This window comes from Triplophysa rosa, linkage group LG1, assembly GCF_024868665.1.
Source record: "Triplophysa rosa linkage group LG1, Trosa_1v2, whole genome shotgun sequence".
Classification (NCBI taxonomy): Eukaryota; Metazoa; Chordata; class Actinopteri; order Cypriniformes; family Nemacheilidae; genus Triplophysa; species Triplophysa rosa.
The window spans coordinates 7,452,364-7,524,452 of record NC_079890.1 but is presented as its reverse complement, the minus strand read 5'-3'; the positions used below and the strand labels follow the sequence as shown (position 1 = coordinate 7,524,452).

Below are 72,089 nucleotides of genomic sequence, written 5' to 3'. Positions count from 1 at the left end.
CTGCTGCCGGTGTGCCACGCTCTCCAAGGAACTTGACTCTGTAGCCAGTGTTGGAGCGGTCGTATGTGCATCGACCTGAGGGGGACCACCCCCGCCGAGGATGCCATGTATCCCAGGAGCCTCTGAAATTGTTTCAGGGGGACCGCTGACTGTCTGAAAGCTTCAGGCAGTTCAACACTGATCGGGTGCGCTCTGTAGGCAGTCGCACTGCCTCTGGGAGGCCGCGTGGGTGTGGGCTTCCTTGTCGTGGGTCTCGCTCCCCCCGCGGGGGGTGAGCAGGGCCGCTCATGAGGACAGAGTCGAGTTCTCTACCGAGAAATAGGACGCTCTGCACCGGGGAGAGCTTGCACTTCTCAGTTGACCTGTAGCCCCACCGATCTAGGTGCCGGAGCACCAGGTCCCTGTGTGTACACAACAGATCTCGAGAGTGCGCCAAACTGAGCCAGTCATCGAGATAGTTTAGTACCCGCACACCTCCTTCCCTAAGGGGAAGGAGGGCGGCTTCCACGACCTTCGTAAAGACTCGTGGAGACAGGGACAGACCGAAGGGGAGGACCCTGTACTTATATGCCCGTCCCTCGAACACGAACCGTCGGAACGGCCGATGTCGAGGGAGGAACGAGACATGAAGTACGCGTCCTTCAGGTCGATTGCCATGAACCAGTCCTGACACCTGACGGTCGTCAGGATGCGCTTCTGCGTGATCAACCTGAAAGGCAGCTACTGTGTAGGTGCCTGTTCAGAACACACAGACCCAAGACAGGGCGTAACCCCCCGCCTTTCTTGGGGACAATGAAGTACAGGCTGTAAAACCCGCTGAACATCTCGGCTGGTGAGACGGGCTCGATCACTCCCTTCACCAGAAGTTGGCGACCTCGGCCCGAAGTACGGGAACATCCTAGACTCTGACTGAGGTATATCGGATGCTGAACTTGGCGGGCGTGAGGCGACTGGATCACGTAGCCGAGACGGATCATCTTCCCTAGCCAGCCTGACAGTCTGGGAAGCCGGACAGGCTCCCAGAATTGAGACGGGGACTAAAGGTACGATCTTTTTCATCGTCCCCCCAGGGGGTGGTTCGATGGCTAGCAGTACGGATTCCTTGCCAGGGGAGGTTCCCCGGGGAGGAGATCGGCTCTGCTGTTTTTCCTGCCTGGCGACTGCGCAGCTCAATGCACTGTCTGACTGAGAGTGCTGAGAGCTGGTGCTTATACTCGACATTGCGCTTCGCCATGACGCGACGTCGAGTTTGCCGTTCACCATCGTGCAGAGGGAGGGAGCGGCTGTGATAACCCAGAGAGAGAGGAAACTCTCCTTAGAGAGTAAGTGGGCGCTAGCCCCCCGGAGGGGGCCAGCAGATGGAGAGACGGGGCAGGATCCATCCCTATCCGACTTCCCAGCGATGTGGCTGGGGTCGGGCCCAATGGTAGCCTCGATCCCCCTGAGGTCTTCCCAAGAGGGCCGCTTCGCCGCGGCTGCTGATGGGGCGATGGTCTCCTCTTTGCTGTCGCCTCCAGGGGGGGCTGCCTGAGTGGGGGGCACCAGAGCTGGAGGGTGTCGAAGAGGACCAGGGCTGCCGGGAAGCAGACAAGGCGGCCGAGTCACGGCACGGAGGACTGCTTCTTTACTGTCGAGAACCCTCCGCCGCATGCGGGTCTCGCGCCTCCCCGACGGGCGGGGGGGTGAGCGGGGCCGCCGTGGCTCGACAGTAACACCAACCAGCCCCCCCATGCGAGACGGGTGCGTCGAGAAAGCGGACCTTCTCAGCGTTACTCATCTGCACAAGGATCGGCCAGAGGAGTTTCTCATGGACCACAAGTGTGGACATCGTCCGACCCAGGGCCCGCGTGGTCACCTTGGTCTCCCGTAGAGCGAGGTCGGTGGCGGCGCGTAGTTCCTGCATACGTGCTGGGTCGGTCTTACCCTCGTGGAGCTCTCTCAACTCCCTGGCAGGAGCCATAGCGTGGAGAAAGGAGGCTGCTTGGTCCGCCGCAATGTAAGCTCTCGACACCAGAGATGCCGAGACACCACATACCTTGGACGGGAGTCTAGGTCGAGCCCCCCCATACTCCTCCTGGGGGACAACAATGTATCCTCCAGCTGTCTCAACCTCGAGGGAAGAGAGGGTGACTGAACTTTGTTTGACGTGAAACGTGCCGGAAAGGGGCGTTCCAGGTCTTACCAAGTTCCTCATGCACTTCCGGTAAACACGGCACTGCGGGGCAAACCCGAGGCGCCATGTAACCAGCCGCGAGCGTCGGGAAAGGCAGTGCGGGCACTGCAACCCAACACTCACGGCGGCCCGGGAAAGCATGGCTGACATTTCAACGTGCGCTTCTTCCTGGGCTCGACCCCCCGAGGGAGGGAGCCCGTGGAATCATCAGAGTCGGATGGCAGTACGTCACCCCCCGATGCTGCAAGAGAGATCTCATCATCACGCATCGTGTCCGAATACGTGATTGAGGAATAAGACGGCGGACCGTCTCCTGGGGAACGGTCAGACGAGCGAGATGAGGTGTGAACGGTCCGTGAGCCCGTGGCTGGCGGATTATCGCTCACAGTAATCCTCATATCACCCTCTCTGCTTGCCGTAGCGGATGGCAGGGCCGTAGACCTGCCGCCACGGAACGGGGAGCAAACGAGGTGGTGGCTGAGTCCCGTGGGAACACAGCCACCTGTGATGCAACGTCTGGAAGGGACGAGGAGATCCTGAGTTGCCGACCCCCTGTCTGGTTGGGACATCACTCAGGCTAGGGCCTCGGCCACTGGGCGGCTATACGCCCATAAGTGGTGCCTCTTCTCGTCCTGATGCTCTTCTCGGCGAGAAGACCCGCGGAGTTGCTCGATCGGGAACGGGCTGTCCCTTCCTCAAGAGAGACTGGGGAGTAACCTCTCCCCCCTCCACACTGGGAGTGTATGTAGCCGCTACGGCTGCTCATCATGACCCAGTTGCTGGGAAGCCTCTGGGACAGCACGACCTGGTCATTAGGTTCTTAAGGGGCGCGAGAAGGCGACCGCCTCATCCGCGCTCTGTACCCTCTTGCAACCTAGGTGGCGGACCTCAAGAGGCCCCGCCCCCTTCGAGCCCCTCGGAGCTGCTGCTCTTTCTCACCTCTCAATAAAGACGGCTCTCCTGATGGCGCTCACCTCCAAGAGGGTAGGAGACCTGCAAGCACCCTCTATGTCCACAGATTGCCGAGAACTCGGGCCCGGGGATTCTCACGTTATCCTGAGACCCCGTCCCGGCTACGTGCAAAAAGTTCCCACCACTCTCCCGAGAGACCAGGTGGTGAACCTGCAGGCGCTCCCCACCGGGGAGGAAGGCCCAACCCCATCCGTGTTGTGTCCAGTACGTGCACTGCGCCACTACTTGGACCGCACGCAGAGCTTCAGAAGCTCTGAGCAACTCTTTGTCTGTTTTGGATGTCAGCAGAGGGGAGGGCTGTCTCCAAACAGAGGCTGGCGCACTGGATCGTGGATGCCATCGTTATGGCATACCGATCTCAAGATCGCCCCTGCCCGTTGGGAGTGAGGCACACTCCTCATGGGCACTGGCTCAGGGCACCTCTCTGGCAGACATCTGCAGAGCTGCGGATTGGGCTATGCCCAACAACTCCGCGAGGTTCTAATACCTATGTGCGGAACCGGTGTCAGCCCGCATCCTGCAGGGCAACGTGTAGGACCAGCAGCCGGTAGGGCATACGCCTGCGAATGCCCTTCCTCTAGGGGGATCAGCGGCTATTACGCCTCCCTTCTTTCCCCACTGGGTAAAGAACAGGCATTCCATCCATCACTAAGCACCTTCCTCGGGGCAGGCTGGGCAGAGCAGCCATACCCCCTTAGGCCGGGGAACAGTTGAGTTATCTGCCACATAGCTCTAACCGGACCTAGTTCTCCAGACGTGGTAACCCCCCTCCGTGGGCTGTTCCGTCTGATGTATCCTCATGAATGGTTCCCACCTCGGCAACCCATGACCTCCCTAGGTGGCCTTCCACCTTGCGGTTAACTCCTTCAGTCCGCACATTTCCCATGAGTTCTCCGCTGATGGTGAGACAATGTGGTGTCTCCACTAATTCCTCCCTACGGTAGGTAGTGGTCTCTGTAGCGTTTTTGTAGCGTCAGTGGCATTTTTCATAGGAACCCCAATCTGTCGGTTCGACACAACGTCGAGAGACCGACAGAAAGGGAACGTCTTGGTTACGTATGTAACCTCAGTTCCCTGATGGAGGGAACGAGACATTGTGTCCTTTATTCCACAACGCTGGCCATCCGCCGTAGCGGTCAGGGGATGCTCTCAGGCTCTTCAGACCAAACGGTGAATGAATGAGCACGCCGGCTTCCCTTTATACCCGGACATCCGGGGAGGAGTCCGGCATGCAAATTTCATTCGCCAATTTTCATTGGCCTTTTCAAAATACTCAGAAGATGATAGGTTCTCAAGACGAACCCCAATCTGTCGGTTCGACACAACGTCTCGTTCCCTCCATCAGGGAACTGAGGTTACATACGTAACCAAGACGTTTAAAACACTACTATTGTTTGTATACATATATACCAATGTGATTATTCTGGTATACACATCTTAATTTTCTGCATTCTTTTGCTAATGTTTAGACATTGAAGACCTATCAGAGAGGGGAGAGAGTCACCGATTACAGAGAATGCCGTGTCTGGCACACACCTTACAGCTTACCCTAAAAGTTGCAATGAAACATACATGTGTGGAACCAGTTATACTAAAGGCAAGAAAACGTGTACACTCTGTCAGGAAATCATCAATAGCAAATGTAAAAATGGTGAAACAATGTGGTAAAACTCTGATTTGTGACTGCAGCACATGCTGGAATATCACACAGGATATGATCAAATGTCTGCTGGAGACCAAAGCTGATATAAATCAAGTGCTTTAGGATTTAAGCATAGACAGCCTTCTCACAAGTGACTGGACCAAGCTTGAAAATCTTATTACACTGTTTGAACCCTTTGCTGTTCACACTGATTAGCTACAGAGTGACAGCCAGTCACTATCCTATGTTGTACCATGCCTTCTTAACCTGGAGGCTCACCTTCTCTCTATGACAGTTTTGAAACCAGTTGCTCAGGTACTGCTGAGGTCATTGCAGAATCGTTTTGCTGTAATACTCAATCCTGAAAACCACAACTTTGATGCCACGGCAGCAGGGGCCTGTCTCATGGACCCAGCTGTTTCACTAATTCTTCAGTCCCCAGACATGACGCCTTTATAGAAAGCTGCTAAGTGTTTTGTGCAGGCCATGGCAGCACAATATAGTCGATCCAATGATCATCAGGAGGATGCATCTCCTTCAAATGGAACGGTCACTGCAAGTACCTCTGTGGTTCTCCAAAAATACCACTATCTTGCATCTCGCATCAAGGAGGTTAGCAAGCCCTCTACCGAAATGTGTAGTGAATCAGCCGAAATGAAGATGTACTTAAAGGAGGTCCAAGATGAGGTTTTCAACGAAACACCTTTAGATTTTTGAAAGGCAAGAGTGGCTGTTTACCCCAAACTTGCCCCAGTTGCTTTAGATTTAGTAAGTGTCCCCACCTCTCAAGCTTTTGCGGAGCGAATTTTCTCATTGTGTGGACTACTCTCATCTGGTTTAAGAAAAAGAACAACATCCTCTCTTGAGCAACGGGTTTTCCTTAAGATAAACAGGTTCCTTGACTTGTAAAGTTGCATTCTCTCTCCATACTCGAACAAATTCATTTATGTTTTAGTGCATTGCATCGTTTAGTGTAATTTCTCAGTGTGGACTACTATCATCTGGTTTAGGAAACAGAACAACAACCTCTCTTGAGGAACGGGTTTTCTTTAAGATAAACAGGAGATAGTTCACCGTTAAGTTTGTTTGAAGAAACCTTTCAGTTTTACTGGAAAATATATATTTCAAATGACATATTGTGCTGAATTAACTGAATTACATTAAGGTGTAAAAACAGCTTAAAGTTTTTTAACGAAACCCTAAAGTTTTACTGGAAAATATCAGAATCAGAATCAGAATCAGAAGAGCTTTATTGCCAAGTGTGCTTGCACACACAAGGAATTTTCTTTGGTGTTGGAAGCTTCTAGTACAGACATTCAACACAATGACAATACAATATAATACGATTTACAGTCTAAAACATTCTAAATTGTGCATATATAAAATAAAGACTATTTTACAGAAAATGGGGGATAATAACATATAAGAGACATTGTACAGGGTAGTATATAGTAGAATAAACATATTAACAGATTGTATGTACACTTGTGCAAATGGATAATTTAGTAAGTGGAGGTAGTGTTATATACATGTATACATAAGATGTAGATATAATAAGGCACTATAGTGCACACTATAGGAGTAGTGGAAGTGGAATATTGCTCTTAAGGAGCAGTTATCTGTTTAGGAGGGAGATTGCCTGGGGGAAGAAGCTGCTTCTGTGTCTGGAAGTCCTGGTGTTCAGTGCTCTAAAGCGCCGGCCAGAGGGCAACAGATCAAAGAGTTTGTGTGCTGGGTGTGTGGAGTCAATGATGATTTTTCTTGCCCTGTTTTTCACTCTGGAATCGTACAGGTCCTGAAGTGTGGGCAGAGGAGCACCAATAATTTTCTCAGCACTACGAACTGTCCGTTAATATGTCTTGTAAATGTAAATGGCATGTTGTGCTGTTTTTACTGTTCTGTCATTTATTAGTGGTGGTATCTGCTGACCAGGTTGAGTGCAGAATTTTGTATTCATTTTTGATATACATATCAATATTTTCTATGTAGGTATTAACTAAAAAACATGATGAATTTGTGTTTTGTTTAAAACGGTAATAAAAATATCACTAATTTCAACACTAAGTTTGTTGCATTTTAGATGTACGTGTGTACAGTTAGTTATATACACAATTTGTCCATCTTTCCACAATGAGGACAATCATGAGACCCATACGCAACATTGACAAAACATACAAACGTTCAGTGATGCTCAAGAAGTCAACAAACTTTTTTTAAATTATATTTTTAACATTTACAGATTTGACAAGGTGTATGTAAATTTTTACAATAATATTACGCAATAGACTCAAACAATACTAAAACTAGATAAAAACTAAAAGTAATGATTTTTTAAAAATCTAAACGAAATCAAAACTATTTATGCACCACTAAAAAGAACTAAAACTAAACTAAATAAAAAGACAAATTACAAAAATAAATAAAAATAAAAACTAGTAATTTTTAAAAACTATAAAAATTGGGGCCTGGGTTCTCCTGAGTTTTTTTTTCTCGATTGGAGTTTTGGGTTCCTCACCACCGTTTGCATACTGTTTTGCATTATTTGCCTGGCCAATGGGCTGCTTTAGAATTGGAATTTTAAAGTTTTACTTAATTAATCTTGCATATAGGAATTTATATATCTCTTTCCTTTATCTTAAATGTATGTGTGGCAAGGGGGGCGTGGTTTAGCGAGGTCTGCGCCGAAGGGAGGAGGCGCGAGAAAGACTGTGCATAAGTAGGTCAAGTTCACATTAAGATCAGCTGTGTCTCGTTACAGTTATAGGTGAGGAGACGCATAAGAAGCTGCCGGAGTGAACGACAAGTCAGCGAGAGAGCAGCTGGGAACCGACACATACCGTCTGTATGACGAGGACCTCTACGAGCCCGAGAGTTCATACGCAACAGATATTTAAAGTTGTAAGATTGTAAGCAGAGCAGTGGCGCGACCTTTGTTTGATTGTGATTGAGAAAATAAAAAAATCTTTGTTTCCCAGCCACGCCGACCCCGCCTCCTTTCTTCCTACCCCTACGAACTGAGTTACAGTATGCTTTCACTGTGCGTGTCTGTCTGTGTGTGTGTGTGTGTGTGTGTGTGTGTGTGTGTGTGTGTGTGTGTGTGTGTGTGTGTGTGTGTGTGTGTGTGTGTGTGTGTGTGTGTGTGTGTGTGTGTGTGTGTGTGTGTGTGTGCGTGCGTGCGTGTGCGTGCGTGTGTGTGTGCGTGCGTGCGTGTCTGTGTGTGTGTTCGTGCGTGCGTGTCTGTGTGTGTGTGTGCGTGCGTGTCTGTGTGTGTGTGTGTGTGTGTGTGCGTGCGTGTCTGTGTGTGTGTGTGTGTGTGTGCGCGTGCTTGTCTCTGTGCGCGTCTGTGTATGTGTCTATGTGTGTTAGTACGTGTGCATATTGTGTATGGAGTGTTTTGTATGTGGGTATGTCTGTCTTCTGTGTTTTCACCTTTTTCTTGTTTTTACAGGTATAACTTTAATTGTTTTGCTTATAGTCAATATGTCTCATGTACAGTTGCTTTATAACAATGAAAATTGTAAAAAAGCGCTAAAGTTAAGTTGAGTTTCATCCACTCTGGTATTTGTGTACCAGGCAGCACCATGAAGTTTATTCCTGTTACTTGTTCTCAGCAACATGCTGGATTGACCGTTGTGATTGAGCTCTCTAGTGGTGGGTTGGCAGTTGGTCTTCTGGCTTTCCCTGCCATTGTTAAGGTAGTTTGTGGACAGGTGTATGTTCCAGTTATCAATGTAGGGTTAGTTGATGTTAATCTTTATGCACAAACTGTTCTGGGTAACATTAGTCCATTTACTGTGGTGAGTTTACCCCCAGGTATTGAGGATGTTCCATTGAGTGTGCAGGCCACTGTTTCTTCCCAGGTATAATTACTGGTTCCCTGCAGCATAAGATAGACGCTGTTGATCTGTCTCTGTTAACTTCTGAAGAAGAGTGTCAGGTTAGGGCGCTGCTATCTAAATATTCTTCAGTGTTTTCAGCACACGATGGCGATTCGATTATGCACTTTGATTATGCATGACATCCCCTTGAATGATGAGGTTCCCGTTAGGCAACTTTATAGACACATTCCACCTTCAGAATATGAGGCAGTCAAGGCTCATATTAATCAGTTACTTGAAACCCAAATTATAAGAGAAAGTAGCAGCCCCTATGCTTCTCCCATTGTTCTGGTAAAGAAAAAGGATGGTAGCCTGCGAATGTGTGTTGATTATCGTCAACTGAACAGTAAGACAATTAAAGATTCATTCCCATTACCAAGAAATGAGGAATCCTTGTATTCTCTTTCAGGCGCCAGGTGGTTCTCTACAATGGACCTCGCTAGTGGCTACAATCAGGTCCAGGTGGCTGAGAAGGACAAGATGAAAACTGCCTTTTGTACACCTTTTGGGATATATGACTGGAATAGGATGGCCTTCAGCCTGTGCAATGCACCTAGCACATTTCAGAGATTGATGGAGCATATGTTTGGCTGGCAACATTTCCAATCATTGTTGCTTTATCTGGATGATGTTTAAGTGTTCTCTTCCACAGTGTCACAGCATTTGCAACAACTGGAGGTGGTCTTGAAACGTTTACAACAAGAAGGTTTAAAGGCCAAACTGGAAAAGTGCTCATTCTTCTGGCCTGAGGTGAGCTTCCTGGGACACTTGATTTCTGACCAGGGGGTGGCGACTGACCCTAAAAAATTGAGGCAGTTGCTAATTGACAGCCTCCTCAGCAGGTCTCAGAACTTCGGTCCTTTCTGGGTTTTGCAAGTTATTACAGGAGGTTTGTGGAGGGTTTTGCCATGCTGGCTGCCCCACTTCATCGCCTAGTAGCTGATCTGACCGGGGCCAAGAGGAAGAGTACAGCCCGGTCTTGCAGGGAGGCTTGGACAGAGGAGTGTCGGCAGAGTTTTGATACCCTGAAGCAGAGGTTGGTGAGTGCTCCCCTTTTGGCTCATGCTGACTTCTCATTGCTGTTCATCCATGAAGTGGATGCAAGTTACAGCGGATTGGGAGCAGTCCTGTCACAGGAGCATGAGGGTAGAGTTCGACCAGTAGCTCATGCTAGTCGGAGAGTAAGACCTTCAGAGAGGAATATGCCCAATTATAGTTCCCTTAAATGGGCCATGATGGAGAAATTACATGAATATTTACTTGGACATAATTGTGTGGTGTACACTGAAAATAATCTTCTGAGTTACCTTAATATTGCTAAACTGGTTGCTTTAGAACAGAGGTGGGCTGCTCAACTTGCTGCCTTTGATTTCAGCATCAAGTATCGTTCTGGATGCAGTAATCAGAATACTGATGCACTCTCACGACAGCATCCTACTGGACGGTATGATCCCAGGAAGTTCTCTGCCCGAGCCTCTCCGACAAGTCTTTTCCATCAGACTTTCGAATGAATGTGTACAAGCATCTATCACCGCTTTCCCTGGCTATACTTCTGCAGATTTGCGTGGGCTGCAGGGAGCAGATGCAGTGTTGGGAGAGTTTATGAAGTTGTGGAGGAGGGGAAAATATCTGTCAAGTGAAGAGATGCAGGGGTTGTGCACACATGCAGGTAGACTCCTGAAACAGTGGAAATGACTAAGGATGAAAGATGGCGTATTGTATCGTCAGTGCCTCCATTCTCAGGGTAGTGAGGCCTTTCTTCAGCTTTTGCTCCCAGCATCCTTAAAGACTGTAGTGATGCAGTAGCTTCATGATGAGCATGGTCATCAGGGAGTGGAACGTACAACAGAGCTGGTCCAACAACAATGCTTTTGGCCAGGTATGTCTGATGATGTTAAGTGATGGTGCCAACAATGTGAACGCTGTACTGTTGCTAAGGATGTCTTTCCTCGAGTCCAGACATATATGGGCCATTTGTTAGTTTCAAGGCATAACCAAATCCTGGCAATTGATTTTACATTGATTGAGCCATCACAAAATGGAATGGAGAATGTTCTTGTCCTGACTGATGTGTTTTCCAAATACACTCAGGCGGTGCCTACTTGTGACCAGAGAGCATCTACGGTGGCAAGGGTGTTGGTTATTAAGTGATTATACAAGATCGGCGTTCCCACTCGTATCCACTCAGACCAGGGAAGGAACTTCGAAAGTATCCTTATTCATCAATTATTTGAGTTGTATGGCATTGAATGAAGCCAGACTACTCCAGCCCATCCTACTGGAAATGGTCAATGCGAGCGATTTAATCGCACACTGCACAATTTACTGCGCACTCTGCCCCCTTGTAAGAAGAAAAACTGGGCTGCATATCTACCTTAAGTAGTTTTCTCCTACAATACTACCCCACACCAGTCCACAGGCCAATCTCCATATTTTTTAATGTTTGGGCAAGATCCACAATTGGCAGTTGACATTCTCTTGGGTAAGATTGAGGCTCCCAAGCAAGGTAATGTTCACGACTGGATTCATGACCACCAGGCTAGACTTCAAGTGGCCTTTGATGGGGCCAGAAGTCACATGAAGGATGCAGCAGACCGTAGAAAAGACCGACATTATCGGAGAGTACAGGATGACCCATTAAGTCAAGGTCAGTTGGTGTACTTGCGGGACCTTTGTGTGCGAGGCCGGGCAAAGATTCAAGATTGCTGGAGTTCTGTGGTCTACAAAGTGCTGTGAGCCCCTACACTTGGTGGGTCCATGTACACCATTGCCCCTGTTGATGATGTGGAGAAAGTCAGACATGTGCATCGCACTCTGTTAAGAGCTCAACCAATTGGGCGGAATTTAGCAGAGCCTTCTAACTCCCGTTCAGAATCTTATCAAGCCTCCATGGAATTAGGAGAAGATCTATGGGATGACGATATGTGTTTACTGGTGTCGTCAGAGCGAGAAATTCCTCCTTCAGATATAGTACCAATTGCTGTTCGTTCACACCCGCCTCTGTCTACTCGTGCTTCATCCCTGCCTCGAGGCACTGAGGGTATCTCCGTGTCATCTAGTAGTGTCCCTGATTTTGAGCCTCCTCTAGTCCATGATTCTTTGCCTAATGATCCTTCAGTGGCATCAGAGGGTATAGTTCCTACTGTAAGAGCATCATTACGTCGGACTGCCTGAACAACTGCAGGCTACCATTCCAATGTCCATCACTTGCCAGAGACAATGGAGGGTAGAGGGGGTATTGTGAATTCTCAGGTAAACTATAACTAACAGTGTTTCTACTCTCTTTAGGCCTTGGAGTTGATATCGTTGGGTCGACAAATTCAACAGGTTAAGTGTTTTTAATGTTTTTTTTTTTTTCGTCGACGACCTCCCGGTACCAGTTCTCCTGGTACGGGACTGGCCGGGGTTTGACCAGCTGTTGTCCACGACGGTACAGCCAGCCGGGAGTGGGAGCCGCCAGTGGAGACCACGACCACCAGCGCCTCGAAAGGCTCGACGCGTACTGATGACCACCGAGAGCGAGCGGGAGGGTGAGTGCAGTTCTCCATCCCTTAACCTGTTCTCAGAGCTTTTTCGACATATAACCATGGGGGGTTCCTTCGAAAGAGAGCAGCGGGAAGATGAATGGCTGCGGAACTGCTGGGCCCAGGTACAAATAGTGGAAGACGAAGTCCACCAGCCCGCACCGCACCCCCTCCCTTACTTCAAAATAAAAAATGGTCTGCTCTACTGTGCTGCCCAGAGGCGGAGGGGGGGGATGGGTAAAGCTGCTGTTTGTAGTTCCAAAGACCAAGACCGCCACCATACTGTAGCTGGCGCATACTCACCTGATGCCGGACACCTGGGGGCCGCCAACACCGCGCGATGCATCTGCAACCGTTTCCACTGGCCGGGCCTCGAAGCTGAGGTCAAGAGGTTCTGCCAGAGCTGCCCCACGTGTTAGCTCACGTTGTCCAATAATCCTCCCCCCAGTCCTCTCATCCCTCTTCCCATCATCGAGGTGCCCTTCGAGCGCATCAGGATGGACCTGGTAGGCCACAAAAGGGCCACGAACACAGCCTCGTTGTTTTGGACTATGCCACCCGGTACCCGGAGGCCATACCCCTGCAAAAGACTATGGTGAAGGCCATCGCTATGGAGCTGTTCCTGCTCTTCAGCCGGGTGGACATTTCTACGGAGGTGCTGACTGACCAAGGGACGCTGTTCATGTCCCGGCTGATGGCAGACCTTTGCCACCTCCTTAAGGTGAAACAACTCCGGACATCCGTCTATCACCCCCAAACCGATGACCTGGTGGAAATATTCAACCAGTCCCTGAAGCGGATGTTACGGCGGGTGGTGGCAGAGGATGGGCGTGACTGGGTCCTGATGTTGCCCTACGTACTCTTCGGCGTCTGAGAGGTACCCCAGGCCTCCCCCGGCTTCAACCCCTTTGAACTCCTCTTCGGCCGACAGCCCCACGACCTGCTGGTCGTGGCCCGGGAGGCCTGGGAAGAACAACCAGCTTCCCCATCACAGCATCATCGAACACGTGCTGCAGATGAGGGACCGCATCGACAAGGTGATGCCTCTTGTGAGAGAACATCAAGTTATGTCGAAAAAGGTCTGAGAACACCAGTTACGTAAAGCTGAGCCTTTAGCCTTAAATGTGGATGGCTTTGTTTTACAGTTTCAAACTAAATTAAAAAATTTGGGAGTGACATTTGATGCTAACTTAACATTTGGTCTACATATTCAGAATACAGTTAAAGTGCCTTTTTTCATCTCAGAAATGTTGCCAGATTAAGTCCCATGCTGTCATTTTCTGTAGCTGAAAAGCTAATTAACACTTTGTTTTCTCTCAGATTGATTATTGCAATGCATTGATGGCTGGAACAACAAAAGATACTCTTAGCAAATTACAGTTGGTACAAAACGCTGCTGCTCGCATCCTGACTAGGACCAGCGAAAATTTTCACATTACACCTATTTTGGAAACCTTACATTGGCTTCCTGTCAAGTTGCGAATTGATTTTAAAATCCTTCTGCTGACTTACAAGGCCTTACATGCCTTGGCTCCACAATATTTGTCAGATCTTTTAGTACCCTACACCCCAGCACGTAACCTCTGTTCTATTGGAGCTGGTCTTTTAATGGTCCCGGCAACTCGCTTAAAATCTATGGGTGATAGGGCTTTTTCCTTTCTGGCCCCAAAGCTATGGAATTCTCTTCCCTCTGAGATAAGAAATGCAGAATCTCTTAATATTTTTAAATCCCCTCTTAAAACTTACTCTTAGGGTAGCTTTTATGTGAGATATGCGAGTGCCTTGATTTTATTTATATTTTTATTGTATAATTTGTTTAGTGAAATTGGTTGTTTCTCTTTTTGTTTTTATCTGATTGTTTTATCTTGTTGTTATTGATTTCTAGTATATGTTGAATTTTTATCCCTCTATCTTTACTTATGTGAAGCGCATTGAGATGCTACTTTTAAAGGCGCTATATAAAATAAAGTTATTATTATTATCTTGCTGAAGTCCAGCGCGCCCAAAGAAGGTTGTATGACCGGCCCACTCAACCCCGGGAGTTCCAGCCAGGAGACCGAGTACTGGTCCTTACCCCCATGGCCACGTCCAAATTCCTAGCCTCGTGGAAGAGGCCGTATACTGTCTTGGAAAAAGTGGGGCCGGTCAAATACTGCCTCCATCAGCTGGGACGGTGCCGGGAGGAACAGCTCTACCATATCAACTTGATGAAGAAGTGGATTGCTCCTCCGACACAGATGGCAGCCTTTGCAGCGACTGCGAGAGGCCCAGGCAAACTAGGATTATCCAGCACGAAGTCCGGACACCCCCTGGCATCATACTCCGGCAGCGGCCCTACCGGGTCCCCATCGTGATGGTCCCGAAGCTCGGCGGCACTCTCCGCTTCTGCAATGACTCCAGACGCTTGAACGAGGTTTGATGGTTACCCCATGCCCCGAGTGGATGAACTGCTGGAACGGCTGGGGAAATCCTGGTTTATATCCACGCTAGATCTCACGAAGGGGTACTGGCAGGTCCCCCTATCCCCTGAGTCTGGAGAAAAGACAGACTTCAACACGCCATCAGGACACTGGCACTATCGGGTGCAACCCTTCGGACTACATGGGGCCCCAGCTACGTTCCAGCAAATGATGGCCATCCTCCTGTGGCCCCACCAGGAATATGCGACCGCCTACATAGATGACCTCATCATCCACTCGGGGAGCTGGGAGGACCACCTCGATAGAATGCGGAAAATGCTGTTGGAGTTGAGGAAGGCCAGGCTGACGGCAAACCAGAAAAAGTGCCATCTTGGGCTCGCCGAAGCGCAATACCTGGGGTTCCGGGTCGGACGTGGCCTGATACAGCCCCAAGTCAGGAAGGTGGAAGCCGTCCGGAACTCCCCGCAACCAAGCAACAAATCCCAGGTACGCGCTTTTCTGGGGCTAGCGGGCTACTATGGGTGCTTCATTCCTAATTTCTCTTCCCTAGCCAGTCGGCAAACCAGAAAAAGTGCCATCTTGGGCTCGCCGAAGCGCAGTACCTGGGGTTCCGGGTCGGACATGGCCTGATACAGCCCCAAGTCAGGAAGGTGGAAGCCGTCCGGAACTCCCCGCAACCAAGCAACAAATCCCAGGTACGCGCTTTTCTGGGGCTAGCGGGCTACTATGGGTGCTTCATTCCTAATTTCTCTTCCCTAGCCAGTCCCCTGACCGACCTGACAAGGAAGGGGCAGTCTGAGAAGATCGTCTGGACCCCCGAAGCGGAAAGGGCGTTCAAGGCCCTCAAACACGTGCTGTCTTTGTACCCCGTGCTGCATGCGCCCGACTTTGGCTGCCCCTTTACCCTCCAGACCGACGCTTTCGACACCGGCTTGGGTGCAGTACTGTCCCAGACGAAGGAAGGAGAGGAGCACCCAGTCGTCTACATCAGATGGAAGCTCACACCAGCCGAAACCAGGTACATGACCGCAGAGAAAGAGGCCCTTGCCATAAAGTGGGCAGTCCTGGAACTCCGATACTACCTGCTCGGGCGAAGCTTCGCATTGGTGACGGACCATGCACCCTTGCAGTGGATGGCCAAATCCAAGGACACCAACGCAAGGGTGACCTGATGGTTCCTGGCCCTCCAGGATTTCCACTTCAGGGTTGTACATTAGGCAGGGGCCTTCCACAGTAAGACGGACGGTCTGTCGAGGATATGGTCAGGCTGGACATCTCGGTCAGGTACCCCCCCTTCCCAACAATCTCCCTGCAGATCCTCCTGCAGTACCAGCGTGGCATCGCCGGACGAAGGCCAGAGCTGAGGGATCCGCAGCATCGAGTTCCTGGGAAGGAAACAGAGGGGGTTGGTATCCAAGAGAACATTCAAATGGAGACATACCTGTGGCTGAGGCGGGGAGGGAGTTGTGAGCGTATTCCACCCAAGAGTTGTTGGCTCCAGGAGCAAGGGTTGTTAGATGTCAGGAGTCTCTGTCCGAGTTCCTGCTTGGCTCGCTCGCATTGCCCATTGGTCTGAAGGTGGAAACCTGACGACAGACTCACTGAGGCCCCGATCTGACGACAGAACTCTTTCCAAAACCGGGAGGTGAACTGAGGACCCCTATCAGAGACGATGTCCACCGGAAGGCCGTGAAGGCGGAAGACGTGGTCCACCATCAGTTGAGCCAGCTCCCGGGCGGAGGGGAGTTTGACAAGGGGTATGAAATGGACCGCCTTGGAAAATCGGTCCACCACCATGAGGACTACGGTGTGTCCCTTAGACAAGGGGAGACCTGTGACAAAGTCCAGGGTAATGTGAGACCATGGCCGGGACGGGACGGGGAGAGGACGGAGCAGACCTGCGGGTGGGCGGCGACTGGTCTTGCTTTGCGCGCAGACCGGGCAAGACAACACGAACTGTCTGACATCGTCGGAGGCCGACGGCCACCAAAGCCACTGGCGTATGGAGGCCAGGGTTCCCTTGATACCTGGATGGCCGACCAACCTGGATGAATTACACCATTGGAGGACTTTCGGACGCAACGGAATGGGGACGAACAGCCGGCCCGCCGGACACCTTCCTGGCACTTGCACCCTGCGACCGGCCTCCTCTTCCCGCCGGGAAGGATGGGGTCGCTGGGTCTCTCGTCGTCTGGTTCCTCGAACAGGCGAGAGAGGGCGTCCGGCTTGACGTTCGTAGAACCAGGCCGGTACAACAGGGTGAAGTTGAACCGGCCAAAGAACAGTGCCCAGCTGGCCTGCCGAGAGTTCAACCTTTTGGCCGAACGGACATATTCATATTTACATATTTATGGTCCGTCCAGACCAACAATGGCTGTGTCGCCCCCTCCAACCAATGACGCCATTCTCCCAAGGCCAGGCACACCGCCAGGAGCTCTCTGTTGCCGATATCATAATTCCGTTCTGCAGGGCTGAGGCGATGGGAGTAAAAAGTGCAGGGATGCACCTTTCCATCATGGCCGGCGCGCTGGGACAAGACTGCGCATACCCCGACATCGGACGCATCGACCTCGACAATGAATTGCCGATCAGGATCTGGAAAACAGAGCACAGGTGCAGAGACAAAGCGGGACTTGAGTCTATCAAAGGCTACCTGTGCGAGGGAGTTCCAGGAAAATGGAACCTTGGTGGAGGTCAATGCGTTCAGCGGTGCGGCCACTTGGCCGAAGCCCCAGATGAAACTCCTGTAGAAGTTGGCAAACCCCAGGAACTGCTGCAGTGCCTTGCGGGAGTCGGGGACAGGCCATGTGGCGACAGCCTTGATTTTAGCATTGTCTGGCTCAATGCCTCGGGGAGATATCACGTGGCCAAGGAACGAAATGGTATCGGAGTGGAATTCGCACTTTTCCGCCTTGACAAACAATTGGTTCTCGAGAAGGAGCCGGAGGACCCCTCTGATGTGCTGGGTGTGTTCCTGGGGAGAGTGGGAGAAAATAAGGATATCATCCAGGTACACAAAGACAAAGCGATTGATCATGTCCCCCAACACATCGTTGATGAGGCCCTGGAAGACGGCCGGAGCATTGGTCAGACCAAACGGAACAACCAAATACTCGTAATGTGTCCCGATGGAGTGTTGAATGCCGTCTTCCACTCATCCCCTCGCGAATGCGAACCAGGTGGTAGGCGTTGCGGAGGTCTAGCTTCGTAAAGACCCGAGCTCCCTCTAACAGTTCGAAGGCAGACGACATTAAAGGTAAGGGGTACTTATTCCTTACCGTAATTTCGTTCAAACCTCGATAATCGATACAAGGGCGTAGGGAGCTGTCCTTCTTCTACACGAAGAAGAAACCCGCGCCGGCCGGCGAGGAGGAGGGGCGAATGAGCCCGGCGTGTAAGGATTCACGAATATACTTTTCCATGGCCTCTCTTTCAGGACCCGAAAGGGAAAATAACCGACCCTTGGGTGGAGAAGTGCCTGGGAGGAGGTCAATGGTGCAGTCGTAGGAGCGATGCGGAGGCAGAGACATGGCGCGAGATTTACTGAACACAGTCTGCAGATCATGGTATTCCTCCGGAACCCCGGTCAAGTCGGCAGCATCCATCTTTAACACAGGAGACACAAAGACAGGCGAGGGAGCAGGACCAAGACAAGACACATAACAAGAAGGACTCCAAGACAAAATAGAAGTGTTCACCCAATCAATGTGAGGATTGTGTTCTGACAACCACGGATGCGCTAATACCAGAGGTGTGGTGGGGGAATCAAGGATGTACAACCTAATCTTCTCACAATGATTCCCTGACAGAAAAAGGCTTACGTGAGGAGTGGTGTGGGTGACAGTGGATAGCGGCAGTCCCGTCAGAGTCACGGCGGAGAGGGGAGGATGCAGAGGAATGGTGGGTACTCCCCAGTCCCGGGCTGTGGCTCTGTCCAGGAAGTTTCCTTCAGCTCCGGAGTCGATGAGCGCCCTCCCTGCGTGGGTCTGGGAGCCGTAGGTGAGACGGAATGGCAGCGTGGTACATGGTAGTGAAGAGGTGTCAGTGATGGCGCCCACCCAGACTCTCCGCTCTACGGATGGGCGCCGGCTTTTACCGGACAGAGTGCGGTAAATGATCTGCTATTGGCATCTGACCGAGGTTGTATCTCGTTATTGGTTCTGCTAGACCTTAGTGCTGCATTCGATACCATTGACCACAGCACACTCCTACATAGACTCGAAAATTATGTCGGCATTAAGGGAATATCTTTGAAATGGTTTAAATCTTATTTATCCGACCGTTTTCAATTTGTAGCAATAAACAATGAGGTGTCACGCAAATCGCAAGTCCAGTACGGTGTACCACAGGGCTCAGTCTCAGGGCCTCTGCTCTTCGCATTATACATGCTACCTCTAGGAGATATAATAAAGCGACACGGAGTTAGCTTTCACTGTTATGCTGATGATACTCAACTTTATATTTCCTCGAAGCCTCATGAAACACAGCAGTTCCATCGAATAATGGAATGCATAGTCGATATAAAAAACTGGATGAGTAACAACTTTTTATTACTGAACTCGGACAAAACGGAAGTGTTACTTATTGGACCGAAAACTGCTATAAGTAACAACCAAGAATACTGTTTAACTATTGACGGATGTTCCATAAAACCCTCGTCGTCAGCAAAGAATCTTGGCGTTCTATTCGATAGTAATCTGTCATTTGAGAGCCACGTCGCCAACACCTGTAAAATTGCGTTTTTCCATTTTAAGAATATATCTAAACTACGTCATATGCTGTCAATCTCAGATGCAGAGAAGTTAATTCATGCATTCATGACATCAAGACTAGATTACTGTAATGCACTGTTAGGTGGTTGCCCTGCAGGCTTATTACAAAAACTCCAATTGGTCCAAAACGCGGCAGCTCGAGTTCTTACACGTACAAAAAAGTATGAACATATTAGCCCGGTTCTGTCAACCTTGCACTGGTTACCTATAAAGCATCGCGTTAACTTTAAAATCTTGCTTATTACCTATAAAGCCTTACATGGTTTAGCTCCTCAGTACTTGAATGAACTCCTTTTGTATTACAGTCCTTCACGTGCATTACGCTCTCAGGCGTCCTGTCAGTTGGTAATACCTAGAATTTCAAAATCAAGTGCAGGTGGTAGATCCTTTTCCTATCTAGCGCCTAAACTTTGGAATAGTCTTCCCTGCACTGTCCGGGAGGCAGACACACTCTGTCAGTTTAAATCTAGACTAAAGACGCATCTTTTTAATCTTGCATACACTACTCTTCCATAATATAAATCTTCAGAGGGTTTAGGCTGCATTAGTTAGATCAACCGGAACCAAAAACACAACTGATGTACTTGTTGCATCAAAGAGTACAGAACAGTACTCTACTCTCAGCCAGTCTTGTCTCATTGTTCCAAGGTTACCACAGCGAGCAGGATGCAGTTCATGGCCTGACCTGATGGTAGAGCGGAGAATGGGAAGTGGGGACCTGACAAGAGCTGAGATGATAGAGCTGGATAAAGAAGGACGCGGTCTCTTGACATGTCTTCACCACAAAACTTCAAATGCTATTAGATTATTAATGATAATCTTAAACTATAATTTATTTTATTATTAAGTTTATTTATTTTATTTAGCCTTGTTGTGCAAGTTCTCTGGAGCTTGTGCAGAGGCAGCAGCTTTTGCCAGAGGGGAACTGGAATCCCCTGGTTGGGCCTGGGTTCTCCTGAGGTTTTTTTTCTCGATTAGAGTTTTGGGTTCCTCGCCACCGTTTGCATACTGTTTTTGCACTATCTGCCTGACCGGGGGGGCTGCTTTAGAATCTTAAAGTTTTACTTAATTAATATTGCATATAGGAATTTATTATCTGTTATATTTGACCTGTGCTTCTCTCTCCTTTATCCTAAATGTGTGCTCTCACTGAGCGTGTGTGTGTGTGCGTACTTGTCTGTGTACGTACGTGTGTGTGTGTGTGTGTGTGTGTGTGTGTGTGTGTGTGTGTGTGTGTCTGTGTGTGCGTGTTGTGTGTGTGGAGTGTTTTGTGTGTGGGTGTGTCTGTCTTCTGTGTTTTCAACCTTTTCTTGTTTTTGCAGGTAAAACTTTGATTGTTTTGCTTGTAGTCAATGTGTCTCATGTACAGCTGCTTTGTAACAATGAAAATTGTAAAAGCGCTATATAAATAAAGTTGAGTTGAGTTGAGAGTGCGACGAGGTGCCCCGCCTTCCCGCAGTAGAAGCAGAGACCGTCCACCAGGCGTTGTTGTTTTTGAGCCGGGGTTAAGCGCGAGCGGCCAATCTGCATAGGTTCGGCCTCAGGCAGTTGATGGGCGGCGTTGTTTTCCCGGCTGGGCTCTCGACTGATCTCCCGGCTATTTTCACGGCGGCGCCAGGCGGGCGGAGAAGTGGTGCGTCAACGACGAGCATTGATCCGGCTCTCGACTCTCAGGCAGAGATTGATAAGATCCTCCAGGTCCCGAGGTGGATCTAGTGCGGCAATCTCATCCGTGATACTATCACTGAGTCCATCGAGGAAGTGTGCGCGCAACGCCCCCGCATTCCAATCACACGCGGCCGCCAAGGTCTTAAATCGGATCGCGAAATCTGTGATGCTACCTCGGCCTTGAACCACCCGAGAGAGTTGAGCGGCCGCTTCATCGCCACGGACCGATCGGTCGAACAAGCTGGTCATCTCATCACGGAAATCCCGGAACGAGCGGCAACAGGGATCCTGGGCTTCCCAGACCGCGATTCCCCATTGGCGAGCCCGACCCGTCAGCAGCGTCAGCACATACGCGATGCGAGTCTGTTCTGTGGCATATCTGCGTGGCTGAAGGGCGAAGACCAGGGCACACTGCGACAAGAATGCCCGACAGGAGTTCAGATCCCCGTTGTAGAGAGGCGGGCTATTTGCGTGTGGCTCAGGTTCACTTGAAGCGCCGCGAGGCGGAGAATGTTGCAACTCTCCGGCGTGAGCCGATCCTTGGACGAGCTCCGCCATTTGATGTTGTAGCGCTGCCACCTGCCCCTGCAAGGCATCGACCTCCTGGGCAGCGGCGGACAGACGGGATGCCTGTTGCCCTAGCAGAACGCCCTGTTGCTGGAGAGCCGTCCGTAGCGGATCCGATCCCGCTGGGCCATGAAGTTGGTCTGACCGTTCTGTCATGACAAAAACACACGGGAGCTGCCAGGGACGAGAGGAATCGAGGTAACAGGCGAAGGTAAGAAGTAAGCTAGACAAGACTAGACTGTGATTAGGACAAGACTAGGAGAGACTATAACTTCGTTAGATGTGCCGCAGCAACGTCTGTGTCAGTCTGAACAGGCTAACACGAGCAACGGTCAGACAAAGGACAAGAGACAACGAGGGTATTTAATGGGAACATAACGAGAGAAGGATTATCAGGTGTGAGGCAATTAGGGGAATAGATACGCTAGATGGGCAAAGTGAATACAGGTGTGTGACGTGGAGTGGAAAAACACCAGTGCAGGAGACTTACAGACATAGGAGGTTAGGGATAATGACGCAGACACCGAGCACGCGGTCAGCCGTCAGCTGGCGACTACCACGTGCTCGACAGAAAACAAAACAAACCCCGTGCCAGATAAGAGACACAGTCTCTATTTTATGATGTTTGGGAGAAAGGATTATCCCAAATTGTGCATTTTGTGTATTCTGCGACGTGAGACGGCAAGCAGACAGTTGGTTATGCCATTCTGTCTGTTCCCTGACCTGGGCCCCAGTCAGTCAAGTTTTAAAACAGATTTTAAAACCTTTTGCAACTGTTTGCTAGTTGCCCTGACCTATGCCTGTTTTGTATGACTCTTTGTCTTAGCCTTGGATTTTACTTGTTTTTATTTATGTTTACTGTTTTACTGTTTGCTGGTGTTTTGACCCTGAATGTTTTGACCATGCTTTTTGTAATAAAGCCTGCACATGGATTCTTATCTCCATTGTAGCACCCCTATGTTACATTCAAAGTGACCTAAATAAATCTTTTCTGTGTATTTGTTTTTGTGGAACGAAAAGGAGAGTCACATAGTCCAGTTTGGTTAGTTTATTTTATGGAAAAGAAGCAATAATAGTGAGCTGGATCTGCCATGTCTCTTAATGTTCTGCCTTTCATCTCCTTTTGTGCCTCACTGAAAATATAAGACATGCACAGTTGGTTTCTATAAATTAACTTGACCAGTTTTATTCTTGATAAAGTATTGCACTTAATTTGTTAATATAGACTATTTATAGTATAGCCTATACTTGACTTTTATACCTGTGTGTATTTGAGAGTAAATGGCTTTTATATTAGTCTTGCATAGAGGGTTTGTATGGTCTACTCTAGATATGTATTTGTGAATGTATATTTTGAACAACAAAACAATGTAACTGAATGTGGTGTTTAATAAATGATTACAAATCTATCTAGTAGTTTGAAGCATTTTAAGATTGTTACTTTTAATTTTTAATATTTATTATTTTAAATGTTTGGTAATTTCAGCGCACTGAAATCATTATTGAGTCAATGTTATGTAAACAAACCAATTGGGTCGATTTCGTGTTGAATATATGTTGGTTTTCTAACGTCATTTCACCGAGCTGAAATTAACATTTATTTAATGTTAGGAAAGTGAACAAATTGCGTCGATTTCGCGTTGAATATGTGTTGATTCTCTAACGTATTTTAAAGTTATTTCAGAATGACAAGTGAGTGCAGCATGTAATTGAAACCAAGTGGTAATCTGTTGTGGCAATCTGTCTCTTTCTATCTCCACCCCTAACTTCAAATCGTGCTTTGACATTTGGGGCATGTGTGAATCAGGCGGCGGTGAACATAGTGAAGAGCAGTTCTGTTTGTCGCTCCCCTGCCATACATGAAAAATCGGGGGTTGAAGACGTTACACAGCAATGCAGTTTTAATTCACCGATCTTTTAGGAGGAATTGCCTATTGTCATCATGACCTCGGTTTGGAAGAGACTTCAGCGCGCTGGCAAAAGAGTGTCGAAGTTTCAGTTTGCTGCGTCCTTTCAAGAACTCACTGTAGAGTGCACGAAAAAATGGTAAGACATGCTATTTTGTTTAGAGAATAATAACTAGTTCGGAGAATTAGCATGCTAAATATCTGCACTTAACAGCATGATTATATTTTATAGTAAAACTTAAAGAGAAAGCACATCGGCCAGTATGACATTATGTGAAGTAGCCTACACTTTCTTACAAAGCCTGTTTAAAGTCACCGTGCAATCAAACAGGAAAATGTTTTACACAGTGTTGCAGTGATTATTATAAATTATTTATCCGTGCACTGTGCACACCATTATTTCTTAAAAATTCACTTGCACGTGTAATCTTTAATCAAATTCCCCTCTAAACAACAACTCTTCACCAAATGACGTCAGCAAGAAAAAAGAGGTAGGACTATACTGACTGTCCAATGGCCAGGCATTTTTAGCCCTCCACTGCAGGCCCAACTTATAACAAATCAAATAAAAAAGGGAATGGCAAAATAAAGCCCTGCCCTACATTTTTTCTAATTTCAGAAGCCGTTTCAATGAACCAGTTCAAAAGACCGGTTCACCAAATCTTTTACACCCTGACGTCACTCGCCATGACGTAACGCTTTAAGTAGCCCCACCCAGCAAAAAGTCGTCGAAAAGACACTGCCAGACGTCCAAACAACATCCAAATTTGGTTGAAAAGTGAAAGGTGAAAAGACGTCTATAAAAATTCTAAATTTGGTCTTTTTAAAATTATATAATGTTGTATTCAATATAATATATTATATAATGTCGTATTCAATATTATATATTATTACTCTCAAAATAAGACAACTGACAAAAAATACAAAATAACATTTATTGTCATTAAAAATCGATGAAATGGTTCCCTTACCTAACATTGATTCGATGTTGCTTTCAGCTCAGTGAAATTACTTGACAATTTAACATAATAAACATTAAAAATTAACATTAACAATATCAAAATACTTAAAACTAATACATAAATTAGACTGTAATAATGTATTAAACATCATGTTACATTGATTTATTATTTATACGAAATACATTCACAAATACATTAGGGGTGTAACAGTACTTGTATTCACACCGAACAGTCACGGGGAACATTCCAAATGATGTGATCATTATGCTTTATTACCTCCGAAGGGCAGAACGTGCCATTGTCAGTGGTTCTCAACTCTGTACCGCGAGATCCCTTTTCCTGCAGAATTTAGACCCAACTTTGATAAAACACACCTAAACAAGCTAATCAGCGTCTTTAGGAATAGACGTGTTCAACTTAATGCGCGGCTGCGCAAATCTATTGGCGTATGTCATTAAAGTACCGCGAGAGTAATTCAAGTGCCGACTGCTCCGTATGGATCTGAATCGCTCTCGCAGTACTTTATTGCGATACGCCACGCAATATGCGCAGCCCTGCTGCATTTGAACGCGTCTGTTCCTAAAGACACTGATTAGCTTGTACATGTGTGTTTTATCAGAGTTTCTCGGCAGGAAAATGGATCTCGCGGGCCAGAGTTGAGAACCCTGACAAAATGGCACGCTGCCCTTCGAGGGGAGTAAGGCATGATCACTTCCATTTGGAATTTTCCAAGTGACTTTTCGTGACGGTTCGGTACGAATACACATACCATTATACCCCTAAAATACATATTTAAAGCATGCAAACCTTCTATACAAGACTAATATAAAAGCCATTTACTCTCAAATACGCACAGATGTATAAAAGTCAAGTATAGGCTACTATAAATTTACAAATTAAATGAAATGTTTTATCAAGAATAAAACTGGTCATGTTATTTTGTACCAACTGTGTATGTTTAGTATATTCAGTGGGGCACACAAGGGGAATCACTATTGTTGCTTCTTTTCTATAAAATAAACTAACCAAACTGGAGTGTGACTCCTTTTCGTTCCACAAAAACAAACACACTTTGTGTGACTTTGAGGGACCAGCACCAATTCAAGTCCTGTCAGAGTTGGAGAAGAAATTAAAATCCCAAAACTTTATGTTAGATTCTTAAGATAAATTTTTATAACAGTGTTATAAGTGGAAGTGGTGCTGGTTCCTAGAGTCACTCTCAACTTATCTATCTTCCTGTTAAAGACAACCTGCATAACAATAATGCACACCTGAATAAAAGGCAAGTATGTGGGGAATACGTAGAAAATATTTTGTCTATTTTTAGTATATTTGTGCACCTCCAGTGAAGACTTTAAAAAGGTAAAACTATTGTGTTGTGAGAGAGAAAAATAGAAAATAGCAGCTCATAACAAAACCTTCAATTTACTGATACACATGTGTGACTTTACAACACAAACTCCACAAACTGACAGGTGCTCAGTTCCCTTTCTGTCGGTCTCTCGACGTTGTGTCGAACCGATAGAATGGGGTTTGTCTTGAGAACCTATCATCTTCTGAGTATTTAAAAAAGGCCAATGAAAATTGGCGAATGAAATTTGCATGCCGGACTCCTCCCCGGATGTCCGGGTATAAGAGGGAAGCCAGCGTGCTCATTCATTCACCTTTTGTTCTTCAGAGCCTACGCATCTGATGAGCTTCTCTACGATCTTTGGTGATCATTTTTCTGCTGGAATCTTCGACGTGGTATGGTCCTTCCTGCAGTGACTCTCCCCTGGGCGTCTTGGCAGTTCTGGAGGTGTTCGAGCAAATTTCCTTTCTAAAAGAGCGAATTTCTCCAGCGTGGCTTGTCCCGCTGTTCTCATGGGTGCAACACACTCATCGAGGAGGGGGACGGACACGATGCCTGCTTCCAGTACACTGGGGCAGACGTTGTGGATACGTCCTGCCCGCACTGCGGGCGGTGACGATTCAGACGTTGCGTCACAGGTGGCTGTGTTCCCACGGGACTTCAGCCACCACCTCGTTTGCTCCCCGTTCCGTGGCGGCAGGACTACGGCCCTGCCGTCCGCTATGGCAAGCAGCGAGGGTGATATGAGGATTACTGTGAGCGATAATCCGCCAGCCACTGGCTCACGGACCGTTCGCACCTCGTCTCGCTCGTCTGACCGTTCTCCAGGAGACGGTCCGCCGTCTTATTCCTCAATCACGTATTCGGACACGATGCGTGATGATGGGATGTCTCTTGCAGCATTGGGGCGTGACGTACTGCCATCCGACTCCGACGATTCCTCAGGCTCCCTCTCTCGGGGGGTCGAGCCCAGGAAGAAGCGGACGTCGAAATGTCAGCCATGCTTTCCCGGGCCGCCGTGAGTGTTGGGTTGCAGTGCCCGCACTGCCTCTCCTGGCGCTCGCGGCTGGCTACATGGCGCCTCGGGTTTGAGCGCGGCTCCAAGCCGCGCCCACCCCCAGTGCCGTGTTTACCGGAAGTGCATGAGGAACTTAGTAAGACCTGGAAACGCCCCCTTTCCGGCACGTTTCACGTCAAACAAAGTTCTGTCACCCTCTCTTCAAACGAGGTTGAGACAGTTAGAGGATACATTGATGTCCCCCAGGTGGAGTATGCCGCCGCGGTGCACTCGTGCCCGTAGGTGGCGGCCACCTGGAGGGGATTGACCTAGACTCCCGACCAAAGCATGTGGGGTCTCGGCATCTCTGGTGTCGAGAGCTTACATTGCGGCGGACCAAGCTGCCTCCTCTCTCCACGCTATGGCTCCTGCCAGGCCAGGGCATTGAGAGAGCTCCACGAGGGTAAGACCGACCCAGCGCTTATGCAGGAACTCCGCGCCGCCACCGACCTCGCTCGACGGGCGACCAAGGTGACCACGCGGGCCCTGGGTCGGACGATGTCCACACTTGTGGTCCATGAGAAACTCCTCTGGCCGAACCTTGCGCAGATGAGTAACGCCGAGAAGGTCCGCTTTCTCGATGCACCCGTCTCGCAAGGGGGGGCTGGTTGGTGGTACTGTCGAGCCGCAGTTCTCGACAGTAAAGAAGCAGTCCTCCTGGCCGCGACTCGGCCGCCTCGGCCGTCGAGTCCCGTGCACCGTCTGCTTCCCAGCAGCCCTGGTCCTCTTCGACGCCCTCCAGCTCTGGCGCACCCCACTCAGGCGGCCCCCCCTGGAGGAGACAGCGAAGAGGAGACCATTGCCCCATCAGCAGCCGTGGCGAAGCGGCCCTCATGGGAAGACCTCAGGGGGATCGAGGCTACCATTAGGCCCGACCCCAGCCACATCGCTGGGAAATCGGATAGGGACGGATCCTGCCCCGTCTCTCCATCTGCGCCCACTTACTCTCAAAAAAGAGAGTTTCCTCTCTCTCTGCATGACGGTGAACGGCAAACTCGACGTTGCGTCACGGTGAAGCGCAATGTCGAGTATAAACACCAGCCTTCAGCACTCTCAGCAGACGTTGAGCTGCGCAGTCGCCAGGCAGGAAAAGCAGCAGAGCCGATCTCCTCCCCGGGGGACCTCCCCCAGCAAGGAATCCGTACTGCTAGCCATCGAACCACCCCCCGGGGGGATGATGAAAAAGATCGAACCTTCAGTCCCCCTGTTACATTTATGGGAGCCAGGGCTTCCCAGACTGTCAGGCTGGCTAGGGAAGACGATCCGTCTCGGCTACGCGATCCAGTCGCCTCACGCCCGCCAAGTTTCAGGGCATCCGATATACCTCAGTCAGAGGCTAGGATGTTCTTGTACTTCGGGCCGAGGTCGCCACCCTTCTGGCGAAGGGAGTGATCTAGCCCGTCTCACCAGCCGAGATGTTCAACGGGTTTTACAGCCTGTACTTCATTGTCCCCAAGAAAGGCGGGGGGCTGCGCCCTATCATGGGTCTGTGTGTTCTGAACAGGCACCTACACAATAGCTGCCTTTCAGGATAATCACGCAGAAGTGCATCCTGACGTCCATCAGACTTCAGCCGTTCCTACGGTTCGCGTTCGAGGGACGGGCATATCAGTACAGGGTCCTCCCCTTCGGTCTGTCCTTGTCTCTATGGGTCTTTACTAAGGTCGTGGAAGCCGCCCTCCTTCCCCTCAGGGAAGGAGGTGTGCGGGTACTAAACTATCTCGACGACTGGCTCATCTTGGCACTCTCGAGATCTGTTGTGTACACACAGGGACCTGGTGCTCCGGCACCTAGATCGGTTGGGGCTACAGGTCAACTGAGAAAAGAGCAAGCTCTCCCCGGTGCAGAAGCTTTCACGCAGTCAGCGGTCCCCCTTGGAGAGCGTGGCACACCGGCAGCAGGCGTATGGTCATCACGCTTTTCTGCCGACACACCCTAACCCCCTTGTCTCCCATGACCTGCTTGCAGACAGGGGTCCCCTTAGGGATGCCTCCCTGCAGGGTTGGGGTGCCGTGTGCAAAGGGCACGCAAGGTTGGGGTGCCGTGTGCAATGGGCACACAGTGTCGGGGCGGTGGACGGGCCCCCACCTGCGTTGGCATTTCAACTGCCTAGAGTTGTTGGATGTGCTACCTGCACTGAAGGGGCTGCGACCTCTCGTGCCGGACAAGCACGTGCTGGTCCGGTTAGACAGCACAACTGCCGTAGTGTATATCAACCGCCAGGGTGGCATTCGTTCACAGCAGCTAACACGACTTGCCCGACGCCTCCTCCTGTGGAGTCAGCAGGTGATCAGCTCCCTGCGAGCCACACATATCCCAGGCGACCTGAACCAGACAGCCGATGTGCTCTCTCATCAGTTGACTTCTCGCGGAGAGTGGCGACTCCACCCCCGCGCAGTCCAGCTCATTTGGGTACAGTTCGGGCAGGCTCAGGTAGACCTGTTCGCATCCCTGGACACCACCCATTGCCCGCTAGGGTACTCCCCGTTCGAGGCCCCCCTCGGCACGGATGCTCTAGCGCACAGCTGGCCGTGGGACAAGCGGAAGTATGCCTTTCCCCCAGTGAGCCTCATTGCACAGATCCGGTGCAAGGTCAGGGAAGAGGAGCATCAAGTGCTACTAGTTGCGCCGTACTGGCCGAACCGGACTTGGTTCTTGGTGCTAATGCTCTTGACGACAGCTCCCCCCTGGCCAATTCCCCTGATGAAGGACCTGCTTTCCCAGGGAAAGGGCACGTTATGGCATCCCAGGCCAGACCTCTGGAACCTCCATGTCTGGCCCCTGGACAGGACGAGGAGATCCTGAGTGGCCTACCCCCTGCAGCGGTTAAGACCATCACTCAGGCTAGGGCGCTGGCCCCTAGGCGGCTATACGCCTATAAGTGGTGCCTCTTCTCATCCTGGTGCTCTTCTCGAAGAGAAGACCCGCGGAGTTGCTCGATCGGGAACGTGCTGTCCTTCCAGAGACTCGAGAGTAATCTCTCCCCTTCCACACTGAACGTGTATGTAGCCACCATTACCGCTCATCACGACCCAGTTGTTGGTAAATCTCTAGGACAGCACAACCTGAGGTTTTTCTGTTTCGGTGATCAGCAGAAAGGGAGGGCTGTCTCAAACAGAGATTGGTGCACTGGATCATGGACGCCGTCACTGCGGCGCACCGATCCCAAGATCGCCCATGTCCACTGGCAGTGAGATCTCACTCCACCCGGAGTATAGCCTCCTTGTGGGCACTGGCTCAGCCTCTCTGGCATACATCTACAGAGCTGCGGGTTGGGCTTCGCCCAACACCTTCACGAGGATCTAAAGCCTCCGCATAGAACCGGTATCAGCCTGCGTCCTGCATGGCAACATGTAGGACCGGCAGCCGGTAGGGAATACGCCTGCGAAAGAACCTTCCCCCCTTTTCTATAGGTGGGTCAGCATGCTATTTTAGCCTCCCTTCTTACCCCACTGGGCGAAGAACAGGCACTCCATCCATCACTAAGCAAGCACCTTCTGTGGCGGGCTGGGCAGAGCAGCCTTGCCCCTTAGGCCGGGTATCTCCGGAGTTATTCGCAACATAGCTCTAACCGGACCTAGTGCTACCAGACGTTGCAACCCCCCAGTAGGGCGGTTCCGTCTGATGTATCCTCATGCTGGTTCCCACCTTGGTAACCCATGACCCCCCTAGGTGGACCTCCACCTCGCGGTTTACTTCTTCAGCAGCACTTTCTTCCCATGAGTTCTCCCCCATCGGTGAGACCATGTTGGTATCTCCACTAACTCCTTCCTGTGGTAGGAAGTGGTCTCTGTAACGCATCCCCCACTTGAAAAAGTAGCGCTTACCCAGTGGCCTTACGGTTCCGGGCGGCTTCTCGCTGTTAGAAAAACAAGGCCGCCGCCTGTGAGGCCGAAGGCAGGGCTCTTCCCACCTTTCAAGAAAGCTCTGGGACCCCCTACCTACCCACTGGTAGGTTAAAATTTTGCGGTAGCGCTCACGGCTGACACGCCCAGGCCAATCACCCTCGCTTCGCTAGAGATTGCGACAGGGCACAGTGTTATGGCGTTTTCCATAGGAACCCCATCTGTTGGTTCGACACAATGTCGAGAGACCGACAGAAAGGGAACGTCTCGGTTATGGATGTAACCTCAGTTCCCTGATGGAGGGAACGAGACATTGTGTCTTCCTTGCCACAACACGTACTGTCCACTGAAGCAGTTGTGAGAGGTCTCAGGCTCCTCAGAACAAAGGTGAATGAATGAAGCACGCCGTCGCCCTTTTATACCCGGATTTCCAGGGGCGGAGTCCGGCATGCAAATTTCATTCGCCAATTTTCATTGGCCTTTTCTAAGTAGTCGGAAGCGATTGGTTCTCAGGGACGAACCCCATCTGTCGGTTTGACACAACGCCTCGTTCCCTCCATCAGGGAACTGAGGTTACATCCGTAACCGAGACGTTTGACTGTAAACGCTAGGAAAAAGTGGAGCAAGCTATAATTCCTTATTTCAAACCTGAGACGACACCCCACTCACACTGACTCATGTTTGTTGTTCCCCGTACCAGTTTCCTGTTAATACACACAATCACAACTAATAGCCCATTTACAGAAGGTCGTTTTAAAAAAAAAAGGAAAACTTATTATATTATACATTTTGGATGTTCATTTACAAAACAACACAGTTGTTAAGGGGACTAAAAATGGGTGTTTAAATGCAAGTTTTTGAAAACGATGCTGTTATTGTTTCTGTGTAACCACCGAAAACGTTACAGTGTGAAAACTATGATGTCATGCGCACGTGTAGGGTCTATAGGCATGCGCAGTTTAGCATACCATCTATCCATTTCGCCCTGTTGTTTGTTTGTATACATCTGTGCGCACGCTTCTCCTCACTATGAATGAGGAGAAATGTATGGTCTCTTTAGTGAGGGAAGTCCTGCTCTTCAACCAATTGTCACTACCCTAAAGCAGGACTTGACAATAAAGGCGGGGTGTCTGATTTCTCTTAGCCGTTGTTAATGTTCAAATCACCAAAACAGACACACCCCTACCCCCATCTTTCGCTTTCGTCAGTGCTCGTCTCGACTAATGTCCGTCCTGTGCAATGTACACCTAACTGCTGATTGGCTACAAGGTTGTTTTGGTACTCGGCCCGACTTAGTCTAAACAAGTGTAATTTGGAAATCGGACAACCCGCATTTAAGCATTGTCATGTCATTAATTTTTTTCTAAGTTCTGTGTATTTCATTTTTTACTATACAATAGAGGTATATTTGTCCACATAAATTACTGTAGTATACTGTAGTGATATTTACTATAGTAAACTGCAGTAAAATTCCTAGATACTATAGTGTTTTTGAATATTACTATAGTATACTACAGTGTTTACTACAGTTTATCAATTTACTACAAGGGTACTACAATTTCCATTAGCAAATACTACAGTATTTTTTCATTTTAATAGGACTTTTATTTTGACGGGTCGTCGGGAAGACACTCGAGTTTTAGTGTGTGCTTGACGATAGCTGTACTCAAACAGTAAAAAGCTTGTAAAATAAACTCTCAGAGCAACTCTGGAGATGAAGTTCATGTGTTTATGTGTTTATACAGTGCAGACGCAGACAAATCCTCGACCATCACTCATGTTGTATGTTAATCTGTGCATCTCAGACACACAGAACAGCCAAATTACATATTTAAATAACAGGATTCCGCGTCCCCATCTAGTTAAAGGAGTCATATTGCACGGCTAAAATGAATATTATTGTTTGTTTTAGATGTAACGCAATGTGTATACACCATTTAAAGTTTAAAAAACTTTGTATTTTCCACATACCGTGCATGTTTGTATCTCCTCTTTGCCCCGCCTCTCTGAAACGCGCTGATTTTTTACAAAGCTCATCGTTCTGAAAAGCGAGGTGTGCTATGATTGGCCAGTTCACCAGTGCGTAGTGATTGGTCAAATACGGCAAGCATTTCACGGAAATGTAACGCCTCTTACCATATTCGGAACATCAGGTTCCAAAGCAATTGTACTGACAGGCGATACAATGAGATTTACAAGTATGCCCACCTTAACTACGTGTAGATTTGGGCGGTCTTAGTCAAATCATATTACGAAGTTACGTAGATTCGCCGGGGTGTGGTTACACGAGGCATTTCAGGCAAGTCTGGTTGAGCATTCGCTTTTAGATAGAATGCATCTTTTGTTCCCACACTTTCATTTGTGCAATTTTACGTGTCTAATACATGCATGGACAACTTATAACACACCAAAAACACAGAAAAACATGTACTTGCGCCATATGACCCCTTTAAATGGACTGGATTCTTGTTACACACAAACAAGCACAACCATGACAAACGCAATTCACAAACACGCAGCTCTGTCTAATGCCCCTATTCTTATTATTCTTAGCACAGACCGATTTTTTTGTTGCACTGTTATTATATATTTTTCCGGTCGGGCAAGTAAAATTCTCTCTCACTTGCCCATACAAAACATTAATTTGTCCCGGACAAGCGGTAATGTCGAGTCCTGCCTTAAGGGACCCTGGTAGTGTTTCTCTATCTAAAGTGATCATGATCATTCTCGCAGATAGTTCATAATATTATATTATTTAGTTATAAATTATAATAAATTCTGTTGTAGTTTTCAATCAATAATAATTTTTTATTACTTGACTATTTTAATTTAATTCAGTTATGCTATGCTTCTCCAGTCGTATGTATTTGTATGTATGTATTTTTAAATGGGTCACACATCAGATTACAGATGAACTGATTACATTTTTATCAGTACTGAGTATGGGTCTATTAAAGGGACAACAATACAGTGATTAGTTACACTAACTAAAGTTAGCTGAAGTTTTGTGATGCAGTGTTCAGTAGCGAACCCTCAGGGCCCTCTAGGCCCTCTGTGATGACCTAAACTATCATAAAAAATAATATTTAAACCTTTAAAATATTATTTTCAATAAAGTTGGATGATTTTCCCTATTAGATATGTATATTTGACTTCCTGGATCGATGCAGACTCTATCCACATGATATTACCAAGTCTCAAAAGAGTAATTCAAGATCATGGTGCAGTCGCAGTTCTGTGATGTCATACGTTGCCTGCGCATGCTGCAAGAAGTCTGAAATCTTCGTATCCAAAGTCCGTATCTTCCATTTCAATCGTCCGAAATCAATGGGATAAATTAATTTTGAATGACAGTGAAACTGACCAATCATATCATCCTTATAAACGGGCACGCTTAGTTTTTTGCTAACTTTCCATCATATTGATTTCCTGTAGCTCAGTGGTTAGAGCTTGGTCATGGGTACGATCCCAGGGATTGCACATACAGTGAGGGAAATATTTATTTGATCCCCTGCTGATTTTGTAAGTTTGCCTGCCTACAAAGAAATGAAGGGTCTGTCATTTTTATGGTAGGTTTATTTTAACTGATAGAGACAGAATATAAAAAACATCAGGAAAAAGGTATTATATAAAGGTTATAAATTGATTTGCATTTTAGTCAGTGAAATAAGTATTTGATCCCAAAACATAACTTTGTACTTGGTGGAGAAACCCTTGTTGGCAAGCACAGAGGTAAGACATTTCTGATAGTTGGTCACCAGGTTTGCACATGTGTCAGGATACAGTTTCTTGGCTGTCGCTCAGCAAATTGAAGTTTTAGCCTCCTTCACAGATTTTCTATACGACTAGGGTCTAGAGACTGGCTAGGACATTTAATGTGCTTCTCCTTAAGCCCCTCTTTGGTTGTCTTGGCAATATGTTTTGGGTCTTTGTCATGTTAAAGGCACATCCACGACCCATCATCAGTGATCTAGTTAAGGGGAGAAGGTTCTCATCCAAGATTTTATGGTACATGGGCCCGTCCCTCAGCCCCTCAATGCGGTGAAGTCATCCTGTACCGTAGCGGAGAAAAATCATAATGTTTCCAACACTGTGCCTCTCTGTACAGCTGGTGTTCTTGGGGTCATAGTCAGCATTTCTCCCCCACCAAAAAACAGGAGTCAATTTTGGTCTCACGGCACTTTCTCCAAAGCCCTTTCTCGATCATTTTGATTGTCAAACTGCAGATGAGCCAGACGGGTCTTCTTGGGCAGGAGGACCTTGCGGGTACTTCAGGATTTCAATCTATTGCGGCATAGCGTGTTACCAATGGTTTGCTTGCTAACTGTGGTCCCAACTGTCTTGAAATCATTAACAAGCTTCTTCCGTGAAGTTCTGGGCTGATCTTTAACCTTTCTCATCATCATCTTTACCCCATTGGGGAAATCTTGCAGGGAGCTCCAGACCAAGGGCAATTGATAGTTATTTTGTATTTCTTCTATTTCCAAATAATCGCACCAACAGTTGTCTCCTTCTCACCAAGCTTCTGTCTGTTGCCTATTCAAGGTTTGTGCAGGTCTCCAATCTGGTCCCTGACATCCTTTGAAACCTATTTGGTCTTGACCATTGTGGTGGAGAGGTTGAAATGGAAGATACAGATTCTGTTGGCAGGCATCTTTTATATACATAACAAGCTGATTTAGGAGTACTTTCTTAAAGTTACAGTACTAATCTGTGGTCCATATAGGCACATAACCAATCTGTATAGCCAGAATTATTTCTGGTTGATAGGGGATCAAATACTTATTTCACTGACTGAAATGCAAATCAATTTATAACCTTTATATATGTTTCCCTTTCTGTCGGTCTCTCGACGTTGTGTCGAACCGACAGAATGGGGTTTGTCTTGAGAACCTATCATCTTCTGTTTTTTTTTTAAAAGGCCAATGAAAATTGGCGAATGAAATTTGCATGCCAGGCTCCTCCCCGGATGTCCGGGTATAAGAGGGAAGCCGGCGTGCTCATTCATTCACCTTTTGTTCTTCAGAGCCTACGCATCTGGTGAGCTTCTCTACGATCTTGGTGATCATTCTTTCTGCTGGAATCTACGACGTGGACAGCGGACGGTCCCTTCCTGCAGTGACTCTCCCCTGGGCGTCTCGGCAGTTCCGGAGGTGTTCGAGCAAATTTCCTTTTCTAAAAGAGCAAGTTTCTCCAGCGTGGCTTGTCCCGCAGTTCTCATGGGTGCAACACACTCATCGAGGAGGGGGACGGACACAATACCTGCTTCCAGTATGCTGGGGCAGACGTTGTGAATACGTCCTGCCCGCACTGCGGGCGGTGACGATTCAGACGTTGCGTCACAGGTGGCTGTTCCCACGGGACTCAGCCACCACCTCGTTTGCTCCCCGTTCCGTGGCGGCAGGACTACGGCCCTGCCGTCCGCTATGGCAAGCAGCGAGGGTGATATGAGGATTACTGTGAGCGATAATCCGCCAGCCACGGCTCACGGACCGTTCACACCTTGTCTCGCTCGTCTGACCGTTCCCCAGGAGACGGTCCGCCGTCTTATTCCTCAATCACGTATTCGGACACGATGCGTGATGATGAGATGTCTCTTGCAGCATCGGGGGGTGACGTACTGCCATCCGACTCCGACGATTCCTTGGGCTCCCTCCCTTGGGGGGTCGAGCCCAGCAAAAAGCAGACGTTGAGATGTCGGCCATGCTTTCCCGGGCCGCCGTGAGTGTTGGGTTGCAGTGCCCGCACTGCCTCTCCCGGCACTCGCGGCTGGCTACATGGTGCCTCGGGTTTGAGCGCGGCTCCAAGCCGCGCCCGCCCCCAGTGCCGTGTTTACCGGAAGTGCATGAGGAACTTTGTAAGACCTGGAACGCCCCTTCCCGGCACGTTTCACGTCAAACAAAGTTCTGTCACCCTCTCTTCCCTCGAGGTTGAGACAGCTGGAGGATACGTCGGTGTCCCCCAGGTGGAGTATGCCGCCGCGGTGCATTCGTGCCCGTAGGTGGCGGCCACCTGGGGGGGCTCGACCTAGACTCCCATCCAAAGCATGTGGTGTCTCGGCATCTCTGGTGTCGAGAGCTTACATTGCGGCGGACCAAGCTGCCTCCTCTCTCCACGCTATGGCTCCTGCCAGACAAGAGCGTTGAGAGAGCTCCACGAGGGTAAGACCGACCCAGCGCTTATGCAGGAACTCCGCGCCGCCACCGACCTCGCTCTACGGGCGACCAAGGTGACTACGCGGGCCCTGGGTCGGACGATGTCCACACTTGTGGTCCATGATAAACTCCTCTGGCCAATCCTTGCGCAGATGAGTAACGCTGAGAAGGTCCGCTTTCTCGACGCACCCTTCTCGCAAGGGGGGGCTGGTTGGTGTTACTGTCGAGCCGCAGCGGCCCCGCTCACCCCCCGCCCGTCGGGGGGGGCGCGAGACCCGCACGCGGCCTCCACCGGAGGGTTCTCGACAGTAAGAAGCAGTCCTTCATGCCGCAACTCGGCCGCCTCGGCCGTCGAGTCCCGTGCACTGTCTGCTTCCCAGCAGCCCTGGTCCTCTTCAACGCCCTCCAGCTCTGGTGCCCCCCACTCAGGCGGCCCCCCCTGGAGGAGACAGCGAAGAGGAGACCATCGCCCCATCAGCAGCCGTGGCGAAGCGGCCGTCATGGGAAGACCTCAGGGGGATCGAGGCTACCATTGGGCCCGACCCCAGCCACATTGCTGGGAAGTCGGATAGGGACGGATCCTGCCCCATCTCTCCATCTGCTGGCCCCCTCCGGGGGGCTGGCTCCCACTTACTCTCAAAAAGGAGAGTTTCCTCTCTCTCTGGGTTACCACAGCCGCTCTCACCCTCTGCACGACTGTGAATGGCAAACTCGACGTTGCTTCATGGCGAAGCGCAATGTCGAGTATAAACACCAGCCCTCAGCACTCTCAGTCAGACAGTGCGTTGAGCTGCGCAGTCGCCAGGCAGGAAAAAGAGCAGAGCCGATCTCCTCCCCGGGGGACCTCCCCCGGCAAGGAATCCGTACTGCTAGCCATCGAACCACCCCCCGGGGGGACGATGAAAAAGATCGTACCTTAGTCCCCGTCTCATTCTGGGAGCCTGTCCGGCTTCCCAGGCTGTCAGACTGGCTAGGGAAGATGATCCGTCTTGGCTACGCGATCCAGTCGCGTTACACCCGCCAAGTTCAGCATCCGATATACCTCAGTCAGAGGCTAGGATGTTCCCGTACTTCGGGCCGAGGTCGCCACCCTTCTGGTGAAGGGAGTGATCGAGCCCGTCTCACCAGCCGAGATGTTCAACGGGTTTTACAGCCTGTACTTCATTGTCCCCAAGAAAGGCGGGGGGTTGCGCCATATCTTGGGTCTGTGTGTTCTGAACAGGCACCTACACTATAGCTGCCTTTCAGGTTGATCACGCAGAAGCACATCCTGACGTCCGTCAGGTGTCAGGACCGGTTCATGGCACTCGACCTGAAGGACACGTACTTCATGTCTCGATCCTCCCTCGACATCGGCCGTTCCGATGGTTCGCGTTCGAGGGACGGGCATATCAGTACCGGGTCCTCCCCTTCGGTCTGTCCCTGTCTCCACGAGTCTTTACGAAGGTCGTGGAAGCCGCCCTCCTTCCCCGTGGGAAAGGAGGTGTGCGGGTACTAACTATCTCGACGACTGGCTCAAGTTTGGGCACACTCTCGAGATCTGTGGTGTACACACAGGGACCTGGTGCTCCGGCACCTAGATCGGTGGGGCCACAGGTCAACTGAGATAAGAGCAAGCTCTCCCCGGGCAGAGCATCCTCTTTCTCGGTATGGAACTCGACTCTGTCCTCACGAGCGGCCCCGCTCACCCCCAGGGGGGGGGGCGAGGACTAGCGCGCCCGGTCAGTGTTGAACTGCCTGAGATCAGACAGTCAGCGGTCCCCCTGTAACAAGAGGCTCCTGGGATTCATGGCATCCTCGGCGGGGGTGGCCCCCCCTCGGGTCGATGCATATACGACCGCTCCAACACTGGCGGCAGAGTCAAGTTCCTTGGAGAGCGTGGCACACCGGCAGCAGGCGTTGGTCACACGCTTTTCTGCCGACACACCCTAAGGGGTGCCGTGTGCAACGGGCGAGCAGTGTCGGGGCGGTGGACGGGCCCCCGCCTGCGTTGGCATTCAACTGCCTAGAGTTGTGGGTTGTGCTACTTGCATTGAGGAACTTCCTCTCGTGCAGGGAAGCACGTGCTGGTCCGGTCGGACAGCACAGCTGCTGTGGCGTATTCTTCACTCACAGCAGCTAACATGACTCGCCCGACGCCTCCTCCTCTGGAGTCAGCAGGTGATCAGCTCCCTGCGAGCCACACACATCCCAGGCGTCCTGAACCAGACAGCCGATGCGCTCTCTCGTCAGTTGACGCCTTGCGGAGAGTGGCGACTCCCTCCCCGCGCAGCCGGCTCATTTGGGGGCAGTTTGGCCAGGCACAGGTGGTCCTGTTGCCTCCCCGAACTCCTCCCATTGTCCGCTTGGGTACTCCCTGTCCGAGGTACCCTCGGCACGGATGCCCTTGCGCACAGCTGGCCGCGGGACAAGCGGAAGTACGCTTCCCCCCAGTGAGCCTCATTGCACAGGGCCTGTGCAAGGCCAGGGAAGAGGAGCATCAAGTGGTACTAGTTACGCCCCTTCGGCCTAACCAGGACTTGGTTCTCGGAGCTGAGGCTCTGACAACAACTCCCCCCTGGCCGCTCCCCCTGGCGAACAGCTTCCCCAGGGGAAGGGGCACGTTACGGCATCCCAGGCAAAACCTGGTCTCCATGTCTGGACGGGACGAGGAGATCCTGAGTGACCCACCCCCAGTCCGGTTGGGACGTCACTCAGGCTAGGGCTTCGGCCACTGGGCGGCTATACGCCCATAGGTGGCGCCTCTTCTCGTCCTGGTGCTCTTCTCGGCGAGAAGACCCGCGGAGTTGCTCGGTCGGGTACGAGCTGTCCCGTCCTCAAGAGAGACGGGGGAGTAACCTCTCCCCCTCCACACTGGGAATGTATGTAGCCGCTACGGCCGCTCATCATGACCCAAGTGCTGGGTAGCCTCTGGGACAGCACGACCTGGTCATTAGGTTCCTAAGGGGCGCGAGAGGGTGACCACCTTATCCGCGCTCCGTACCCTCTTGCGACCTAGGTGGCGGGCCTCAAGAGGCCCCGCCCCCTTCGAGCCTCTCGGGGTTGCCGCTCTTTCTCAGTCTTGATAAAGACGGCTTTCCGCATGGCGCTCACCTCCAAGAGGGTAGGGGATCTACAAGCACCCTCCGTGTCCACAGATTGCCTAGAACTCGGGGCCGGGATTCTCACGTTATCTTGAGACCCCGCCCCGGCTACGTGCCCAAGGTTCCCACCACTCTCCCGAGAGACCAGGTGGTGAACCTGCAGGCGCTCCCCACCGGGGAGGAAGACCCAACCTATCCGTGTTGTGTCCAGTACGCGCACGGCGCCTCTACTTGGACCGCACGCAGAGCCCAGAAGCTCTGAGCAGCTCTTTGTCTGTTTCGGAGGTCAGCAGAAGGGAGGGCTGTCTCCAAACAGAGGCTGGCGCACTGGATCGTGGATGCCCTCGTTAGGGCATACCGATCTCATTTCGCCCCTGCCCGTTGGGAGTGAGGCACACCCCTCATGGGCACTGGCTCAGGGCGCCTCTCTGGCAGACATCTGCAGAGCTGCGGGTTGGGCTATGCCTAACAACTCCGTGAGGTTCTAATACCTACGCGCGGAACCGGTGTCAGCCCGCATCCTGGCAAGGTGTGGGACCGGCAGCCGGTAGGGCATACGCCTGCGGAAGCCCTTCCCCCTCCGGGGGGAGCAGTGGCGATCCCGCCTCACTTCTTTCCCCTCGGGTAAAGAACAGGCATTCCATCCATCACTAAGCACCCTTCCAGGGGACAGGCTGGGCAGAGCAGCCCTGCCCCCTTAGGCCGGGGAACAGTTGAGTTATCTCCCACATAGCTCTAACCGGACCTAGTGCTCCAGACGTGGTAACCCCCCCTCCGTGGGCTGTTCCGTCTGATGTATCCTCATGAATGGTTCCCACCTTGGCAACCCATGACCTCCCCAGGTGGACTCCCACCTTGCGGTTAACTCCTGCAGTCCGCACATTCCTCCCATGAGTTCTCCCCTGATGGTGAGACCATGTGGTGTCTCCACTAATTCCTCCCTACGGTAGGTAGTGGCCTCTGCAGCGTTTTTCCCCCAGGGGGAATAATGCTTACCCAGTGGCCCGTACGGTGCCGGGCGGCTTCTCGCCATTTAGAGAATTAGGCCTCCGCCCGTGACGGCCGGCGTTAGGGGGCTTCCCAACTTTTTGTGGAAAGCTCTGGGTCCCCCTTCCTCTCCACTGGAAGGTCATAATTTCGCGTTAGCGTGTTCGTCTGACTCGCCCAGGCCAGTCAACGTCGCTCCGCAGAGATTGTGACGCGGCTCAGTGCTGTGGCGTTTTCCATAGGAACCCCATTCTGTCGGTTCGACACAACGTCGAGAGACCGACAGAAAGGGAACGTCTTGGTTACGGATGTAACCTCGGTTCCCTGATGGAGGGAACGAGACGTTGTGTCCCTCATGCCACAACACTGGCCGCCCACCCCAGCGGTCGGGGGAGGATGCTTTAGGCTCCTCAGACCAACAGGTGAATGAATGAGCATGCATGCAAATTTCATTCGCCAATATTCATTGGCCTTTTCTAAATACTCAGAAGATGATAGGTTCTCAAGACAAACCCCATTCTGTCGGTTCGACACAACGTCTCGTTCCCTCCATCAGGGAACCGAGGTTACATCCGTAACCAAGACGTTGACCAAGACCTGATTTTTTGGTTGATATCAGTTAAAATAAACCTACCATAAAAATTATACACCCTTCATTACTTTGTAAGCAGGCAAACTTACAAATTCAGCAGGGGATCAAATAATTATTTCCCTCACTGTACTTAGAATCATGTGTATAGGAAAATGCAATGCAAGTCGCTTTGGGTGAAAGCGTCTGCCAAATGCATAAATGTAAATGTAAATGTATTGGGGGTTGTTCACCAGCAGTCTCATAAATCGGAAGAAGCAGGAAGAAGCACCTGAAGTTGGTTCGCCAAACGCCATAAAACTTCAAAAGAAGAAGAAGAAATAAGGAAACCATTCAAAACATAATGTGGATGAGCTTTCTTATCAAGTCTCGGAAAAAAATAGAAATGCTGATTAACGTTGTTCAAAACAACAGGAGGAAGATTTTGTTATCAAGTAGGCCTAATTTGATCTTCAAATTGTAAGTTATTTATGATTTATTAGGCCACCGTGCCTCAATTCATTCTTGTTGCTGATGTGAACTTTGTTAATGTTGTTTAGCTTTATTTGAGATGAGTGATTTTGACTGTGGTCAGTCTTAAATTTAACATATTGTTCATATATGCTGTTATTCTGCGTAACAGTGACATTCTGTCAGATAAATGGTAAATTTACTACGGTCATTTCCATATGTTTAGTTCACTGTAATGTTACCAGTTTAATATTAAGATTTATTATAATAATGTCCAGGTCAACATGTGGACGTTGCACATCTATCTAACTGTCGCTGTGATCTCTTTTCTGTCTCTAAATGGCTCCAAAACCGAAGTTATGCTCATTGGCTCTCCCCATCAGCTGTGAAATGCAGGCTCCATAACTTTATCTATCAATGGAGCTGCCTTGGAGTTTCAAAGCAAACAAAAAAATCTTGGAGTCATTTTTGATGCTTCTCTGTCAGTTGAGCCTTTTATTCAGAATACGATTAAGTAGGGATGTAACGGTATAAACATTTCACGGTACGATAGTACCTCGATATGAAGACTACAATACGATATTTATTGAATTTTGTGCAGGAAAAAAACAAAACAAATGAAGACTTGGAAAAATGTGGCATAAGTGTTTATTAAACAATGACTGAACAAAGATCACATTTATTATTTTTAGATTAGGTAATTTTAAAGTGCAAAGAACAGTAAAGTCAGTAAGAAACAGGAACTAACATAATAACATAAAAATTAATAACATACATTTTTTGAGAACATGAAACATGAAAAAATTAACATGAAAAAAGTTTGAGTTGTTTGTCAACTTTTAACAACTCACAACCAGTCAGGTACTCACCTCATTCCCTGCTTCACTCACACACTCACCTCATTCACTGCTTCACTCACCTCATTCACTATGGCGTTCCAAAGGGACCAATAAAAAGACTTTGCAGCACACACTCGTCTCACACTCGTCTCACTGAGTCTGCGTCTGCCACTTTACTCATTCCTCTGAATGAACGTGACGTCTGCGCCTGTTAAACGTGACGTCTGCGTCTGCAGCGCAAAACGGACGGAGCTTGATTTAGTCCAGCTCCACCTCCGTGAGTTTAGTGAAGCGCTATCAAGCATCCCCGACTGGCTGTTAACGGTAATGTAAGTCTGACATGCACCGACATATAAACAATTATTAACAGAAAATAATTGTATACTTTCTGTTTGCCACTGTTAGTTAAAGCAATAAACACACCGCCAAGTAATAAATACATGTTCGCATGAATTTTACTGATCTTAAATTAAGATTTTATTTAAACTAGCAACTAAATGCCTCTTTATATTTAAGGCTTTTAACTTGAGGTTATTTAACATAAAAAATATAACTTAACACAATTAATACTTTTCAGAAGATCACATGACATTACCTTCTTCTGCGTTGCTGCCACCTCTCCCATGCAGACACTGGCACTGTACCTGTTACGACCCCCATAAGTGTGGGTTCAAAAGGAGATCACTCAATTAAAAAAAATCTCAAAAAAACTCAAATGTCAAAGGAAGCAAAATAGTTATTTTATTAACAAAATTGTTGAAGGGTTTCAAGCTTCAAGAGGGGGGTTAAGCCAAAATAATGAACAAAAGACACTCTACCTAGTAGGGAAAGTAACTAACTAGACTAACACAACAAAAAAAGCCAAAATACAGCAAAATACCCTACCTTCCTTACTAACAGGAGAAAACGAGAACAAAAGAAAATAAACTGGCACCCACCTCTCTACTAACCTTTTAACTTATGTGTTAACAAAAATGGATCAGTTTAGCAATGAATACAATAACAAGCACAATTAAATAAACTTTAGGGATATGGGCATTTTTCAATAATTTCATATTCGAATATTTGAGCTGATAAAAAAACGAATATTCGTTTATTTAAATTAAATTAATAAAGACGTAATTTTTTACATTTTTCATAACGCACTAATATTATATCCTGCATATAGGTTTTTTTAATGGTGAAAAGATTAGCAACGTTTGAATTTTTTTTTAAATACATAAAAACTGCATTTAAACATGCACAAAGCGAAATCATACAAAAACCAGACATACAAAACTAAACGAACAAAACACAACGATATATGGTTATCTTGTTTATTTTGTTTTACATGTTCTTGATAAGAAAAACAAACATATAGGTCTATTTTATTCTGTGAAAGTCTGTTCAACAAGTCGACGGAGAAAATGCGCTGCTCTTCTCTAACTCCCGGTAACAAAACCCAGATCTGACAAGAATATCTGGCTTTATTGTTTATAATGTTAATAATAAATAAAGTAAACAGCCTTACCTCCATGCCGACTGTTAATTGATCCTAAAAACAAAGACGGAGCCATTGTAGTGCTTGTTTATTACGTGACCGTCATCTGAGGAAGAATTACTAATCCTGTTGATCACCAAGGCATATAAATATTGTTTTCTTTGTCGTTTCATGGTCTGTGTCTCAACTCAACTCAACTTTATTTATATAGCGCTTTTACAATTTTCATTGTTACAAAGCAGCTGTACATGAGACATATTGACTATAAGCAAAATAATTAAAGTTGTACCTGCAGAAACAAGAAAAGGTTGAAAACACAGAAGACAGACATACCCACATACAAAACACTCCACACACACAATATGCACACGTACTAACACACATAGACATAGAGACAACACACACACACGGATGCGCACGCCACACACACACACACACACACACACACGACGTACACAGACAAGTACCACGCCACACACACACACACACACACACACAGACACACACACAAAAAACATATAAAGGAGATGAGAGCATATGGCTAAAACTCTATAACGAAACCGGTATGCATAAATAAAAATGACGATATATCCTAACGCCATCCACCGTGTTTGGTTCAGTTATACTGCATTAGTCTAGACCTCAGAAACAGTAACTTACATCAAACAGCTCCAAAGCTATACACAGATTGACAAATAAAATATTATCAGTGGTCATTACAAAAAATGTAGTGTAGTATAAGCATAGCAGTGATGAATTTATGAACTACTTCACATATAAAATCCAGATATAGAAAAAAATTATCATGCAATCAGAAGTGAAACCCGCTGAACAAACTAACTACAGCGCCCTTAAGGAGAAAATGCAATTATTTTATACCGTAGATCAAGATGAGCTGTCTAAAATTATTAGATCATCTAAATCAACAACATGCATCTAGACCCTATACCTACAAATCTACTGAAAGAGATGCTCCCAGAAATTATAGATCCTCTTCTTGGTATTATTAACTCATCTCTGACATTAGGACATGTGCCTAAAGCATATAAGGTGGCTGTTATAAGGCCCCTTGTCAAAAACCCCAACTCGACCCTAGAGAACTAGGAACTACAGGCCTATATTGAATCTACCTTTCATATCTAAAGTTCTGGAAAAAGTAGTTTCAACTCAATTATGCTCCTTCCTCCAAAGGAATGACATCAATGAAGAATTCCAGTCTGGATTTAGAGCATGTCACAGTACAGAGACTGCTTTGATCAGAGTTACAAATGATCTGCTATTGCGTCTGACCGAGGTTGTATCTCGTTATTGGTGCTGCTAGACCTTAGTGCTGCATTCGATACCATTGACCACAGCACACTCCTACATAGACTCGAAAATTATGTCGGCATTAAGGGAATAGCTTTGAAATGGTTTAAATCTTATTTATCCGACCGTTTTCAATTTGTAGCAATAAACAATGAGGTGTCACGCAAATCGCAAGTCCAGTTGTGCTGGTTTTCTTCTATTAGTGATGAAAAGTAGGCGGATCTAGAAGTTTTTAGGGCTTTCCTGTATTTTCGAATACTATCCTTCCATGCTGTACGAAATACCTCTAATTTAGTTTTCTTAAAGTTGCGCTCCATTTTTCGGGCCGCTTTCTTTAGAGCCTGAGTGTGTTCATTATACCACGGTGTGGGGCTGCCATTTTTAATCTTCTTTAAACGTAGTGGAGCAACTTTGTCTAGCGTTACCGAGAAGGTGGAATTAAAATTTTCAGTGGTAATGTCAAGATCTTCAACGTTATTTCTCATGATTTGAGACAATTCGGGCAGATTATCGAGAAACGCATCTTTGGTAGTTGAAGTTATTGTTCTACCATATTTGTAACAATGAGTTTTATTTGCAGCCGTAGGCCAGTGAAGCAAACATAATACCAGATAATGATCCGAAATGTCTTCACTCTGCTGAAGGATTTTAACGTCGTCCACATTTATACCGTAAGACAGTATTAAATCTAAAGTATGATTACGAAGGTGAGTGGGTCCTGACACATGTTGACTAATGCCCATGGAGTTAAGAGTGTCTTTGAAAGCCATTCCTAAGGCATCTGTAACGTTATCTACGTGGATGTTAAAGTCACCAACGACAAGGAGTCTATCTGCGGCCAGTACTAGTTCTGATAAGAACCCACCAAATTCTTTAATAAAATCTGTGTGGTGCCCTGGAGGCCTATATACAATAGCTAGAATCAATTTAAAAAGAGTTTTATCTTTAGTATTAGGTGTTGAAACATGAAGAACCATGACTTCAAAAGAATTATATTTAGAGTTCGACTTCTGGGAAATGCTAAGAGAGTTATTGTAAAGTGCTGCGACACCTCCCCCTCTGCCTTTTAGACGAGGCTCGTGTTTATAATAATAATCTTGGGGGACAGATTCATTTAAAGCAATATAATCATCTGGTTTTAGCCATGTTTCTGTCAAACAGAGCATGTCTATTTTATGATCTGTTATCATATCGTTAACAAAAAGTGCTTTATTAGAGAGAGATCTAATATTTAGCAATCCGAGTCGTAACAGTTGATTATCTGTATTTTGTTCATGTTTAGTTTGTTTAACGTTTATTAAATTACTTTCAAGAGGTTTACGCATTATTTTATGTTTGCTAATCCGGGGGACAGACACAGTCTCTATTTTGTGATGTTTGGGAGAACGGATTACTACATGTTGTACATTTTGTGTATTCTGCGACGTGAGACGGCAAGCAGACAGTTGGTTAAGCCATACTGTCTGCTCCCTGACCTGGGCCCCAGAGAGTCAAGTTTTAGCATTAGCATTAAGACTTTTTGCCATATTTCTAGACAGGATGGAAGTCCCAGCCCAGGAGGGATGGAGACCATCTCGTTTCAACAGGTCAGGTCTGCCCTCAAAACTCTTCCAGTTATTTATAAATAATGTGTCTGTCTTGTTTAGCTTTGCATTGCATTTGCATCAATAAATAAAATCAATTAAGGTAGCCTAACTATGGAATTGCAGTGCGTTTTAAAACAAACAAACAAAAAAACATCCGTGCGAATTTATTTACAGGCGAATGGTAAAAGGTACCAGTCTTATGTCAAGGCCAAACTTATTAACATTAGTTGCAGTGAAATGTACATTTTAATGTTTCAAGTTGTTGAAATCAGAATTAGTTAGCCTAATATATTTCTAACAACCGCTCTGAACAAGTTATGGAAATACATAAATGAATCATTTAATATTACGTTGGTATTCTTATTCCAACTCATATTTAAGTAATGTTAACGAATTTTGTGGCTCACGTTTTTAAAACATTTTAATATGGTGATATGAGCCGAGCATAAAATGCAATCCTAGCATCCGGTGTGTAAACTTAAAATATTTAAACTAGCTTGCGATCTGAACAAAGATTTAGGAACATATGATTTTTTCATACTTTGTGTATATTATAAATTCATTACAGATGAAGGGAAGAACTCTAGGGTCTTCTGCAGAGGTAACTTAACCCTGTGTTGACGCAGTTTTTATTCTTATGAAAAATACGAATATTCGAATGGCATTTTTATTCGAAAAGTTATTGCGGATCCAGTATTTGAACATTCGTGCACATCGCTAGTTAAGAGCCTCGCTAAAACCAGACAAAGTGAACATGTTGGTTTTCCTCGCACGAAACACTAAGACCTTGCCGATTCACTAAAGGGGCCCAGTAGTTGTACAACAGCCGAACACTTGTACTACAGGCTAGCCCGATATTCCCTTTTTGTGTTGCGCTTTGAAAAAGGTTGTTTTTTTAAATGTAGCCTAATTAATAGTTATATAATTTCAATGATAATTTGCTGTTAAAAACGATAAATTATTCAAAGTTTCAAGTGCGTTTATATTGTTACCCTGTTGTTCTTTCTGCAGCTTCTGCGGAGAAAAACCCTCTTTTATGTTGCAATCTGAAAAAAAATATTATAAATGGTATATTTGTGGAGGTGTGTTGTTGGGTGCGATTAATTGCCAAACCGCATGATTTGTTGCGTCTTCACCGCGGTAAGAAACAAAAACTTACCGTCAGCCCTACCTCCAGCAGCAAATAAAAAACAGTAAACTTTCAAATTTAAGCACACAACGCCTTTTTAACAAACCTGTGATATATTCTAAGGGAGACTACAATAAGAAGAGGGACCATAAATTGTCAAAATCAGTCTCATTTCCATAAATGATGGCCCCAAGCCGTGTCAAAGGCAGAACTTTAAACATCTCACTGGCCCACTGTTGAAGATTTATTTTATCCACGCAGTAGTGCAGTTTTTGTGCGGTTTATGTTACCTATAACCATAATTACAGCATACTATTTAATTAGATCTTCAGCGTTCTTCAAGTCTTGTGTAGGTTGCGTAAACGGCTCTTACAAGTTAGTCATCAATTTTTTTCTGTTTGACTGGTCCTAACTTATTTACATTTACGCATTTGGAAAACTCTTTCATCCAAAGCGATTTACAGTACATGCAAGCTATACTGTACATCTTATAGTATATCTTTAAATCAGTTACATAAAAAGGCAGACCACAGTCCTTACCCACCGGTCCTGAGAATCGAACCAGCGACCTTCTGGTCACAAGTCCGAATCGCTAAGCATTAGGCCACGACTTACAGTTGCTGCTGCCTTATCTTAAACTACTTTAAATTATTATTTTTTTACATTAATCTACACTCCATGCACAATAATGACAAAACAAAAAACTGATTTTTGACAGCTTTGCATATTTATTAAAAAATAAAAAACAAAAATAAGTACATTGCATAAGTATTCACACCCTTAACTCAGAAAATGGTTAAAGCGCGTTTACAGACTCAAATCTTTTTGGGTATGATGTGAAAAGCTTTACACATCTGCATTTGGCAATTTTCTGTCATTCTTCTCCTCAGATCCTCTCAAACTCTGACAGGTTGGATGGAGATAATCAGTAGACAAACATTTTCAGGTTTCTACAGAGAATGTTCAGTTGGGTTCAAGCACTAGCTGGGCCACTCAAGGACATAGACAGAGTTATCCATAAGCCACTCTTACATTGTTTTAGTTGTGTGCTTAGGATCATTGTCATGTTGGAGAATGAACCTTCTGCCCTGTCCGAGGTTCTGAATGTTCTGGGCTAGGTTTTCATGATCATTATCTCCGTATTTTGTGTACAGTCCCTGAAGCTGAAAAACACCCCCACATCATGATGCTGTTTCCACTACACTTTACTGTTAAGACGGTATTGTACAGGTGTTGAGCAGTGCTTGTTTTTCTCCAGACATGATGCATGAATCTGAGATTCATCAGACCAGAATATCTTGTTTCTGACAGTTTGAAAGATTCGTTGAAGTACGTTTTTGCATATTTCAAGTTTCCATGTGTCTTCACTGAGCAAAGGCTTGAGTCTGGCCACTAAGCCATAAAGCCCAGATTGGTGGAGTGTTGCAGTGATGTTTGTCCTTCTGTAAGTTTCTCCCATCTCCATATATGATCATGGAGCTCAACCAGAGTAATCATCAGCTTCTTGGTCACCGCTCTAACCAAGACCCTTCTCCATCGATGGCTCAGTTTGGACAGGAGGTCAGCTCAAGTAAGAGATCTGGTGGTTCCAAACCTCTTTCATTGAGGATAAATGGAGGCTACATGCTTCTGTGAACCTTCAATACAGCAGATTTTTTTCAGAAGTCTTCCCCAGATCTGTGCCTTGATACAATCCTGTCTCAAAGCTCTACTGGCAGTTCTTTTGACCTCATGTCTTGGTTTTTACTTTGATATGCATTTTCAGCTGTTGCACCCTTTATAGAGAGGTATGTGCCGCTCCAAATCATACTTATTCAATTGAATTTGGCACAGGTTAACTCCACTCGAAGTGTATAAACATCAACAAGCAAAACTAATGCTTCTGAGCTAAATTTCAAGTGTCCCAGAAAAGGGTATGAATACTTATGCAATGTACTTATTTTTGTTTTTTATTTTTAATAAATTTGCAAAGCTGTCAAAAATCAGTTTTTTGTTTTGTCATTATTGTGCATGGAGTGTAGATTAATGTAAAAAAAGAATCATTTAAAGTAGTTTAAGGTAAGGCAGCAGCATAACAAAATGTGAATAAAATTGAGGGGGTTGAATACTTTTGCAAGCCACTGTATATTCAACACTATATATACAATAAACACAAATACAATAATATGACGTGCCAGTAAACTAGTAAAATCTTGCAAATACATACACATTAAACAACAAGTAAAATAATGTTGCTAAAATAAAGATGCTAAAGCTGAGCTTTGCAGAAAAAAAAAAGCTAAAAACAAAACAATTGCATGTAAACAAATAAAACAAATCAAAAGTCACAATGGAGTTAACAATAACATAGTAGTGCGCTGAATAATCTTGCTGTAAGCAATTACATAATTCCCTAGGAATGCAACGCTACAGCATGGACAATGATGTACGTTTTCAATGATTATATCGGAAAACTCAGCAGCAATAATCGATCGCATCAGAACCATATAAACATCAGAAAGCAGCAATAACATGCACAGCATATAATAATGAGATATAAAATGGTTCTGGGCTTAAATGTATTGCACAAACACATTACACAAAGCATACCAAACAGCATAAACTAAGATTGACAGCTGATCCTTACCAGTGCGCAACACAATTAACAGAATGTCAAGGAAACAACACATAAACATTAGTTCCTAGGCGCAGACGTCACGTTCATTGAGAGGAATGAGTGAAGTGAAAGTTAACGAAGTAGACGCTTGACACTCTGCATTAAGCCATGTAGAGTAGCTTGTTACAATACGTGTTAGCAAAAATGAAAACAAATAACTTCACTGCTACACGTGAATGACGCGTGACGTCTGCATAGACGCTTCACGGCCACACGTGATTTACAGCATTACGTCAACGTCTGCGTCTTGAATTCACTGCAATAAATAGCAGAATACAAAAACAGTTAAGACGTGTAGTGAGACGTTCAGTGAGAGGAGTGTGTGCTGCAAAGTCATTTTTTAGGACCCTTTGGAACGCCATAATTCACTGCTTCACTCACACACTCACCTCATTCACTGCTTCACTCACACAATCACCTCATTCACTGCTTCACTCACACACTCACCTCATTCACTGCTTCACTCACCTCACTCACTGCTATTTTTTTGCTCCTCGTATCTTCATGAAACTTTTCGGGTTGATGATGTAACAAATGGCTCTTCATATTAGTCGTATTCCCCGAATTGTACTTCACCGCAGTCTGGGAGTGTCTGCATATTGTTTTTTGTCCGTCATCTTTTCTCCTTTCTCATTTCTTGTCACGGGAAAATCGAAATGCTTCCACACATCCGAATTATAATTCGCTTTGGCTTCAACAATTTGTAAATCCGTTTCTATGTCACTAGCGGCATCCGCCATTTTCGCTCAACTTGATCTGTAGCGGGCGGCACGCATGGGTTGATGGGAATTGTAGTTCCTGCTTCCCTCAACTCGCTCCATTCGGCTGAAAAAACTACACTTTGCCTGGAAGATCTATCGTCATGCGACCACGATAATATCGAAAAAAAATGCTATCTCGATACTTCGATATTTACAATACTGTTACATGCCTACGGTTAAGACATCCTTTTCCCATCTGATAAATATAGCTTGCTTATGTCCTTTGTTGTCCTTTTTCAGTTGTTGAGAGGTTGATACATTCTTTTGTTTTTTTCACGTATTGACTATTGTAATGGTCTTCTTGCTGGAGTATCTAAAACCTCCAGAGGTGGACGAAGTACACAACTTCCTTACTTGAGTGAAAGTACAGATACTACTGGTCAAATATTACTCCACTATAAGTAAAAGTTGTAAAGACAGATTCTTACTTGAGTAAAAGTACAGAAGTACGTGCTTTAAAAGTACTCAAGTATTAAAAGTAAATTTCCTTTATGTCAGTTGTGCATTGTTTTATTGTCGTATAACTTATGCCTCTGAAGCAACCAACTGAATACATTGAGGAGCTCACAGTAACAGTTGTATTAAAGGGGTAGTTTTCATTTCAAAATTTGCCCCCATTGACTTTCCATAGTAATTTTTATTCCTACTATGGAAAGTCAATGGGGACAAATTTTGCAGTGAGCAACTCCTTTAAGAGCTTTATATGTTTAGCACATATATGTTTAGTTTAGATATAATCCTGTATTATCATTTAGCCTAATTATCCTCATTAGCCCCCTAGGCCTATATGTATTTATGAGCAGTGTTCTTTTATTTTGTATATTCCTTTTACCAGTTTTAGCAGCAATTTACCAGTAAGTAGTAAGGTTCTTGTAAATAATAAAGTGTAGAAGCCATGTGTTTGTTGGATGTATTACCATTTGTATTACCATAACTTAACTACAAACATAAACTATAGCTAGTATAATGAAACTATGGTATTTTTAGTTGTTGTGGTTTTACTAAAGATTATTAATTGGAGTATGGTTCCTATATATAGAAAATGGTAAATTTGTGGATACTGTGGTTTTACTGCAAATACCATCCCTGAGGAAAAAAAACAATGCATTTTTGAATTAGAATAAGATTTTTAAATTAAATTCCTCTTTGTAGTGTGTTTGGGGTTTTATTCCAGTAGGATTTACCATCCCATCAAAAGAATCCATCACATACAGGTAGACAACAAGTATCCATAGTACAATTCCCAATATAACCATTAAATCCATTACATTTTATGTTGTATTTTGGGCAGGGTTCTATTGTTTTTATACAGATATACAGGAACACTTCAACTATAGTTACTGCAGTAAAAACATAATTCATTTTCCAAATCGCTTTAAATGATATAGCAGCAGATCAGAAGTTAACACGCTCAAGGTGTATGTGATGCTTATTTACCGTTTAGCCGATCATTTTCATGACAATGTTTCTACGATCTTTGACTGATCGTAACCCACAGATGATTACACCACACTTTAACATGTGCCTTTTTAGTATTTTATTGTTCTATTTGCCTTTTTAGAGCGCTCTCAACGGTGTAGCAGCGCCTATACGTTTACATTAGTTTAGCGGGGAAGATCCCAGAGTTGCCAGATTTGCGTAAAAAATCCGCCAAATGGCCATTCAAAGCTTGCCGGAAAACCGCGAGCTTAGAAAAACTGAAATACTTGGCAACAGTAAAAGGTCCTGGCAGATCGCAAGCCAGATAAATTGCGCACACAGGAAACCCCGCTGCATAGAAACCATTTTCTACTTTTGGACCTTCTTTCAAATGTAGTGAAGTTACAGTACAAGTACTCCGAAAAAATAATACTCAAGTAAACTACAGATACTCAGAAAGTGTACTTAAGTACAGTACTCAGGTAGATTTACTTCGTTACTGTCCACCTCTGAAAACCTCCATTAACAAACTACAATATGAACAAAACTCGGCTGCTAGAATTCTGTCTGGGGCCAGGTCTGGTGATCATATTTCCCCTGTTTTGGAATATTTACACTGGCTCTCTGTCAGGTACCGTATTGGTTTTAAAAATCTTTACGATAACATTTAAGGCTTTGCATGACCTGACTCCTCAGTACCTGTCTGATCTGTTATTGCCTTACACACCATGTCGAAATCTGCGTTCTTCTCAGTGTGGTCTTTTAGTTATTCCCAAGACACGGCTTCGATCCATGGGTGATAGAGCATTTCTCCTCATATGCTCCTAAGGCCTGGAACTCTCTCCCGGCTGACATCAGGGGGCAAATTCACTAGCGACTTTTAAATCTCTTCTAGGATTTCTTTTACTTGATTGGATTATTTGTTTTTGTTGTGTTGTTTTACCTGATGTGATGTCTGCTGTGAAGCACTTCTAGAAAGCAACTTTTAATGGCGCTATATAAAATAAATGTATTATTATTATTATTAATAGTTTATTCACTAGCGAATCTCCATGTACTGCCTGCTAGTGTAGTCACCGGTTTTCTTTGCTGAGAGCGCTCTCATGAGGTGTCGCTTTTTAAACTGGTATTGTGTACGTTAGTTTGTGTTGGTTTTATGATCAGACTGGGAGGCAGTGTCGGATGTGTGTGCAACCCGGTCCATTATTAGAGTAAATAAACTGAAAATGCAATTACTTGCAAATCCTTTGACTTGTGTTCCAACTGAACTTTATTGTTTTTCAACAATACAATACAATACAATACAATGCAATACAATACAATATAATATTAGTATTAGTATTAATTAGTGCTGTCAATCGATTAAAAAAATTAATCGGATTAATCACACATTTTTTCTGTGATTAATCACGATTAATCGCACACAACAATTTTATTTTAAAATATACTTTTACATTTTAATAATTTCACATTTAATCTTCAAATTGATGTAGAAACAACATATTTATTTAACAGCATCATTTTATGAAAGCTAACATTTTGATATTAGTATTGTAACTGATATTTTAACATTAATTATAGCCATTCAACAGTATAATTGAGAGCTCATGTAGGAAATTGAAGGACACTTTACAGTCTTTAATGCTAAATTAAATGCAGAAGAATTCTCATTAAAGCTATAATATCACATTGATTTCTTCTTTTATTTTGTTCTTTGATTAACATTAGTGACAGGAGTCACAGCAGCACGTTTAAGAACGTGGCCCCTTTAAGAGCTGTCTTAGTACGCAGATCTGACCGTCACCGCACTCCCATTTTCACAACTCTTTGCATTCATTTAAGATTTTATTTTACACCTTGAAGTCTGTGCTTAAGAAAATGCTAGACAAAACGGGCTTTCTGACATAATCTTGTGTGGTTTTATCCATTCAAGCACGAAAGAGAACTTAACACGGATGCGCTGTCTGACAGAGATTCACCGATGCAGCCGTTACTGTACACACCAGACTGGACCTCTCGTTGCGTTTTGCCGCGTCCCACAGTTTAGAAGCTGTCTATCTTCATTGAACGCCTCAAAGCAACTGTTTCAAATCGCGCTTAAGTGGTTTAAAAGCCTGTACACGAATAAGAGCGTGATTACATAATGTAACGCTAGACAAAGGATGTCAAAACAAACGGATGCTGCGTTAATTGCGATAAAAATTTTCTCACGCGTTAATTTGAAAAAATTAATCGCATGCGTTAACGCATTAACTTTGACAGCCCTAGTATTAATACAATCCTACTGGTTGTAAAAGGTGAGGAATTCTCCACAAAATGTATACAACATCACCAATGTGGAGCTCTGACAGGTTTTTTGTGATTAAAATATGGCAGTGGGTGCTGTATATGGATTGCAAGTGCCGAAGCTTGTAGTTTACATGCATTCTTCATATGAATCTTAGTTCTTCTTCTGTTGAGAGGAGACTTAAATATTTGTAGATTAAAACAGTGATTGACTGGCTAATGCTGTGTCTCTATGGAGAGCTCAATGTACTGTAAGTCTTCACTTTCTTCCCCGCCAACTAGACTTGTTGCAATAGTCGGTGTCTACCCGCCAACCAATTACATACCGCGGCACCGACCCCCACCATCATTTTGAATTTTTATAGTAATAAATAGGGTTGGGAATCGTTTGAAATGTATCAATTTCGATTCTTATCGATTCCCAGTTTCGATTCCACAGTTGAAGTAAAACATTTAGATATCAACCTGTATGGTCATTTAGCCTGCTTATTGACTTGAGATATATAGATATTTATGAGCATCGTTTTGTCTATCTATACACAAAGAATCATGTTTCCCTTTCTGTCGGTCTCTCGACGTTGTGTCGAGCCGACAGATGGGGTTTGACTTGAGAACCTATCATCTTCTGATTATTTTGAAAAGGCCAATGAAAATTGGCGAATGGAATTTGCATGCCAGACTCCGACCCGGACATCCGGGTATAAAAGGAACACGGCATGCAGCATTCATTCACCTTTTGGTCTTCAGAGCCTACGCATCTGATGATCTTCTGCAGATCTTCGTTTATCTTGCGATCTCACGATCTACCTTCCTGCTGGAATCTACGATGTGGTGCAGCGGACAGTCCCTTCCTGCAGCTACCCCCCCTTGGGCGTCTCGGCAGTTCCGGAGGTGTCAAGAGTAAATTTTCTTCTAAAAGAGCAAATTTCCTCAGCGTGGTATGGCCCGTTGCTCTCGTGGGTGCAACGCACTCATCAAGGAGGGGGACGGACACGATGTCTGCCTCAGGTGTTTGGGTCTCCGGCACGCTGAGGCAGCCTTTGTGGATACGTCCTGCCTGCACTGCGGGCGGTTGGCGATCCAGACGCTGCGGTCACGGGTGGCTGTGTTCTTTATGGACACAGCCACCAACCCGTCTGCTACCCGTTCCGAGACTGCAAGGGCTACGGCCCTGCTGTCCGCTTCGGTTAGCACCGGGGGTGATATGGGGATCACTGTGAGCGTTAAACCGTCAGCCGCAGGCTCACGGACCGTTCACGCCCCGTCTCGCTCGTCTGACCGTCCCCCAGGAGACGGTTCTACCCAGTCTTGTTCCTCAGTCACGTACTCGGGAGTGCGTGACGAGGATGAGATGTCGCTTGCTGCATCGGAGGGCGACCTGTTGGCATCTGACCCCGATGACTCCTCGGAGCTCCCTCCCTCGGGGGGTCGAGCCCAGGAGGAAGCGGACGTCGAGATGTCATCCATGCTATTCCGGGCCACCGCGAGCATTGGGTTGCAGTGTACCACACTGCCTCCACCCCAAGTTTTGGCATTCCTGGTGTCGAAGGCTTACACTGCTGCTGGACAGGCTGCCTCCGCCCTCCACGCCATGGCCATCCTGCAAGTTCACCAGGCCAAGGCGTTGAAGGAGCTCCACGAGGGTAGGAACGACCCAGTGGCAATGCAGGAACTCCGCACCGCCACTGACCTCGCTCTACGGGCGACTAAGGTGACGGCGCGGGCCCTGGGTCGGGCGATGTCCACCATGGTGGTCCAGGAGAGGCACCTCTGGCTAAACCTTGCGCAGATGAGGGACTCTGAGAAAGTTCGCTTTCTAGATGCCCCCATCTCGCAGGGTGGGCTGTTTGGTGACACCGTCGAAGATTTCTCCCAACAGTTTTCGACGGTGAAGAAGCAGACGGAGGCGATCAAACACATCCTGCCCCGCCGCGACTCTGCCGCCTTCAGGCCTTCGAGGTCCCGAGCGGTGTCTGCTTCCCAGCAGCCCCGGTCCTCCTCGACTCCGGGTCCGGTTCCAGGGCCCCCTTCTCAGGCTGCCTCCAGGAGAAGGACGTCGAAGAGGAAACCGTCAGCAGCTGTAGCGGAAGCAGAAGTGGCCCTGATGGGGAGGACCCCAGGGAGATCGAGCTACCATCAGGCCCGACCCCAGCGATATCGCTGGGGGATCAGACAGGGACGGTTCCTGCCCCGTCTCACCATCTGCTGGCCTCCTCCGCCCACTTTCTCACAAAAGATTTTCCTCTCTCTCTGGGTCGTTACAGCCGCTCCCACTCTCGACACAACAGTGGACGGCAACTCGACGTTGCGCCATGGCGAAGCGCAATGTTGAGTATAAACACCAGCCCTCAGCACTCTCAGTCAGACAGTGCGTTGAGCTGCACAAACGCCAGGCAGGAAAAACAGCACAGCCGATCTCCTCCCCGGGGGCTCTCCCCCGGCAAGGGATCCGCATTGCTGGCCATCGAACCACCCCCTGCGGGGGCAATGAGGCAGATCGAGCCCCTAGTCCCCCTGTCTCTGTTCCTGGGAGCCTGGCTTCGGCTTCCCAGGCCATCAGGTTGGCTGAGGAGGACGATCCCTCTCGGCTACGCGATCCAGTTCGCCAGACGGCCGCCCAAGTTTCGGGGCATCCTCTCTACCTCAGTCAGAGGCAAGGATGCTCCCGTGCTTCGGGCCGAGGTCGCCACCCTTCTGGCGAAGGAAGCGATCGAGCCCGTCCTACCAGCCGAGATGTCCAACGGGTTCTACAGCCCGTACTTCATTGTCCCCAAGAAAGGCGGGGGGCTGCGCCCCATCCTAGATCTGCGTGTCCTGAACAAGCACCTACACAAGCTGCCATTCAGGATGATCATGCAGAAGCGCATCCTGTCATCCGTCAGATGTCAGGATTGGTTCATGGCAATCGACCTGAAGGACGCGTACTTTCACGTCTCGATCCTCCCTCGTCATCGGCCGTTCCTACAGTTTGCTTTCGAGGGGTGGGCATATCAGTACAGGGTCCTCCCCTTCGGTCTGTCCCTGTCTCCACGAGTCTTCACGAAGATCGTGGAAGCCGCCCTCCTTCCCCTCAGGGAAAGAGGTGTGCGGGTACTGAACTATCTCGACGACTGGCTAATCTTGGCACACTCGCGAGATCTGTTGTGTACACACAGGGACCTGGTGCTCCGGCACCTAGATCGGTTGGTGCTACAGGTCAACTGGGAAAAGAGCAAGCTCTCCCCTGTGCAGAGCATCCTCTTTCTCGGTATGGAACTCGACTCTGTCTCCATGACAGCGCGACTGACTACAGAGCACGCCCAGTCAGTGTTGAATTGCCTGAAGCTTTTCAGACAATCAGCGGTCCCCCCTGAAGCAATTTCAGAGGCTCCTGGGTTACATGGCATCCTCGGCGGGGGTGGTCCCCCTCGGGTTGATGCACATGCGACCGCTCCAGCACTGGCTACAGTGTCGGGTTCCTTGGAGAGTGTGGCACACCGGCAGGAGGCGTATGGTCATCACGCCTCTCTGCCGACGCACCCTAACCCCCTGGTCTTCAATTACCTTTTTTTGGCGGACAAGGGTCCCCCTAGGGCAGGTCTCAAGGCACGTCGTGGTGACAACAGATGCCTCCCTGCAGGGTTGGGGTGCTGTGTGCAACGGGCACGCAGTGTCAGGGCAATGGACGGGCCCCCGCCTGCGTTGGCATATCAACTGCCTAGAGTTGTTGGCTGTGCTACTTGCACTAAGGAGGCTACAACCTCTCATGCAGGGCAGGCACGTGCTGGTCCGGTCGGACAGCATAGCTGCCGTGGCGTATATCAATCGTCAGGGTGGCATTCGCTCACGGCAGCTAACACGACTCGCCCGGCGCCTCCTCCTCTGGAGTCAGCAGGTGATCAGCTCCCTGCGAGCCACACACATCCCGGGCGTCCTGAACCAGATAGCAGATGCGCTCTCTCGTCAGTCGACACCTCGCGGAGAGTGGCGACTCCATCCCCGCGCAGTCCAGCTCATTTGGGAGCAGTTCGGCCAGGCACAGGTGGACCTGTTTGCCTCCCCGGACTCTACCCATTGCCCGCTTTGGTACTCCCTGACCGAGGCACCCCTCGGCACGGATGCCCTTGCGCACAGCTGGCCGCGGGACAAGCGGAAGTACACCATCAAGTGGTACTAGTTGCACCTTACTGGTCCAACCGGACTTGGTTCTCAGAGCTGGTGCTTCTGACAACAACTCCCCCTGCCCGATTCCCCTGATGGAGGACCTTCTTTCACAGGGGAAGGGCACGTTGTGGCATCCCAGGCGAGACCTCTGGAACCTCCATGTCTGGCCCCTGGATGGGACGAGGAGTTCCTGAGTGGGCTACCCCCGGCTGTGGTGGAGACCATCACCCAGGCTAGGCCCCTGCCACTAGGCGGTTATACGCTTTTAAGTGGCGCCTCTTCTCGTCCTGGTGTGCCTCTCGTGGAGAGGACCCACAGAGATGCTCGATCAGGCACGTGCTGTCCTTCCTACTGGAGAGACTTGAGAGAAACCTCTCCCCCTCCACACTGAAAATGTATGTTGCCTCAGTAGCCGCACATCACGAACCAGTTGGTGGAAAGTCTCTGGGACGGCACGACCTGGTCATTAGGTTCCTTAGGGGCACGAGAAGGTTCAATCCGACTCACCTGCGCTCCGTACCCTCTTGGGACCTGGAAGTGGTCCTGAGGCCCCCCTTCGAGCCCCTGGGAGAGGCCGCTCTTTCTCACCTCTCGATAAAGACGGCCCTCCTAGTGGCGCTCGCCTCCATCAAGAGGGTGGGGGACCTACAGGCATTCTCTGTGTCCACGGACTGCCTGGAATTCAGGCCTGGAGATTCTCACGTGATCCTGAGACCACGGCCCGGCTACGTGCCCAAGGTTCCCACTACTCCCTTTCGGGACCAGGTGGTGAACTTGCAGGCACTCCCCACTGGGGAGGAAGCCCCAACCCCGTCCGTGTTGTGTCCAGTACGCGCACTGCGCCTCTACTTGGACCGCACGCAGAGCTTCAGAAGCTCTGAGCAGCTCTTTGTCTGTTTTGGAGGTCAGCAGAAGGGGACGGCTGTCTCCAAACAGAGGCTGGCGCACTGGATCGTGGAGGCCATCGTTATATCCACCTCCTAGGGGGAGCAGCGGCTATTTCACCTCCCTTTTTCCCCACTGGGTAAAGAACAGGCATTCCATCCATCACTAAGCACCTCCCTGGGGGGCAGGCTGGGCAGAGTTCCCCTTAGGCCGGGGAACAGCTTAACAGGAGTTATCTACCACATATCTCTAACCGGACCTAGTGCTCCAGACGTGCTAACCCCGCCTCCGTGGGCTGTTCCGTCTGATGTATCCTCATGAATGGTTCCCACCTTGGTAACCCATGACCTCCCTAGGTGGACTTCCACCCTGCGGTTAACTCCTTCAGTCCGCACGTTTTCCCATGAGTTCTCCCCTGTTGGTGAGACCATGTGGTGTCTGCACTAATTCCTCCCTATGGTAGGATAGTGCTCTCTGTAGCGTTTTCCCCCCAGGGGGGATTAATGCTTACCCAGTGGCCCTTACGGTTCTCGCTGTTAGAGAATCTAGGCCTCCGCCTGTGACGGCCGGTGGCAGGGGCTTCCCACCTTTTTCCTCAAAAGCTCTGGGACCCCCTCCCTTTCTACTGGACGGTTACAATTCCGCGCTAGCGCTCACGTCTGACTCGCCCAGGCCAGTCAACGTCGCTCCGCTGGAAATTGTGACGCGGCGCAGTGGCGTTTTCCATAGGAACCCCATCTGTCAGCTCGACACAAAGTCGAGACACCGAGAGAAAGGGAACGTCTTGGTTACGGATGTAACCTCAGTTCCCTGATGGAGGGAACGAGACGTTGTGTCCTCCTTGCCACAACGCTGGCTGCCTACCGTAGTGGTCAGGGGATGCTCAGGCTCCTCAGACGAAGAGTTGAATGAATGCTGCATGCCGTGTTCCTTTTATACCCGGATGTCCGGGGCGGAGTCCGGCATGCAAATTTCTTTCGCCAATTTTCATTGGCCTTTTCAAAATAATCAGAAGATGATAGGTTCTCAAGTCAAACCCCATCTGTTGGCTCGACACAACGTCTCGTTCCCTCCATCAAGGAACTGAGGTTACATCCATAACCAAGACGTTTTTCTGATTTATTCCAATTTGTATTACCAAAGCTGAACTACATCATCTTTAAACTGTAGTAACTATAATGAAACTATAGTTAATTTGTGGTTCCTATGCTTTTTAAGCAAATACTATAGTTAAACTATGCTTAGTATAGTAAAATATTGTTAATTTTCATAAGGGCTTTTATTGAGATATCAGCAGATCACGCAACGCGTGTACTTTCTGAAAATATGCACACAGAAATTGATAAGAGGAATTACAATTTTTATCTCAAGTATCCGATTCCTATTCCTTTTGTTTCCGATCCGATTCCTAGCCTATCAATTCCAAATTGGAATTGATTTTCGATTCACAACCATAGTAATAAATCACTTAGTTTAGTTAAAGACCAAACTACAGTTGCGCGTCTGAACGCGGCTACTGCATTCAGCGTAAGCGGAAAAAGATCAGCAGAAGGAGTTAGATTTTATTCCTCATGTTAGGAGGGTAAAGTGCTGACTGACAAGACGATGGCGGAGGCATTTCTGTCAAAGAACATATAGTATACTATGTACTGTCATCAAGAGCCGGTTAAGTTTAAATTTTGTTCTAATTTTAAAAAGCCGGTGCTTTGCCCTTTATTTAACGTAAACGTTTTTCATTTTGTATTCGTTTCTTATTTGTTTCTTATTCCTTTTTTTATTTGTATCTTATTTATTTGTTTTTTGCACAGTCTGTGCCATGATCACTCATTTTGTTAATATAGGCAACTTATTTAACGTAAAGGTTTCGTTACTTATTTATTTTTTGCTTGATGTGTGTTGTGATTATTAATTTTGTTAAAGGCAATTTTTTGCATGGTTAATAAACATATGCCATTTTACCTTTTTTTTACTTTTGTGTGTTTTTATTAAGAAAGGTATTGAACCCACCATTAATTCAAACAATTGCCGTTCCCGAATTACCGCTTAGTAAAATGCTTCACGGCCGCATCTTCGACCACCCCACAGCAAACCCTCCACCCCCGGTGTCACCGGTACTACTGGTGTTTTTACACGTCTATTAACTGGTGGGAAGATGTAATCACCGCCACATCCCTACCGCCAACCCCCCTGGTAGGTCACGTGACTGAAAACAATGGATTCCCAGTGGCCTACCACTCTTCAAGCAAATCACATATTATGTGTGTATAGCTGTTGCTAAAGGCAAATTCCCAGCTGCATATATGCCACTGTTTCATGAGTCATTTTAATTCAGATTCTCCTTATATATTAGGCCCAGCGTCATGCAGTGTTACTAATGCTATATAAATCTAAACGATAATGCTAAATGTAATGATGCCTTCTGTGTTTTTTCTATTGTTCGTGTAATTGTGTATTATCTGTCATTCACAGGCAGCCAGATAAACTGAGGGTGGTTTGGACCAGACGAAACAGACGCATTTGCACCAAGGTAAGATGAAGATGTGGGTTTTACACTATAAAAATGCTGGGTAATATTAAACCCAGCTCTGTTTTTGAAAATGAAGGGTAGTATCTCTCCATATGACGTGTAATACATGATTAGCCTCATTTCCTTCAAAATAAGCCGAATGTCATGTAGAACAGCGTTGGATTGTCATCACCCACTGACTGCAAATATGAGACCTGCATTTCTCTGGAGATTATAAAAAGGTTTAAATTGAAAAACGCTGAATGCTTGTTGCATTTTCTAGGCTTATCAGATCACATCTACATAGTGTGCTTTATTTATAAGGTGTGTAGTAAGTGTCATCTTTTAAAGGAACAATACGGCGTTTTTAGGAGGATCTATTGACGGAAATGCAATATAATATACAAAACTATTTCTTCAGAGCTGTATAAAGACCTTACATAATGAACCATTTTTGTAATACCTTAGAATAAGCTATTTATATCTACATACAGAGCGGCCCTACATACATTGAATTTGCCAAACAAACAACTCTACAACGCGCATTTCCTCTTCCTCTCCGCTGCGGTATCGTTTTGAAACGGATCGGGGGAAGATACGTGATCCGTACGGATCGTGTTCTCTAGTGCGGAATGCATGTGACCTGCGGATTAACTGAAAGTTTATTTATCTTGAGTAAAAGAGTAAAACGCGCTCTCGCTCGCTCTCCAGTTTCAGCTCCATCGCGCTCTCGCTCTCTCTCTCTCAAGTATCTGGATGAGTACAATATTAAAGCAGTTCCAGATAAACAATGATGCTCAAAACTGCTCCGTCACACAGCTAATATTACAACAACAACATATCTTGGTATGTTATTAGTCACTCATTCATATTCATTTAAATCAAAGCAACCTCCTCGGGGGTGATTTTTAGACAATCTTTCTCTCCAACGTCTCTCTCTGCTGGAAAGTATCTCCATAGATATCTGTGAGTGTATCTGCTAAAAGCCTTAGTACCGCGGGTACTTTATAATATTAACACAGGTCCTAGCTCCTGCCTGACTTTTATCCTTCTTTTTAAACTTAAAATCCACAAACCTTTTATTTTATGTAATACATAAGACATAGCTCTTTCTACAGTCTTTCTAATGCCAGCAAAATCTCTTCCCTGCGTCAACATGGGAACGACATCTTTTTGCACTGTGGTGGCCACCATCGTGTTTGGACTGAGCGATTCGTGGCAAATCTATAATACAATGCTAGTGGCCGCTGTTAATCAAGAACTGCGCCTTTAATATCAGTGGATTTATGCTATGTTACCATGTTAAAGGAGAGGTTTCTTTCTACTTTTACACAAATGTAATATAAATCCTGGTCCACAGAATGTGTCTGTGAAGTTTCACCTCAAAATACACTGCAGATCTTTTATTATACCATGCCCTAATTGCCCAGTTTTGCATGTGAGGAGAAACGTGCTGTTTTGGTGTGTGTCTCTTTAAGTGCAAATGAGCTGCTAGTCTCCGCCCCCTTTTCTCAGAAAACTCAGCCAGGGCTGTGAGCCTGTGCTTCCATCGACAAAAGAAGGGTCACATAAAGCGAATGAGAAACGCTGTTTCCGTCTTTAAACACCAAACACAATGTTTTCTAAAACCGAAAAGACTCCTAACAAAGGCGTCATGTTTTCTACATGCGAAATAACATATGACAAACCGGTCGCGTGTTTACAGACCATACACACTGCTTTCTATAAGTGAAGATACTCAAGACAAACGCATCGCGTGTTTACAGACCATACACACTGCTTTCTATAAGTGAAGATACTCAAGACAAACGCATCGTGTTTTCTCTAAGTGAAAGTAACGTTACACAGGACAATCCCGTTGCGTGTTTACAAGACATACACATTGCTTTCTTTGCGTGAACGGACAAACGTTTCACAATGATGTTTTACCTACTTTTAAGTTGCCACAGGTCCCTGAGGTCTTACTTAAAAAATAACGGTACTTACAATGTCTTTATTTGCAGCTTTGCCTCGTTCAGTCTGGTGGATTTCCATTGAAAACAAAATAAATCCATTGCTCTCCTGTCAGGCTGGAAACAGTGTTCTGTGCTGCTCTGTGCAGCCAACAACAGAACACTTAGCATGCTTTGCTTACTTTTGCCATGATGTTGAAACTAATTCACATATGTCACTTGCAAAAACAAAAATGGCGGCAGCGCCATGGGTGGACACGTTCAGAAAAGGGGGCGGTAATATTATAATAAGAACGACAACCTACGTCAGAAAGCGAGCGAAATCTGAACGGCTCGTTTTCTCACAGGCTTGCAGAGATGGGCTCACGTAAACAAAGTTACTGGATTGTCATTTTTCATGTTTTCTGAGTTGGTAGATGCACCAGACACCCGATTATAGCACTTAAAATTTGAAAAAGTCAGATTTTCATGAAATGTCCCCTTTAAGTGTTTTCCTTATAAAAGGTTTCTATGGTAAACACTTAACGTGAATGTTATGTCCCAGATGTAACCAGTGGTAAGGGAACAATAACACTTTTAATAAAATATATTTTTAATATGTCAGGCAATAAAAAAGACAATGGTTCAGTCCAAAAACAAGTGATTTGTTGTAATGATGGTGTTAACAAGGTGAATAAAATGCATTGGTAATATTTACAATATATGTGACACGAAAGTCGTGGCTGAAGAACCCAAATGCAGGCAGCGGGGATGAAGGGGTTAACACAAACTTTTATTAAATAAAGAAACAAAACGAAAGACCCACAATGGGGTAACGAAGACAGAACTAAATATAAAAACAGAAACAAAAATATTTCCCATGAAGGGGCAAAAACTGCAGGACAAAGTAACAAAAAACTAACATGACCAAACATCAAAGCACAATGCTGGACCGGATGAGACAAGGAGCACAAGGTACAGGTACACGTACATACACAGGTAAGCACAAGGTACACGTACATACACAGGTAAGCACAAGGTACACGTACATACACAGGTAAGCACAAGGTACACATACATACACAGGTAAGCACAAGGTACACGTACAATCCACGAGCACAGGACAAAGAAACATGAGGGCATTTATAGGAGAGACAAATGAGGGATAATGACACAGGGCAGGTGGGAAACATTAGACACGGCAAGGAAGCAATACATGAAACGAGAGGGGCGGGGCTAAAGACAAGACACGAGAAAACACATGGAGTGTCAAAAGATAAACACCTCATGGTTTTCTCACACAAAACCAAAGGCTTTGTCACGGCTCTGCCACAAGACCAAGAAAAACCTGACAAGATAAGGCAGAGCCGTGACAGAAGCCCCCCCTTTAATGAGCACCTCCGGGTGCTCACCAAGGGGTAGACTGACAAGACAAGACCGACTGGGTGACAGACAGGACAAGGCAAAACAATGAAAACAAAATCAAGGGTAAACATGACAGGATAACAATAGGATTAGGATGACAAACATGGGAGGGGGGTGGGACAAAACAAGGGTGCGTGGGGGAACAGTCCTTGTCCCCGAGTGCGCTCGAGGGCGCGGAGTTCTGGGGGACTTAGGGGGGAAAGTCCTGGGGGGGACAAGGTTGGGCGCCGGCTGGGCCGAGCTAGACGCCGGCTGGACAGGGCTTGACGCCGGCTGGAAGGTGGGCTGCTGCACCGGCTGGAAGGCCGGCTGGGCAGGACAGGACAGGACAGGACACCGGAATGGACTCCGGCTGCACCGGACTGGACGCCGGCTGCACCGGACTGGACGCCGGCTGCTGCACCGGACTGGACGCCGGCAGCACTGGGCTGCGTGCCCCTCTCCGTTGCCTTTTCTTCTTCAGCCGAACCACCTGACTGGTGGTCGGCTGAAGGAATGAGGTGAAGGGTGCAGCTGGCTCTGGGTTGGACGCTTCCGACGAGGAACTCCAGGACTCCCTCCTTCTTCGCCTGCCTCGAAGGCTGACTGGTGGGGGAGAGGCTGCAGGGAGCGAGGCGGACGGTGCTGTGATGCCCACAACTCCGATCTGCATGGCATATTAAATATTAAAACAGTTACATTAATACACAAAATAATACAGAAAACAGTGGCATTGTCCATCTTGTCTTTCATTTGGATAGTGTCTGCACAAAAAGTCAAATAAGTTAAACACTCATGTCTTACTGTTCACTAAGCTTACAATGAGAAAATTTGGAAACTGTTTTAGCAATGTTTCAATGATATGTTAATTGTCAGTATACTTCATTCTAATAAAACATAATAAAACAATATTTACAGTACCATTTACAAAAATCTTGCCATTCAAACTTTAAATAAAAACCAAATGCAATGACTTGCAAACTATTCAAATCCCATCCATCCATACATACTGTCTGTGTGGTCCAGAGTTTAAATTTACCTTGCAGAATCTGGAAACTGTTAAAGACTGAATCTATTGAAGAAAATGGGCCTGGTTATTTCAGATAACATATGTTTACAACAAGTCTTTTATACAGAATTATAACTAAATTCATAAAAGTAAGCCAGTTTAAAAGTTTACATACACCTGATTCTTAATACAGTATGATGTTATCTTAACAATTAATGACAGCTTTTGTGATAGCTGTTGAAGAGTTTCTTGTTTGATCTGAGCTAATAAATTCTCCAGTGGTCTTCTGAGAAATCCTCCAGATCCCCCACAATCTTTGTTTTTCAGTATCTTCTACATATTTGATCTCTGTCCAGTAATGACTGTATAATGTTGCAATTCATCTTTTCACACTGAGGAGAATTGAGAGACTCATAAACAACTATTACAAAAGATACAAACATTCCCTGACGCTCAAGAAGTCAACACAATATATTTAAATCAGGTGTGTCATGATTCTGCCTCTTTTGGTCATGTTTTCCTTAGTCTTGTGGCAGGATCATGACAGACCCATGTGTTTAGTGTAGAAAAAGACATGGCATTGTTTGTTTTGACATGCCATGCGCTCTCTCCTGTCTCGTCTTGACCTGCCCCCTCGTTTAGCGTTCCCTCGGTGTTTGATTGCCGTCACCTGCCCTATATCATTATCCCTTGTTAGTGTTCCCTTTATAAGCCCCTTGTTTTCATTGTCCCATGTCAGTTCATTGCCGTTCATATATGTCTCACATGAGTACCTGCCTTCGTGTCATCTTGTGTGGATTACCTTGTTCCTGTTTTGTTGTACCCAGTCGTGTTTTTGGATTTATTATTTTATATTATCTTGGACCTTGTTTGTTTTGCCCCCTAGTGGGAAGTTTTAGTTTTGTTCTTGTTTTCTTGTTTTGTTATTCGTGTTTTCCCCATCATGGGTTTTTGTTTTATTTAATAAAAGTATTTTTATTTAACCCTTTGTCTGCCTGCGACCTGTATAAGCCCCTTGTTTTCATTGTCCCGTGTCGGTTCATTGCCGTTCATTTGTCTACTCACATGAGTACCTGCCTTTGTGTCGTCTTGTGTGGATTACCTTGTTCCTGTTTTGTTGTACCCAGTCGTGTTTTTGGACTTATTGTTTTATATTATCATGGACCTTGTTTGTTTTGCCCCTAGTGGGAAGTTTGTATTCTTGTTTTGTTATTCGTGTTTTCCCCATTGTGGGTTTTTTTTTGTCTTTTTTTAACCCTTTGTCCAGACCTCTGGAACCTCCATGTCTGGCCCCTGGATGGGACGAGGAGATCCTGAGCGACCTACCCCCGGCAGTGGTAGAGACCCTCACACAGGCTAGGGCCCCGGCCACTAGGAGATTGTATGCCTTCAAGTGGCGCATCTTGTAGTCCTGGTGCTCTTCTCACGGAGAAGACCCACAGAGATGCTCGATCAGGTACGTACTGTCCTTTCTCCAGGAGAGACTTGAGAAGAACCTCTCCCCTTCCACACTGAAGGTGTATGTTGCCGCTATAGCCGCACATCACGATCCAGTTGCTGGTAAGTCTCTAGGACAGCACGACCTGGTCACCAGGTTCCTGAGGGGCGCGAGACGGTTGAATCCGCCTTGCCCGCGCCCCGTACCGTCTTGGGACCTCGAAGTGGTCCTGGAGGGCCTCCAGAGACCCCCCTTCGAGCCCCTAGGAGAGGCCGATCTTTCTCGCCTGTCGATAAAGACGGCCCTCCTGGTAGCGCTCGCCTCCTTCAAGAGGGTAGGGGACCTACAAGCATTCTCTGTGTCCTCGGGTTCTCTAGAATTCGGGCCTGGAGACTCTCACGTTATCCTGAGACCACGGCCCGGCTACGTGCCCAAAGTTCCCACCACTCCCTTCCGGGACCAGGTGGTGAACTTGCAGGCACTCCCCACCGGGGAGGAAGACCCAACCCCATCCGTGTTGTGTCCAGTACACGCACTGCGCCTATACTTGGACCGCACGCAGAGCTTCAGAAGCTCTGAGCAGCTCTTTGTCTGTTTTGGAGGTCAGCAGAAGGGGAGAGCTGTCTCCAAACAGAGACTGGCGCACTGGATCGTGGATGCCATATCCTTGGCATACCGGTAGAAAGATCGACCCTGCCCCTTAGGAGTTAAGGTGCATTCCACTCGGGGTGTCGCCTCCTCGTGGGCACTGGCTCAGGGCGCCTCTCTGGCAGACATCTGCAGAGCTGCGCCCAATACCTTCGTGAGGTTCTACAACCTCTGCGTTGAACCGGTATCAGCCCGCGTCCTGCAGGGCAACAGGTAGGACCGGCAGCCGTTGGGCTCCCCCCTCCGTGGGGAGCAGTGGCGATCCCGCCTCACTTCTTTCCCCTCGGGTAAAGAATAGGCATTCCATCCATCACTAAGCACCCTTCCAGGGGACAGGCTGGGCAGAGCAGCCCTGCCCTCTTAGGCCGGGGAACAGTTGAGTTATCTCCCACATAGCTCTAACCGGACCTAGTGCTCCAGACGTGGTAACCCCCCCTCCGTGGGCTGTTCCGTCTGATGTATCCTCATGAATGGTTCCCACCTTGGCAACCCATGACCTCCCCAGGTGGACTCCCACCTTGCGGTTAACTCCTGCAGTCCGCACATTCTTCCCATGAGTTCTCCCCTGATGGTGAGACCATGTGGTGTCTCCACTAATTCCTCCCTACGGTAGGTACTGGCCTCTGCCGCGTTTTTCCCCCGGGGGGAATAATGCTTACCCAGTGGCCCGTACGGTTCTCGCTGTTAGAGAATCTAGGCCTCCGCCTGTGACGGCCGGTGTTAGGGGCTTCCCAACTTTTGTGTAAAGCTCTGGGTCCCCCTTCCTCTCCACTGGATGGTCATAATTTCGCATAGCGTGTTCGTCTGACTCGCCCAGGCCAGTCAACGTCGCTCCGCAGAGATTGTGACGCGGCTCAGTGCTGTGGCGTTTTCCATAGGAACCCCATTCTGTCGGTTCGACACAACGTCGAGAGACCGACAGAAAGGGAACGTCTTGGTTACGGATGTAACCTCGGTTCCCTGATGGAGGGAACGAGACTTTGTGTCCATCATGCCACAACACTGGCCGCCCACCCCAGCGGTCGGGGGAGGATGCTTAAGGCTCCTCAGACCAAAGGTGAATGAATGAGAACACCGGCTTCCCTCTTATACCCGGACATCTAGGGAGGAGCCCGGCATGCAAATTTCATTCGCCAATTTTCATTGGCCTTTTCTAAATACTCAGAAGATGATAGGTTCTCAAGACAAACCCCATTCTGTCGGTTCGACACAGCGTCTCGTTCCCTCCATCAGGGAACCGAGGTTACATCCGTAACCAAGACGGTATCAATCAACTCGACATGACGCAAGGAATCAAACAAGACCACTCTCATGGTTTTAGAGCAAACTTTTCAAATGTTCTAAGCAAAAAGAGCCATTTTCTATATATTTGGACCAGTAGGTGGCGCTGTGACGAAACTGTGCATGTCACTTCAGGTTATGATCTTGATGACATATACCTAGTTTCGTGTCAATACACAAAAGTTTATCAAAGATGCAGCATAAAATCCATTTTGGCATGTTCGACATAGAACTTGTTGACACGCTATATGAGAACAGATTGGACAATCAAAACTTTTTTAATAACTTTTTTGTTGGCACTGTCTCTACTTTTGTACAAATTGGACAAAATGGTCTAGAAGGAGTTCGAAATTTAAAAAGCTGGAAAAATTTTCATGACGGAAAATGACATCATAGGGTACAATTGGGACAAGCCAAGGCTTCAGATGAATTTTCTTTCTACGACTTATGGTTCATAAGTTATGAGCACAAATTTGGACTGAGTTAGAGACTACAAATTTGCTGTGGTTAATGTTGATACTGACCTCTATCTGTGTGCCAAATTTATATCTTTCCTATATATGTTTCTAATAATGAGAATTCTAACAGATCCAAGATCCTAACTAGGGAAGGGGAGGAGAGATGGGACGTGAGTAGGCATGGGTATCCTTAAAATACTGCTTATCGATACCGGTACTTATCAATAGTGTTATCGATACTATGCGCTATAATTTGATGCAAAAACATATGTGAAAAGATGTTAAATAGTTTAAGTTTCTTTATTACAGCTGAGCTTTAGAACTGCAGTTTACAAATGCTTCTGATCAAACAGAAAATGCGACATAACAAAACGTGTGTGTGTTCCTTAGAATACCACTTACGGCACTTAGCATGTGCATAGGAGCACATCATAATGTAATTCAACATATTTACTTTACATCACTGTGGTTATTTGGCTGGTAGACCGTATTTCTTTTTTCCTTCTGGTTTTAGGTCTACATAAATTTAATTACTATTTTCTAAGCAAGTCATGTTTTTTTAATTATATGTACTATTTTTTATCATTTTACTAGCACATTTACTTCAATTTACTAAAGTAAGTAAATATACTCCGTGGCCGAATTATTAAAAACAATGTTTTACTTTTATTTACTTTTATTTTGATGGGTTGCCGCAAAGGGGTGTTTGACGGAAGCTTCCTCGTTGTGAAACGTGGATGCTGAAAGCCCCACAAGCGCAACCATGCCACTCTTTCACTCATAAACATGCAAAACAAGCAGATTACAAATACATCGCGGAAATCATATGGCCCTAGATATCACACATACGTCGAGCAAACTTCGGCCATTCGGACATCATTCAGGGATGGAAAAAGACAGGTAGCAGCCTCTAATTCGCC

At 47.0% G+C, this 72,089-nt stretch overlaps 1 protein-coding gene across 1 annotated transcript; it reads left to right on the top strand.

Annotated features, from left to right (window-relative positions):
- Positions 1-18,778: 18,778 nt before the first annotated feature.
- On the top strand, positions 18,779-55,350 carry LOC130562857 (uncharacterized). The gene is made up of 2 exons (XM_057348195.1): positions 18,779-20,811; positions 54,909-55,350. Exon 1 carries the CDS (start codon positions 18,995-18,997, stop codon positions 19,895-19,897), a length of 903 nt encoding a protein of 300 aa, XP_057204178.1. The 5' UTR covers positions 18,779-18,994; the 3' UTR covers positions 19,898-20,811; positions 54,909-55,350.
- Positions 55,351-72,089: the final 16,739 nt, after the last annotated feature.

Excerpts from the sequence above, each read along its gene's own strand:
- LOC130562857 (XM_057348195.1), top strand. The coding sequence starts at position 18,995 with ATGCTACCTCTAGGAGATATAATAAAGCGACACGGAGTTAGCTTTCAC.